This window comes from Notothenia rossii (assembly GCF_949606895.1).
Source record: "Notothenia rossii genome assembly, chromosome: 3".
Taxonomy (NCBI): domain Eukaryota; kingdom Metazoa; phylum Chordata; class Actinopteri; order Perciformes; family Nototheniidae; genus Notothenia; species Notothenia rossii.
Window position 1 is genome coordinate 22206678 of NC_136901.1, and position 71289 is coordinate 22277966.

Below are 71289 nucleotides of genomic sequence, written 5' to 3' on the forward strand. Positions count from 1 at the left end.
TTTTGAGGATGAGGTTGGCAAATTATCCTGCAAACTTTTATGTTTTCTTGGAGAGTGGATGAGGGCTCATGGTAAAGAGGCTCAGGAGGCTGCTCTTTCACGAGCACGCCGGGAAGTTGCAGATAAGCCCTGGTTAAGGAGCTCACTGCCTGAATTTTTATGGGACTTTGTGACTCCTCCCGATAAACTGCACGCCTGCTTTAAACCTCGAGACCCAGTTGACATGGTTCCGGTTCCAGTACCGGCCCCAGCAGCTATTTTTCTGGCTCACGTTCCGGCTCTCCGGCCCACTCCAGCTCTCCTTGTTATGTTGGGGGTGCCGCCGACTACTGTTCTGCCGCGGGTCCTGCCAACCCCATGTCCTGTTCCGTTGGGCGTCCCGCCGTCGCCTGTCTCGCCGGGGATTCTGCCAACTCCTTGTCCTTTTTCGTTGGGGGTTCCGCTGAGGTTTCCTGCCAACTCTGTGTCCTGTCCTGTTGGGGGTCCTGCCAACTACTGTTCTGCCGGGGGTCCTGCCAACCCCATGTCCTGTTCCGTTGGGGGTCCAGCCGGCACCTGTTTCGTCGGGGGTCCTGCCAACCCCATGTCCTGGTCCGTTGGGGATTCCGCTGGGGGTCCTTCCAACTCTGTGTCCTGTTCCGTTGGGGGTCCCGCCATCACCTGTCTCGCCGGGGGTCCTGCCAACTCCTTGTCCTGTTTCGTTAGGGGTTCCGCTGGGAGTCCTGCCAACTCCGTGCCCTGACCTGTTGTGGGTCCCGCCGACACCTGTCCCGCCGGGGGTCCCGCCAACACCTGTTCCATCGGAGGTCCAGACAGCTCCGAATCCTGTTCAGTCAGAGGTCCCGCTGCCTCCAGATCCTAACCCGCCGGGGGTCCCGCCTATACCATGTCCAGTTCTGTTGGGGGTCCTGCTGAAGTCTCTTCCGCCTACACCTTGTCCTGTTCCGACGGGGGTCCCGTCGACACCAGCCCTTGCCCCATCCGGGGTCCCACTGACACCAGCCCATGTTCTGTCCAGGGTCCCGTCGGGGGTTCCGTATGCACCTGTCCCGACGGCTCCGTTTCCTGTCCGGCCGACACCGGTTCCTGTACCACCGGGGTTTCTGCCATCTCCAGCTCCCAGTTCTCCGATCCCTGTGCTCCTGCTCTGGCGATCCAGCTGACCTCCGAGTTCCCCAGCCACGGCCTTCGAGCTCGAGCCTGGCCCCCTGAGTTCCCCAACCGCGGCCTTCGCCCTTGAGCCCGGACCCCTGACTTTCCCAACCGATGCCTTCGCCCTCAAGCCCGGCCCCCTGACTTTCACAAGCCGCTGCCTTCTCCCTCGAGTCCGGCCCCCTAATTTACCCCGACGAGGCCTTCACCCCTGTCTTCGGCCCCCTGAGTTTACCCGCCGCGTACTTCCCTGCTCTGTTGCTGTTCCCCAGGCCGTCCGCACGAGTCCCCCTTCTTGGCCTCTACCTTGCCCCCGGGCCGTCCGCCCGAGTCCCCCTTCTCGGCCTCTGCTTTGCCCCCGGGCCGTCCGCCCGAGTCCCCCTTCTCGGCTTCTGCTTTGCCCCCGGGCTGACCGGCTGTCCTGATGGGCTGCAGTAGGTTAGCTTCAGCAGACCTGAGGCGACGGGTGGGGGTGTGTCGTTGGATGAGGTCACAGAGGTAGGGGGGGGCAAGGTTGTTGAGGGCTTTGACATTTTAAAGTCAACGCAGTGTTTGATGTGGAGCCAGTGGAAGTCATGGAGGATAGGGGTGATGTGGTCGGAGCGTCGGGTGGAGGTGAGCAAGCGGGCAGATGAGTTTTGGACATATTGAAGTTTTTTTAGTGTGAATGCAGGTGATCCAAAAAGTATGCTGTTGCAGTAATCCAGTCTGGATGTTATAAAGGCATGGATCAGTTTCAGCAGCGGTCGATGAGAGGGAGGGTCTAATGCGGGCGATGTTCTTTAAAGAGCAACTTGCAGGTTAGAGACACCAGTGAATAAATGTGTAGGAAAATGATGAATACACTAGATTTTCAAAAAAAAAAAATATATAAATATACAGAAATATACACTACATCTGGCGTCGTTCTGGTAAGACATTTTCACTTCCGCATAAAAAAGCCTCCGCACGTGACCTCCCGCGTGTGACGTAACATGGGGGAAACAAGGGGGAGAGCGGCCGGTCTAATGTATGAATAAACATGGATCACAATGCTAGTTTTGACACAGAAGTGGTTGAAAATATATATACGAATGCATATGATTATAATTATGAGCCTGCTAGGCGTCCAAGAGACCAGGAGCAGCCAAGGATTAGAAAAAATAACGGCCATCGGAGAGAAATGGAGCTTTGGTGTGTGGAGAACCAGTGGAGAACAGAGCAGCTGTCTTGGTGAGTGACCGGCGTTAGCATGTTAGCTAACGTCAGTCACATCAAAACATTGTAAAGTTAGCAATCATATATCAGGCTATAACTAAAGTAGTATTGATAATATAGTAACGTTACTGGCAGGACTGTTGATACTGATCCATAACAGAAACTAATGCGAAAGTATCAGCCGTATCTCGCGTTATCTAATGCAACTCCGCACTACGGTGCTGACCGGAGGGGAGATAAGGCTGATACTTGACGATCTGGCGGAGAAAGGTTGTGGAGCCTCCGTTGATATGCCGTTGTAAATGGCTTGATGGAAAGCAGGTGTGTAGTCGGGGAGGGTGCACAGCTGATTGCAGCAGGTGAGTGGAGGTTGAGCCGGGAGCCAGGAGTGACAGCCACCACGCCCACACAAACAACACAGACAGGGGGAAACAAACACAAAGGAGACGGCTGGAGCAGTACATCCAGAGAACTAGAGATGGGCGAGTCCTGATTCATCCGGATCATTAACCCGGATCCTAGAAATGAGCTGGTCGTGACGAGTCTCCCCTCTCCATTAACCCGAGTCCTTTTGAGTCCTACACCTGGTGTGACGTACAAATTAAAACTATCAATTGCGTCCCTCTCTACTCTCTTTATAACATGTAAAATAACATTACAACCTACCCCAGTCCATCTGCCTACCCTTTAGCAAGTAGGATAGCTTCCAGAAGTTATCGTTTGGCTCAGGGGAGGGGACGCGGATCAGTGAAACTTCCTGCAGACTCGTGGGGACTCAGAGCCGCGGGAGCCGGGAGCCACGGGAGCCGGGAGCCGCGGGTCAACAGCAGAGCATCAGAGATTCGCAAATCCTGACTCATTGTGCAAAACATAGCAGACTCGTGCGGACTCAGAGCCGTAACCGTATAGCAGCAGATCCAGAGATCCAGCAGACTCGTCCTCATGCACGAGTCAACAGCAGACTCAGATTCGCCAAATCGCAAAATAACCCTTTTTTTGTGATCAACATTTTTTATTAAAGCAAAAGGCACTGTGTAGCGGAGATTAATATAACATCAGTTTAATATGCTCGAGAAATGCAACAACTTTTCGGTTTCACCGGTAGGATTTCTACTGTCTTGGTGGTGCTGACTCATATGACTCAAATGACTCGTATGATCCGGATCTCTTCAATGACTGACTCATAAGACTCAGAGTCCATAAAAGGATCCGGATTTGCCATCTCTACAGAGAACGAGTCCGAGAAAGTTAACTCCCCCATGTGACGTAATATGACGCGTTTGACGTATGACGTAAAAAAAAGCAGTTTTTAGTAGCAGAGCTAAGAAAACGGCTCATTTTCCTCTGAATTCCTGCCCTTATGTCTTGTAAAACATATCAAATCCTGCATTAACATTTTTAATTGTAATTTTCAGGCAATGTTAAGCATAAATGTAGTAAAAAAAAAAAAGCTGCAAGTTGCTCTTTAAATGGAAGAAAGCGTTTTTTGTGACCTGGTTGACGTGAGGGAGGAAAGTGAGGGTGGGGTGGAGGATGATGCCAAGGTTACGGATGTGAGTGGAGGGGTTGACAATGGAGCCATCGATGGTAAGAGAGTAGTAGGACAGTAGTAGGCCCCACAGTTGATGTATCGCCCGTAATATCACCTATTATCAGCATTGTTATGCATGTTTGGCAACAAAAATACTAAGGACAGAGTGCCAGTGGCTAATCTAATGAGGGTTCTTTTTGCTAAGGTACATTATGCTCTAATGCTGAGGTTTTCATTAGATGTTATCATGGTATTTATCACATGGGTAGAACAGTTCAAGAGGTGGAGAGCTCTCTGTGCATCCATGGAGATGGGATGCAGAGGCTTTACTGGACACCCTCTGCAGAACACTCATGCTGCTTTAATTAAAGAAGGTGGCAAAAAGGGGGGCAATGAAGTCCATATTGGAGGCTGCGGTAATGATCTGGCTTGGTCACCTGACTGAAGAGAGACCTAAAACACCTGCTGACCCACTGCAGAGGTGTCCAAAAAGCACAAAAGAGTACAAAATGGTGTATGTCAGAACCACCTACTCATCATAGAAATAAAAAGGTTAAAAGAATAGATACATTTCATAATACAGGTGGGTTTTTGTATCCAGTAGGCCAGTACAATGTTATTTAGGGTCTACAGGGTTAGACATGCGGATAAAAAGGAGTTCCAGACAGGTCTACATTCAGCAGGCAGTGAAACAGCTTTCTCAGGCTAATCTCTAATGGTGTTAAGCAGGCTGTGTGCTGCTGATCCAAACCTATTATCTAATTGCTACTGCAGCAACACTGACTGGGCATAACACATCAATCTCTTCCTCCCTCCTCCCTCTCTCCCTCCCTTCCATATATGCTGCGTAATGTGTTTCCTTTTCTCTGTCCATCACTCCCTGCTTACTTAGACTCTCTTTGCAAACAATATTGACTTTGTGCACATTATAATTTTGTTCCTATTATTTTATATATTTAAGAATGTTTCCACTTTTTGGAACCACTTGGTATTTACCAACCAGGAACGGGAAGCAAATATTACCCCACATTCCCTTTTAAAATGCCATGTTGGAGTGTATATGGACTCACACTAAAAACACTTCTATGTATGAGTTTTGTCGAAAATTTGCCAACCTCATCCGCTTAAAGGCGTCCCACCCCAATATCAAATCACGTACAATGTGCTGGAGCGCTAGCCATTAGAAGCACAAGTGTTACATAGTGATATCACTATGTTACTGAAGTAAAAAAAGGAGTCCAATGGAGGCGTATTACTTTCAATAGAGTCTTTAAAGGTCCCATGTCATGCTTTTCCGGTTATTACCCGTCCCCTTGTGTGTTATGAATAGTCTGGTCGTAAAGAACCGGGTGATTTGTTACCGTAATTTCTCGTTTGGAATATGAAGAAATGAACTGCGGTCTGGCTCTCCCAGCTTGCACGCGGTTTGATTGGCTAGCGCTTGTACTGTCAGATTTGCATAAACGGGATTTGATTGGCTGACGCTTCCACCTCAGCTTCAAAAGCTGAACATTGCTCAACTTTTGAATCCTGAAAATCCTGGAAATCTTCGCTTTGCTTCCCCACAATGCAGTTTGGCGAAAAGCGAGGCAAAGTGACGTCACCCCATTCAAAGTGAATGGGCAGAGAAGCGTTGGAAGCGGTGGAAGATCTTTTTAAAGCTGCTGTGTGGACGGGCCGTAACGGCTCCTACACACGGCGGCCTGCGTTGTCGCTTGCCGGCGGGGGGGGCTGAAACTCGACCAACAACCAATCACATGAATCTCCCGACCCAGACACACAAGCACGCCGTTTGATTGGCTAGAGCTTGCACTGGCATATAATTCGATTGGCTGACGCCTCCGTCGAGGCGGCAAAAGTAGAACATTGCTCTACTTTTGCAGCGAGCACCGCGAGAGAAGCTACGCTTTGCTCCCACAATGCAGTTCAGCGAATCGTGACATCACCCCATTCAAAGTGAATGGGCAGAAGCGTTGAAGCGGCAACGCACGCCGCCGTGTGTAGGGGCCTTAACACAGAAAATACCTGTCTATGCTGCTCCAGAACGCCTCGTTGGACATTTCTCTTTTTCCATTGTTTTCTTCCTGGGTACAGTGACATGCCCATACCCAAATGGACCCATTGGTCCAAATGGACCAATCCGTGGAGCCGTTACGTTACGTCCGCGGAGCCGTTACGTTACGTTTTTCTCAGCTGCAGCTCCGCCGATTTCTCCTCCCTAGACAGCGGGACACGGCGAGGCTGCGAGTGTGTGTGTGTGTGGGCTCGGGCTGGTTTCGGGCTGGGTTTCGCTGTGTCTCGCTGTCTCGCAGACGACCACTGGGCTCACAGGGAGGGGGGGGCAGGAGCTCCAACAAGCCGTTTAGGACAGAGAGTGAATACACATACTATACAGAGATGCTGTATGAGAAACCAATATGAGTTTGGAAAATTGCACAATATAAATCTATTCTAGTAGACCTCAACAATGGAATTATGATCAGTAGAAATGGCCATGACATGGGACCAGTGGCGGTTCTACGGGGTGGCACGGGGTGGCAGCTGCCACCTCAGAAAAATGGCTTGCCACCCCAGTTGGCAGCTTTGTTTTGAAAGAAAAGTTGTGGCTCATCGGACATTTATGAGAGAAAGTCTCGAATGTCAAGTGCATGTCGAGTGCAAGTGAATGCAGCACAAGACGCGAGCCTTGTAACCCCTCCCCCGGCCCTGGCGCGAGCCTTGAAATATGATTGGCGGCGATTATATTTGAACGGGGGGACAGCGCAAAACGAGAAGCATTTTGGATCCAAGTAGACGGAAGGAATGAGGTATTTGCGGTCTACAATGACAGAGAAGAGCCTGTCAAGTTTGGCTGTAAGGCAAGGCAAGGCAAGTTTATTTATATAGCACGCGACAATTCAAAGTGCTTTACAAAACAAATTAAAATACTTTTTAGGAATAAATACAGTACAAACACATTATATAATGGCATTTTACAACAAGCATTACAAAGAAAAGATAATAAAATAATAAAAGTAAACACCACAGGTATACAATACATGTTTAAAAGGCATACTGTAATTCGAATATGAGCAGCTCAATTAAAAGCAGCGGCAAAGAAATATGTTTTTAGTCTCGATTTAAAAATAGTAAGCGTTTCTGCGGACGTGCATGATTTGGGTAGTTTGTTCCAGAGTGTCGGGGCATAACTGCTAAATTCTGCCTCTCCATGTTTTGTTGTTACTCTCGGAACCGATAGCAGACCTGTCCCAGAAGACCTGAGGCACCTTGATGGCTCGTAATTATGTAGGCGATCGTTGATATACTTTGGTCCTAAACCATGTAATGATTTAAAAACTAGCAACAGTACTTTAAAATCAATTCTTTGGCCGACTGGAAGCCAGTGTAAAGACTTCAGAACCGGACTGATGTGATCCACTGTTTTTTTGTAAGTGAGGACACATGCAGCTGCGTTCTGAATCAGCTGCAGCTTTCTGATGGATTTCTTTGTCAGCCCTGTGTATACACTATTGCAGTAGTCGAGTCTACTAAAAAGTTCCTACCCTCACCTATGGTCATGAAGGGTGGGTCATGACCGAAAGAACGAGATCGCGGGTACAAGCGGCCGAGATGGGTTTTCTCCGCAGGGTGGCTGGTGTCTCCCTTAGGGATAAGGTGAGAAGTTCGGTCATCCGGGAGGGACTCGGAGTTGAACCGCTCCTCCTTCGCGTCGAAAGGAGCCAGTTGAGGTGGTTCGGGCACCTAGTTAGGATGCCACCTGGGCGCCTCCCTAGGGAGGTGTTCCAGGCACGTCCAGCTGGGAAGAGACCAAGGGGTAGACCTAGAACCAGATGGAGGGATTATATCTCTTCTCTGGCCTGGGAGCGCCTTGGGATCCCCCAGTCAGAGCTGGTTGATGTGGCCAGGGAAAAGAAAGTTTGGGGCTCTCTGCTGGAACTGCTACCTCCGCGACCCGACCACAGATAAGCGGGAGAAGATGGATGGATGGATGGAGTCTACTAAAGATAAAAGCATGGACAAGCTTTTCTAAGTCCTGTTGTGACATTAGTTTTTTAATCCTCGATATGTTCTTCAGGCTGTACTCAGCATTGAATCAAAATGCACCATAGCTTTAGATCTTAATCAATTTGTGAGTTTTGCTGAACAAGATGGTAATCGCCACATTCAGCTGTTAGGCGCCAACTTGATGCTCTGCTCACGGATGACTCGATGAGCATAAAAAAACTGTTAAGATGATGACCTTACGTGTGTATATATTTTTTTCTTTGTGGGGGTCTGGCCCCAAAAAACAGTTTTAAGTCCTGAGAAAGTCAAATAAGACGGTATGTAAAACTACACTGCCCAGCCAAAACAAAGTAACCACTTTGATTTAACTAGGCCAGTAGGTAAGGACTTTCCACTGGTGAATAACTTACTGCAGCGATGTATATGTTTTAGCTGAATACACGTTTTTTAACCCTTACTGATGCAGTTAGTCACTTCTTTAATGTTTGTTCTTTCTGATGTAAAGTCAAGGTTGCAACTGTTTGCAATGAAGTTGTGGGGCGCTGAACTGTTCCTTTGAATCTTTTGATTTAGGATAGTAATTACTTGTCTTTCAAATTTGAAGGAGGGTGAGCAAGCATCTTGAGGAACATTCATCATTAACTCCTCCAAAATATATAGTTTATTTAATAATGACACTGAATATGTGAATCATAACAGTGATTGACAGCTGATAGGAATAATATGATTGTTAATATTATCATATACATTTAGACAAACATCGACGAGACAATTAATTAATGTACTTATTGCAGCTGTCTGCATAGATTTGGTACCCCTGCTGGTCTAAGAGAGAGACAAACTCATTCAGTTATTGTTCAGTTAAAATTCATTCAAATATGTCTGCCACCTTATATATTTATATTTAAGGCTTTACTGATGTGCCACAATAATTTCACCTGATGTTATTGAGTTAAAATAAATATTGTGGCTTTCCAAGTTAACATTAATTGACATGACTGCGATTAAATCAGCATATACTTCTGCAAGGGGATGCCACCCCTCAAAATCTCCTGCCACCCTCTTGCCACCCCATGAATATTTTTCTAGATCCGCCCCTGCATGGGACCTTTAAATTGCATATAAAACGTCTTTCAGCATTCTTTGAATTTCTAGTTTAAATTTAAACATACTATTGCTGTATTCCGCATGACCCCATTTAGGATGCAGTGAGCAGTTTTTTTATGGAACATAAAATAACATCTGAGTATCATATTGAACTAACAAGAACATTTGCTGGGTGAAAAATATGACTTGCAATTACAACAGTTGCAGAAATGCTGTTAGGGTCCTACTGTTTGATACTATTAAAAGGGAACAACACCTTAATTAAAGCCAGGTTGGGTTATGTTTAATCCTTTTTTTTTTTTTTTTTTAAAGTTTTACAGTCAGTTAATACCCAAGGTGCAATCCCATGTATTACCAGCGGAAAAACTACTAAAATGTACATCATTTTAAACACATAAATAGGAGTAATTACCAATAAAAAAAGCAACATGAATGGCATTCAAATACATGAGTGCTCTTAATATATATTGTCAGCCTTTCACTCATACAGACATTCTTAAAACCCATTCAAACCAACAGAGAAAAATGGCTCCATTCAAAGTGTTTTATAATCTATGTATTGTAGTTCCTCAGCCATGTGGACTGGCTGCGAGCGCACTGAGTGCATCTTTACAATTCACCATGGACCAATTCTCAATATGTTTGCAGCGCTGCGCAATGCGGGAAGTAACATGACATGTACTGGAGCTGCTTTTCCACATTTTGTCTAACTGATGTCAGCTTTTGATTTTATTTGCAATAATATAAGTATTTCAATATATAGTGAGCAACCTATTTCACTTTAAGAACCCTTGCATGCATGTATTGGGCACATTTTTGTCATATAATAAAAAACCTTGACACTTGCTTGTACAATGTTTTAATAACATAACTTTGACACTATGTTGTGTGATAATTGACCACACACAAAGTTAGTTTCAAGTCTTGGCATGACTATTTGAATACACATTTTAATTAAATCAATTCCATATTTACAGTCTCAATTACACATCACATTAAAGCTTAATTTTAAACTATACAATTTATACTATATGCTAAGTGTTGTCAAGTATTTTTTCTTTTATTATTATTAACTGTTGCCTTCTTTAAGATACATTTTCTCATTGTAATACAGTGTTGGGAGGCTCCATTGAAACAAGACTACAGTGACCCTCAGTGGCTTCACACAGACAGTACACACTCACTTTGGAGATATTCTTAAATGTTAAAGATACCTGGTCCATTTTGCCGTTCATTTAACATTTGACCATAAAAACAGCAAAAAAACAAAAAAACATTATATGAATAAAACCATAAAAAGCTACTAAATGCACCTTGATTCGAGATTGTTTGGTAATTTATAAAAAAGTGTTTGAACTACAACTACTAAACACCTCTAAGTCAAATACAATATATTTAAATAGTATAGGTTAAGATAAAGTACCAGCAATGATGACACACTAAAGGCATCAATACACCATTAAAAAAAGTCACTATAAGTATAAATACAAAAATATAATAAATAATGATTTGCACATTTAGTATTGAGTTATTCCATATTGTAATAAAGTTGGATTAATTTTATACTGATTCTGTGGTGAATGTGAATCTGGGACAATGATATGCGAAACTTTAGCAAATTGTATATAACATGTCTGTTGAACTACATCTACAAACAGAGCAGGGCTCAAATACAGGCGTCACACACACACACACACACACACACACACACACACACACACACACACACACACACACACACACACACACACACACACACACACCAAGCAGGAAGGATACAATGACACTTACCAAAGAATGGTGAAGGAAAGGCAGGTTGACTGGTGGAAAACTCTGAGGCCATCTGGTGGATGAGTGGAGAATTGGGCAAGCAGGCCTGAATTATACTGTATGTGTGTATACATTTAAACAGAGGTGAAAAAAGTACATTTGAACTCTTTTTAATTAAAAAATACAAATAAAATAAATATTATTTATTTGTTACACACCTGTCCATTTTGGTGCAGTAAATGCATTTGCTATATGTATGTTGCTTTATCTTTGCTCATATTCCCTAGGCATCCCTATGTTCTAAACATTTGATTGATTCACATTATTATTTAATTTGCTAGTCAATATTTATCAAAACAGGTAAGTGTAACCTCCTAGAAGTTCTATCATGTAAATACTTTTATAATATTACAGTGCATGCTCGGCCACAATAATATAAAATCTATTGATCTGTCTGTGTTTTCCTTTTTTCATTGCTTCTCGTGCTGCATGTTTTATTTATTCCACACCCATGTAGTATATTTATTTCCAATTTATTTCCTATCATCTACTACTACATCAATCTTCCCTTTTTATGATTTATCTTCCTTTATAAACCATCTCATTTAAATGTTAGGATAACATCTGCCATCTGTAGAGACTACAGATGAAATATACATTTATAAAATAACTCAAACTGAGAAAATGTTTCTGACAACAGATACTTTTTATTTACATAAAGTGCATCCAATGAATTAAGGTGAAGTGCAAATAGTACAAATAATCAGAAACACCCTCATTCCTCTATATACTATACTTCTGCCTCAGATCTCAATCATCATTGGCTGACAGACTTGGCAAATTCAACAAACTCCAAACAATTAAATCAATTATAATAAAATGTTCTTTAATCCTGTGGATAATAAACTGCACTCATCAGTGACGTCCTGATGTCTCTTCAAAGTGCTTCTGTGCTGCAGAGTTACATTTAAAATCTCTACTTCAGGATTGAGCTCTCCATAATGTGTTCCAACACAACTGCACTACCTACGGCCTCATAAATGAACACAGAAGTGAATCGATTGCTCCCTGGCACAGCATGGAAAACACTTTATATAAGAAGTGTCATAGATATTATGACAGGGTTGTTCAATAGACTCATTAATAAAGCACTGGCTTGCTGTCAGTTCAACAAAATTAATGAATAAATCAGGAAATAATAAAAAATATCTAAAATAGTCAGAACTAGTACAGTTGCTGCATTGTACGTGCATATAAATATAAATTATGACTGATGCATTTTAGATGTTTATCTTAGGCAGCAAAAGGAGAAGTCATGACGAACAAGTTATGTTGGTGAGGGGAGACTCAGACTTCCCAGGAGGGCCTGGTCTGAGGCCTGCTGATCCTCATCTGTGGAAATAATAAAAAAGGCATGATTAATTAAATGAGGAGAACAGTAGGCTTTTCACAAACTGTTCCCATCGAGAAATGTCTTTTTATAACCCACTATAGCAGCCTTTACAAAGATTTTGACACCCTTCAAGATTTCCCTTATTTGGTAAAAACGGAATCTACGCACACATAGCACATACAAATTATTATTTTCTAAGGTCTAAACACTTAATTGTTATTTATTTATCTTGTATTTATTTGCGTTGCTCTTGATATTGAGGTAATCAAAAGTAATGGAAAGTAATCAGATAACATTACCTTTATATTTTGATGTCAGATTAGGTTACTGACTTTTTTTTAAAGGTAACTAGTCCCTCCTATCCTTGTTGGTAATCACTGATAATTGGATTTGTTTTCATGTAAAGAACACATTAGTGGAGTTTAATAAGATCTACTGAATCTGATGTAGGCTTTTATTAACACCTTCTTAAAACACTTGTGAACATACTGGTGGATGGTAAAACTAATCTGAGTTCCCGTGTGTGTGCACTGACCGGTGGGCTCAATGGGAAGTCTACTCCTGTGAGAATCCAGCATTAGAAAATGGAGCATTGTATTCTGGTGCTGCTTGGGTTGATGAGTAGTTGCTCGCTGAAGCGCCAAACCCTCTGCTGTCAGGATCCAAAGACGGTGGCGTGAGCGCAGAGGAAGGTGCAGTACGTCTAGATCCTGGATCCTTCTGGTCCGATTCATCATGTGTGAATGAAGGGTTTCGGAGCCCTCCTAAAGATAGGACAACAAGGGTTTACGGGAGATTCACACACAACCATCAGTATAGTTTGCGCATGTAGAATGCATAGAGCAGTAACTACCAAATTAATAAAATTGAATAAAAATTGTACAATATTTTCAGGGTAGCTAGCAAACTTTGACACAATGTAATGTCCGATATGTTATGTAATTTAAGGCTGATTAATGTACTCCAAAAAGTAATTGCCACAGATACTATTACTTCAGCAGATACTGCACTTTAGAATCATCTTTTAAAGATGTGATTTAAAAGTCGCTAAGACCAGACCATCACATGGATTCCATTCAAGTCAAAAGATGCTGCTGTGCTTGACTAGTCAGCTTTAGTTTGAGTGACTAGGGTCATGAAAAATATGCTTCTTATTGGTAGGCAAATATCCATAAAATGTAATTAGGTTTTTTTATTAGACCAAGGGCTTTCAAATGCATTTTTTGAAGGACAATGAGATGCAGCTAAAAGCCTTGAACGAAACATAATGTTTTTACTCTGGTTCCAAATGCATTTAAAATAAATGACAAACTTACCGGCATTAACTGTGTCAAACTCCTCAGTTATCCACTGGTTTACCTGTTGGATTTTAATATCTTCCTTCCTGCAAACACAGAGATTTTAAAATGTTAATGTTAATTATACTAACCATGATGTTTTTGGGTAGTTTTGATTCAATTACAATAACTAAAACACACTTGTATTGGCCGATACTGGCATGAACTATTTTCAAAACCATTTGATAAGAAGGTATTATTAATAAAATCATGTTTTGGAAACATTTTACAAAACTGATACTCGTTTATACTGCCTTTCACAAAGTCTGACACTTTATAATGACTTGATATTAAGAGTACATTATCTGCATTGGACTCTTCATACAGTGTTATTACTCTGACCGATATGTTAATATTCCTGATATTAAAAAAATCTTTGGTGAACAGAATTTGATTGAATGTCTTCGTTAAGCTTACATCTTTTGTTTGCGTTTGTTGAGCAGCAGGAATAGAGATAACCCTCCCACACTCCACAACAGGAAACACAAGGTCACAGATATGCCTATGTAGAAACCGGTCCTCGATATCGGGAGGCTACAGTCATCGCCCAAGTACCAAGTAGAATCCTCATTTGGGCAACTAAAACAGAGAAGTAGGAACAAAGTTAAATAGTGTACAACTGTGGTAAACAAGTCAAATAAAGCAGCAAAAAGGAACTTATCTAAAGAAAAAAATTACTCTACAATAACAGGTCTATCGACAAGTATTTATCAAGGCACCCTGGGAATCTTTAAAGAATAAATGGGGGAAAGATGACATATTAACCCTTTTTATGGATAAATAAGTTGGAGAAAAACTCAGACATCCCTACATGCGTGTAATTCTACGACAGGCTGTCCCATGGTAGAATCTAGTCATCACAAGGTAGCGTTGCCTTCAAGTATATATATTATATATAAATGGGTCAATAACTGACAAAATGTTGTATTGAAACTAAAGATTAAGATCTTAAACTTGTCAAACATGTTAACAGAGGAAATTAATAAAGTTAGAAGTCGGGTAATTTTCTCATTGACTTCTATACAACCATACAGTATCTTCCATTGAAAATGACCTGATGTGGTAGCCAATAGAGTGAGCTTAGCATAAGTAAAGTGTTAATACAACTCAACAACTTTAAGGTATAGTTATCTCACGATAGAGTAGTTCCTACCTCTCAATTAAACCAACTTTCAAGTTTTTTTAAATTCTAGTCCCTAAATTGACAGGGCACACTAACTGAAATTGAGTGATATTGAAAATGGATGCTTACTAATAATCCTTAATATCTAGAAGGCTAAATAAAGCGGAGGTGTTTATGATACAGAACATTTATTTAAAGAATGAAACAGAGAAACCAATCTACTTACTGACAAAGCGCTCCAACGTAGCTGTACGGTCTGCAGATTCCTTTATTGTAGCATCTTTTAGCCTTTGTATGTAAACTGTTACATACTGTCACACACTTGATGACTCCAGTATCATTCACAGGTTCGTAGAATTCAGCAATATCTGCATCGTTCACAAATCTTTCACATACACCTGATGAGAAAACATAGATATGAAGAATTCAGTGGATTCTACTGAACTCTAGTAAGCATATTTTGTTAATGCAGTTTGTTAGCTTGTGGCTAATTATTGCAAATCTTAGAAAAATATTTACTGGGAAGCTCTAGGTCCGGTTTACAGCCAAAAACCGCACACTTGTTTGCAGTCACAACTTTCTACACTATGCTTGTTAGCTTGTAGCTGGCAGTGGCTAATGCAGCATTAGTGATTGTAAGGGTCCGGTAAGGTTAACTGCACACCTTTGCATTCTGAACTGTCAATATGCTAATTCCATTCTCTGTTCCAATTTTATTCTGCTCTGGATGTTTCAGGTTCATTTAATGGTGTTGTGCCAAATACTTTTTCCATATTGAGATATGTCAGAGTTTGCATATCGGGAAGCAATTGGCTGTTTTGAATTTGTTATATCTAGCTTGCGTATGTTTGAATCTCAGATTTTACGTAAGTTCGAAGACATCTCACCCTCCAAGTAGAGGAATATGAAAACACCTCTAATAATAATAAATGGGATTTATATAGCGCTTTTCTAGACCCAAAGACGCTTTACATTATGAGTACGGTCGACAAACAAAACAAGAACAAAAACACAAACAAAAACAAAAACAGAAAAGCAGTCAGGAGGATGTTGGTTCAGAAGGGTAGGGGTGGGTTTAAGGATAAGCAGAGTTGAAGAGGTGGGTTTTGAGACGGGACTGGAACAGGGTGAGGGAATCAGACTCACGGAGGTCTTGGGGGAGGGAGTTCGAGAGCTTCGGGGCTGCCACAGAGAAGGCTCTGTCCCCGAAGCTCCGGAGTTTGGCCTTGGGGATTGAGAGCAAACCGGCTGAGGTGGATCTGAGGGACCGAGGTGGTTGGTAGAGGATGAGGAGGTCAGTGAGGTAGGGGGGGGCCAGATGGTGGAGGGCTTTATAGGTGAGGACCAGGAGTTTGTAGTGAATGCTGTGTGAGACGGGAAGCCAGTGGAGTTCTTTGAGGACCGGGGTGATGTGATGCCATGATTTGGTGTGGGTGAGGAGTCTGGCGGCTGCGTTCTGGACACGCTGGAGTCTGTTGAGGGATGTTGTGCTGATGCCGAAGAGGAGTGAGTTGCAATAGTCAAGGCGGGAGGAGATGAAGGCGTGAATGAGTCGCTCAGCTGAGGGGCGGGTGAGAGAGGGACGGAGTTTGGCGATATTGCGGAGGTGGAAAAATGAGGTTTTTACAACTTGGCGGATGTGGGGGTCGAGGGAGAGGGTGGGGTCGAATATCACGCCAAGGTTGCGTGCCTGGGTGGAGGGGGAAACAGGGGTGCCATCGATGGTGAGTGTCAGGTTGGGGGTTTTGCTGAGGGTGGATTTGGAGCCGATGAGGAGGAGTTCAGTTTTATTGCTGTTGAGTTTGAGGAAGTTGTGTTGCATCCAGGATTTTATTGCAGTCAGACAGGATTCGATGTGTGTAAGAGGGGGGTTGTGGGGGGATTTGGTGCTGAGGTAGATCTGTGTGTCGTCAGCATAGCAGTGAAAGTCCAGGTTGTGATGGCGGAGAATCTGACCAAGGGGGAGGATGTAGATGATGAAGAGGAGGGGGCCGAGTACTGAACCTTGGGGAACACCTTGGGTGACTGAAGCTGTGGTAGAGGAGTGATCATTGAGGGAGATGAAGTGGGATCTGTCGGAGAGGTAGGACTGGAGCCACCTGAGTGCAGTACCTTCGATACCGATATCCCGGAGTCGGGTAAGCAGGATGGTGTGGCTCACGGTATCGAAGGCTGCACTCAGGTCAAGGAGGATGAGGATGTTGAGGGAACCGGTGTCAGCAGAGGTGAGGAGGGAATTGAGGACGTTGATGAGTGCCGTTTCTGTGCTGTGGTGAGGACGAAAACCAGACTGAAGGAGTTCAAAAAGGTCATTTTTTTGGAGATGGCGGTGGAGTTGTTTGGAGATGATGCGTTCTATTGTTTTTGAGAGAAAGGGGAGGTTGGAGATGGGGCGGTAATTACTAAGGGAGGAGGGATCAAGACCGGGTTTCTTGAGGTTGGGAGTGACAGCAGCAGTTTTGAAGGCAGAGGGAACGGTTCCTTGGGACAGGGAGGAGTTGAAAAGGTTGACAAGGTAGGGGCAGAGGACGGGGAGGCAGGACTTCAGAAGAGGGGTGGGTAGAGGGTCAAGCGAGCAGGTTGTGGGTTTGGAGGAGCTGATCAGTTGGAGTATTTCAGGGGGGGTATCCAGAGTGAACTGGGAGAGAATGCCGTGGGGAGGAGGGCTCGGGAGGTCAAGGGAGATGGAGGGAGGAATTGTGGCGGTGGATGTTGGGGGAGATGTTTGTGTGTCAGATGCAGCGGATAGGGAGTGATTAATGGCAGTGATTTTGTCAGAGAAAAACTGGAGGAATGAACTGCATAGAGTGGAAGTGGAGGAAGAGAGGGTGTCAGCAAGGGGTTTGAGGAGCTTGTTGACGGTGGAGAAGAGGGTCCTGGGGTTACGGGAGGGGTCGATGAAGATGGTGGAGAGGTAAGCAGATTTTGCGGCATTGAGGGCGTCTCTGTAGGTAGTGAGACGGAGTTTGTAGGAACCATGGTGAACTGTGAGGGATGATTTCATGGTTAGGCGTTCAAGCTGGCGGCCGGTTTGCTTCAGTTTACGGAGTGCAGGGGTGAACCAGGGTGAGGAGGTTTTAAAAGTGACATTTTTCCTTTTGAGGGGGGCCAAGCTATTGAGGGAGGCGAGTAGGGTTGAATTAAGGTGGTTGAGTTGATCATCGGGTGAGCTGAGGTTCGAGTCCAGGGGGAGAGTAGAGGATAGCAGGTCGGAGAGGTGCTGGGGATCGACAGAGAGTAAATTACGGAAAGTGATGTTCCTGGATGGGGGGGGGGGGGGCGACGGACGGGACGGGACGGGACCTCTCTAGGAACAATGCATGGATAAAGCTCAGTATATAACGGTCAGACATGTTGAGGGCTTTGTAAGTGGATATTACAATTTTAAAGCCAATGTGGTGTTTGATGGGGAGCCAGTGGAGGTCATGGAGGATTGGGGTGATGTGGTTGGAGCGTCTGGTGTAGGTGAGCATGCGGGCAGCTGAGTTTGGGACATATTTAAAGGGGAGATATCATGCTATATTTGAACAATATATTGTAGGGCCATACCTATATAAAGTATATAAATATTGTTTTTTTTTCAAAATACCAAACAGATCTTGCATTTTAGCCATGCCTCATTTCGCTCTATTGGCTCTTTCCAGACCTTTTTTTGCAGGGAGCTGATTCTGTGAGCTGCAGCTGACCACGCCCCCCTGCAGGAAGAACCCTGAAGGACGCCATGATTGACAGGGGCTGTGGGGGATTTGGAGGTGTTGATGGAGATGAATTGATGTCCGACAGAGAGGTAGGATTTAAACCGGGAGAGGGCAGTGCTGGTTATGCCAATGGAAGACTGGACGCGGGTGATGAGGATGGAGTGGTTGATCGTGTCAAATGTAGCGATTAGGTCAAGGAGAATGAGAATTGAGAGGGAACCAGAGTCAGCAGAGAGGAGAATGTTGTTTGTGCTGTGGCAAGTGCGGAAACCAGATTGAAAAGGTTCATGAAGGTTATTGCAGACAGTCCAGGTGGGTTTTGAGTTGTCCAGTGAGGTAATTTGGCTGAAGGCTGTAAAAGGGTGCCTGGAAGGCAGGTTCCGGATAATCGTTTTAGGAGCTTTTTAATAGTTGAAAAAAGGATCTTTGGGATATTGCTGCCAGATTGTATGACGGAGGAGTAGTGGAAGGAGTGTGCATTGTTTTTGTACTGCTGTTGCATACATGCCAACCTTTCCAAATCCAAAAGAGGTAGGTTTGCGCGCCCAAATTAGGTAATCAGAAGAAATGGAACCCCAGTAATTACATATATAAACCATATATTTAATATATATTGCATCATTTTATGCATTTTTCAGAAAAAGTGGTAGTTTGGTAAACAGTGACATCAACGACATGTCTGGTCTGTAAAATGCCCGAAAAGTAAAAGAATGGGAGATAAATATCCCAAAGTCTCCACATTTTATTATATTTTTAATGTGTTTATAGTCCTCTTTCAGTTGAGACAGTGTAGATGAAGGATGTGTCAGGATGTAGAACTTTTGTGTGAACATTGGATGAAGACAGGTTCATATTCTTGTTTCATGTTGTTGACATATTAGAGTCAAAGGTTTGCACAGAGCGGAATATCTTTGTGTTGCGCCATAAATCAGAAAATACTCCATTAAAAAAGTAATTTCCTGCATTTTTCTACTGATAAAGTGTGATATAAATAATGTACAGGCTTAAAGATTGCTGTAGTTCACTAGACAGAGATATTAACGACATGTTTGGTGTTGAAAAAGTGAAAGAATGGGAGATAAATATCCCCAAATCTCAAAATTGTATTATATTTGTGATGTGTTTGTGGTCCTCTTACAGTTGAGACACTGTAGGATGCTTCAGGAAAAGACCAAACACTGGATGTCTTTCAGTCGCCAACACGATACACGAGACACGATATTAACGGGGAAACCCTGTAGGACTCAAATGCCTCGTCTCTGTTCCCTTAAACTGGGAGTGATTAACCATCAGCCCCGGGGGTAACGCTGCCTTTCCTCGTTACCCCCGGTCTGCACCGTGCACGTTGTTTCTCTTTCAGAAACACAGATGACTGTTTGTATGATGCGATCACAGACACGCTGCAAACGGTGTCCGCCAAAAGTCGAGTCCAGTGTCTATGGAGTGTGTTTTTTATTTTTTATAGTTTAGGAAGATTGAAAATCGGTAGGGAAAGTCAGCTAAGTCGGTAGGCGGTAGAAACACGTCAAAAGCGGTAGACTACCGCCCAAATCGGTAGGGTTGGCAGGTATGCTGTTGGTGCAGTCAATAAATGTCTTTGTGGAGAGTGAGACCAGTTCGTTTAGCATGTCTTTCGGGCTGGCGGCCATGCCCAATGGCAACCCCAACTTTTGTTTTGAAACTTAAACAGATCAACAGATCACACTGATGACGTTGATGAATTTAATGAAAAATGCGTACAAAGTGCGGTAATACTGACCTCCCAAATCTGTTTCGGTTTCATTAACTTCAGGAGTAGTTGTGATGTTGTAAGGACAGTCTGAAAATACAGAAGACAAAACATGATATTGTACCTTATTACATAAAAGGGTTTTGTTTTAATGCTAAGAAAATTCTTGTATTTCAGTGAATTAGGTTCTGTTCTCTTGCTTACTGTCCATAGTGCAGCGAATAAGCCCTCCAACAGCCTCCTCAACAGCTTTGACATCTTCCTCATATATAATGTCAGAACTGGCGTTGTTTGGAATTGCCAAAACCACATGATGTGTGACACTAACACTGGGGAAGAGAAAATGTCATATAGCATGTCAGTACAGGTAAAGTCATTATAATGCTAATGTATTACCTACCTTTATGAATGTCCTATAATTCTATTATTAGTTTTGTTGGTAAATACATCTGTTACATTAGCCTAAATCCAAATGTGAGGAAATATAGCTTAACCAGATACATCATAATCAGGAGAAATACAGAAGCAACAAAGCAACAAAGCAAAACTTAGGAACAACAGAACTGTGTGGGGGACAACAACTATGAACAAGCTAGTCAGTAAAAGGGCAATGTTCTCCCCCGCTATCGGGTGAGGGAATGGAGACAACCGGAGATGTACATTAATTATTTTTGTCAAAACAATAAATATTCACAATAGATGAATATAATAAAGTGCAAACATTTTACAATTCAAAAAAACAGATTGTGAAGTAAACAAAGTAAATAAATATTTTCAGAAAAAGTAGGTTGTAAGTAGTATTATTACTCTAGTGAGGATCTGAAAAGATTAGGTTTTCATCAGACTTTTCACTCCGACATACTGCTTTCATACTATAACTGATAGTTGTTGTATGTTTAAGTTGTTGATTAGATCCTGTCATAATTTCAAGTAGACCATATCCTCAAGTTCTCACAAGTAAGTGTTAACAGGTTTTGATACATTTTATGAGTTTTAACATATCTATTTTAAATACATTTCGGTTTTAAAAAGTATGTTTAATTTGTTTATTTGTCTAAGGCTTTCTTTTTATTATTATTTATTTGTTCTATTGTTTCCACTTGGATTATTATTATTATTATTATTATTATTATTATTATTAGTAGTAGTAGTAGTAGTAGTAGTAGTAGTAGTAGTAGTAGTAGTAGTAGTAGTAATAGTAGTAGTAGTAGTAGTAGTAGTAGTGATAGTTGTTGTTGAAGTAATAGAAATACTATATATATTCATATTTTATTATCAAGTAGTATAATTACTGGGGTTATTATTGTAGTTGTTATGTTCCTCTTAATTATTGCAGTTTTTCTGTATTTGCAGGCATATTTCTATGCAAACTATATGTTACATAATTGTTGTGTATGTGCACAGTTTGCTTGTGCTTGACTTTTCTTGCTTTGTTTTTGATATATATGCAAAGTATCTCCTTTATATGCTTGTGTTTTGTTTATATGTAATAACTGTAGTAATCATGTTAAAGTTGAGATAAAACTGACCACAAAAAGTCAGTGTGTAAATGGAAAGTTCTCGTATTGGATCTCATTTAGGCAATTCAAAATGTTTTTCAACCTGTGATTGCCAACATTCAAAGTTTAAATTACTTTATTTGTAAATTGTTTTGGTAAAATATTTCAAGTTGTCTTTGCTGAAATTACCTGTTTGTTTTTGGTGCGATACTGTGGATAACTTCAGATGGTAAACTCCTCTGAAACAAGATAGAGCAGTTGTTAATATCTTATCTCTGATTCAATAAAAAGCTGAAACAAGTCTGAATAGGTTTACCTTTTTTAAAGCGTAATCTGAGAATCTGACCGCAGGGGCTCCCGGTCTGAGAAAAAAGAATTGGAGAGAAACTGTCTGTTGATTTGATTGGATGTACAATGTATAGGAAAATATGATGATAATTGCTTTGTTAATAAAAACAAATTGAAGTTAATTTACCTCACACTCGTTACCACCACCTCTTTAAAGTTTGCTATCTTTTCAGTATAATATGGTTTCATCTGAAATAATGACAACACAAAAATGAACAATGTTTCAAGAGCAGAAGTCATACTGATAATAGAGGAACACCATTGGTCTTCTGGAATTATCTGATATGTTCATTTATACTATAAAATCTGTAAAATCCTTAAAAGATACAACATACTAGAACTTTCTAAAGATTGCATAGGGTAACAGTATCTAATACTGACTGAATGTGTTCGGTAAGTACACGGCTGTACCATACAGCTTAACTCATCACATGTTTCATTTACCTGGTTGGTAAAGTTTCCAACAAATACTTTGTACTCAGGTGACTTTTTATCTTCATATTCTTGTTTGTATTCCTCATTGATCACCACTTTTACGACGACTGACCTGGAGAGCGTATCTGCAAAGAATTCAAACATATTGTATTTTAAGTGCATGTTAAAAATTGTGCTTAGAAAGTTTAAATTGCAGCAAAAAATTATAGGGCATGAAGGAGGTTGATATTACCTGGCTCAACAGTGTCTGGTATAGTTGACGGTGTAGTTAGTAAAGTAGTTGGCGGTTCAGTGGGTAGATCTGTTGGTGTTGATGTTTCCATGGCTGATGTGGTTTGGGATGGATCAGAGGTTAGTGGAACCGTAGCAGAGGTTTGCTCAGGTTGTGTTGTAACTGTATCAGTTGCAACCGTTGATTCTGATACAAAGGTGGTACCAACAGGATCAGACGTTACTGTATCTGTAGGACCTGTAGGGTCAGGTGACATGGTAGTCTGGCCAGAATCTGAGGTTACTGTGTCAGTGGGATTGGTTTGCTCTTGTGCTGATGTAGTCTCTGCAGTTTCAGGTGTTACTGAATCTGTTTGACTTGTTTGATCAGATACCAAAGTGGTACCAAAAGGCTCAGAAGTTACTGTTTCAGTGGAACTTGTTTGCACTTGTGCTGAAGTTGTCTCTGCAGTCTCAGGTGTTATTGAATCAGTTGTAACAGCTGATTCCGATTCCAAGGTGGATCCAGCTGGCTCAGATGTAAATGTATCCGTAGAACCTGTAATTTCAGGTGACATGGTTGTCTGGCCAGAATCTGAGGTTACTGTGTCAGTGGGAATGGTTTGCTCAGGTGCTGACGTCGTCCCTGCTGGGTCAGATGTTGCTGAATCTGTTTGACTGGTTTGTTTAGATACCATGGTGCTACCAACAGGCTCAGAGGTTATCGTGTCAGTGGGAGAAGTTAGTTCAGGTTGTGATGTGGTTACAGCAGGATCAGATGTTTCTGGTTCAGTCTGGGCAGTTGGTTCTGCTGACATAGTTGTCTTTGCAGGTTCCGAGGTGTCAATGGGAATGGTTTGCTCAGGTGTTGAGGAGGTCTCTGCTGGGTCAGATGTTACGGAATCTGTTTGACTGGTTTGATCAGACACCAAAGTGGTACCATCAGGCTCGGAAGTGACTGTGTCAGTGGGACTTGTTTGCTCTTGTGCTGACGTGGTTTCCCCAGTCTCAGGTGTTATTGAATCAGTTGTAACAGCTGAATCCGATTCCAAGGTGGTTCCAGCAGGCTCAGATGTAAATGTATCTGTAGAACCTGTAACGTCAGATGACATGGTTGTCTGGCCGGAATCTGATGTAATTGTGTTATTGGAATTGGTTTGCTCAGTTGTTGAGGAGGTCTCTGCTGGGTCAGATGTTACTGAATCTGTTTGACTGGTTTGATCAGATACCAAAGTGGAACCAGCAGGATCAGAAGTGACTGAGTCAGTGGGATTAGTTTGCTCTAGTGCTGATGTTGTCCCTTCAGCCTCAAGTGTTATTGAATCAGTTGTATCAGTTGATTCTGATAACAAGGTGGCACCAGCAGGGTCAGAGGTAACTGTGTCTGTAGGTCTTGTGAGGTCGAGTGACGTGGTTGTCTGGCCAGAATCTGAGGTTACTTTGTCATTGGGATTGGTTTGCTCAGGTGTTGAGGAGGTCTCTGCTGGGTCAGATGTTACGGAATCTGTTTGACTGGTTTGATCAGACACCAAAGTGGTACCAACAGGCTCGGAAGGGACTATGTCAGTGGGACTTGTTTGCTCTTGTGCTGAAGTTGTCTCTACAGTCTCAGGTGTTATTGAATCAGTTGTAACAGTTGATTCTGATTCCAAGGTTATGCCAGCAGGCTCAGATGTAAATGTATCGGTATAACCTGTGATTTCAGGTGACATGGTTGTCTGGCCAGAATTTGAGGTTAATCTTTCAGTGGGAATGGTTTGCTCAGGTGCTGACGTCGTCTCTGCTGGGTCAGTTGTTGCTGAATCTGTTTGACTGGTTTGTTTAGATACCATGGTGCTACCAACAGGCTCAGAGGTTATCGTGTCAGTGGGAGAAGGTAGTTCAGGTTGTGATGTGGTTACAGCAGGATCAGATGTTTCTGGTTCAGTCTGAGCAGTTGGTTCTGATGACATAGTTGTCTCTGCAGGTTCCGAGGTGTCAGTGGGAATGGTTTGCTCAAGTGCTGAAGTGGTCTCAGCTAGGTCAGATGTTAATGTATCTGTTTGACTGGTTTGTTTAGATACCAAGGTGGTACCAACAGGCTCAGAAGTGACAATGTCAGTGGGATTGGTTTTCTCTAGTGCTGATGTTGTCCCTTCAGCCTCAAGTGTTATTGAATCAGTTGTATCAGTTGATTCTGATACCAAGGTGGTACCAGCAGGGTCAGAGGTAACTGTGTCTGTAGGTCTTGTGAGGTCAAGTGACGTGGTTGTCTGGCCAGAATCTGATGTTACCGTGTCAGTGGGATTGGTTTGCACAGGGGTTGACAAGGTCTCTGCTGGGTCAGATGTTACGGAATCTGTTTGACTTGTTTGATCAGATACCAAAGTGGTACCAAAAGGCTCAGAAGTTACTGTTTCAGTGGGACTCGTTTGCTCTTGTGCTGAAGTTGTCTCTACAGTCTCAGGTGTTATTGAATCAGTTGTAACAGCTGATTCCGATTCCAAGGTTGTTCCAGCAGACTCAGATGTAAATGTATCTGTATAACCTGTAATTTCAGGTGACATGGTTGTCTGGCCAGAATTTGAGGTTACTGTGTCAGTGGGAATGGTGTGCTCAAGTGCTGACGTGGTCTCAGCTTGGTCAGATGTTACGGAATCTGTTTGACTGGTTTGATCAGACACCAAAGTGGTACCATCAGGCTCGGAAGTGACTGTGTCAGTGGAACTTGTTTGCTCTTGTGCTGATGTGGTTTCCCCAGTCTCAGGTGTTATTGAATCAGTTGTAACAGCTGATTCCGATTCCAATGTGGTTCCAACAGGCTCAGATGTAAATGTATCAGTAGAACCTGTAAGGTCAGATGACATGGTTGTCTGGCCAGAATCTGATGTTACCGTGTCAGTGGGATTGGTTTGCTCAGATGTTGACAAGGTCTCTGCTGGGTCAGATGTTACTGAATCTGTTTGACTTGTTCGATCAGATACCAAAGTGGTACCAAAAGGCTCAGAAGTTACTGTTTCAGTAGGACTTGTTTGCTCTTGTGCTGATGTGGTTTCCCCAGTCTCAGGTGTTATTGAATCAGTTGTAACAGCTGATTCCGATTCCAAGGTTGTTCCAGAAGGCTCAGATGTAAATGTATCTGTAAAACCTGTAATGTCAGATGACATGGTTGTCTGACCAGAATTTGAGGTTACTGTGTCAGTGGGAATGGTTTGCTCAGGTGCTGACGTAGTCTCTGCTTGGTCAGATGTTGCTGAATCCGTTTGACTGGTTTGTTTGGATACCATTGTGCTACCAACAGCCTCAGAGGTTATTGTGTCAGTGGGAGAAGTTAGTTCAGGTTTTGATGTGGTTATAGCAGGATCAGATGTTTCTGGTTCAGTCTGAGCAGTTATTTCTAATGACATAGTTGTCTCTGCAGGTTCCGAGGTGTCAGTGGGATTGGTTTGCTCAGGTGTTGAGGAGGTCTCTGCTTGGTCAGATGTTACGGAATCCGTTTGACTGGTTTGATCAGATACCAAAGTGGAACCAACAGGCTCAGAAGTTACTGTTTCAGTGGGACTTGTTTGCTCTTGTAATGAAGTTGTCTCTACAGTCTCAGGTGTTATTGAATCAGTTGTAACAGTTGTTTCCGATTCCAAGGTTGTTCCAGCAGGCTCAGATGTAAATGTATCTGTAAAACCTGTAATGTCAGGTGACATGGTTGTCTGGCCAGAATTTGAGGTTACTGTGTCAGTGGGAATGGTTTGCTCAGGTGCTGACGTAGTCTCTGCTTGGTCAGATGTTGCTGAATCCGTTTGACTGGTTTGTTTGGATACCATTGTGCTACCAACAGCGTCAGAGGTTATTGTGTCAGTGGGAGAAGTTAGTTCAGGTTTTGATGTGGTAATAGCAGGATCAGATGTTTCTGGTTCAGTCTGAGCAGTTGTTTCTAATGACATAGTTGTCTCTGCAGGTTCCGAGGTGTCAGTGGGATTGGTTTGCTCAGGTGTTGAGGAGGTCTCTGCTCGGTCAGATGTTACGGAATCTGTTTGACTGGTTTGATCAGATACCAAAGTGGAACCAACAGGCTCAGAAGTGACTAAGTCAGTGGGATTAGTTTGCTCTTGTGCTGAAGTTGTTTCTGCAGTCTCAGGTGTTATTGAATCAGTCGTAACAGCTGATTCTGATTCCAAGGTGGTTCCATTAGGTTCAGATGTAAATGTATCTGTAGAACCGGTGAGGTCAGATGACATGGTTGTCCGTCCAGAATCTGAGGTTACTCTGTCTGTGGGATTGGTTTGCTCAGGTGTTGACAAGGTCTCTGCTGGGTCAGATGTTACGGAATCTGTTTGACTAGTTTGATCAGACACCAAAGTGGTACCAACAGGTTCGGAAGTGACTGTGTCAGTGGGACTTGTTTGCTCTTGTGCTGATGTGGTTTCCCCAGTCTCAGGTGTTATTGAATCAGTTGTAACAGCTGATTCCGATTCCAAGGTGGTTCCAGCAGGCTCAGATGTAAATGTATCTGTATAACCTGTAAGGTCAGATGACATGGTTGTCTGGTCAGAATCTGATGTTACCGTGTCAGTGGGATTGGTTTGCTCAGTTGTTGAGGAGGTGTCTGCTGGGTCAGATGTTGCTGAATCTGATTGACTTGTTTGATCAGATACCAAAGTGGAACCAACAGGCTCAGAAGTGACTAAGTCAGTGGGATTAGTTTGCTCTTGTGCTGAAGTTGTCTCTGCAGTCTCAGGTGTTATTGAATCAGTTGTAGCAGCTGATTCCGATTCCAAGGTGGTTCCAGCAGGGTCAGATGTAAATTGATCTGTAGAACCTGTAATGTCAGGTGACATGGTTGTCTTGCCAGAATCTGAGGTAACTGTGTCAGTGGGAATGGTTTGCTCAAGTGCTGACGTGGTCTCAGCTTGGTCAGATGTTACTGTATCTGTTTGACTGGTTTGCTCAGATAACAAGGTGGTGCCAACAGGCTCAGAAGTGACAATGTCAGTGGGATTAGTTTGCTCTTGTGCTGAAGTTGTCTCTGCAGTCTCAGATGTTATTGAATCAGTTGTAATAGCTGATTCCGATTCCAAGGTGGATCCAGCTGGCTCAGATGTAAATGTATCCGTAGAAAAGGTAATCTCAGGTGACATGGTTGTCTGGCCAGAATCTGAGGTTACTCTGTCTGTGGGATTGGTTTGCTCAGGTGTTGACAAGGTCTCTGCTGGGTCAGATGTTGCTGAATCCGTTTGACTGGTTTGTTTGGATACCATTGTGCTACCAACAGCCTCAGAGGTTATTGTGTCAGTGGGAGAAGTTAGTTCAGGTTTTGATGTGGTTATAGCAGGATCAGATGTTTCCGGTTCAGTCTGAGCAGTTGTTTCTAATGACATAGTTGTCTCTGCAGGTTCCGAGGTGTCAGTGGGATTGGTTTGCTCAGGTGTTGAGGAGGTCTCTGCTTGGTCAGATGTTACGGAATCTGATTGACTTGTTTGATCAGATACCAAAGTGGAACCAACAGGCTCAGAAGTGACTAAGTCAGTGGGATTAGTTTGCTCTTGTGCTGAAGTTGTCTCTGCAGTCTCAGGTGTTATTGAATCAGTTGTAATAGCTGATTCCGATTCCAAGGTGGATCCAGCTGGCTCAGATGTAAATGTATCCGTAGAAACTGTAATGTCAGGTGACATGGTTGTCTGGCCAGAATCTGAGGTTACTCTGTCTGTGGGATTGGTTTGCTCAGGTGTTGACAAGGTCTCTGCTGGGTCAGATGTTACAGAATCTGTTTGACTGCTTTGATCAGACACCGAAGTGGTACCATCAGGTTCGGAAGTGACTGTGTCAGTGGGACTTGTTTGCTCTTGTGCTGAAGTTGTCTCTACAGTCTCAGGTGTTATTGAATCAGTTGCAACAGTTGATTCCGATTCCAAGGTTGTTCCAGCAGGCTCAGATGTAAATGTATCTGTAGAACCTGTAAGGTCAGGTGACATGGTTGTCTGGCCAGAATCTGATGTTACCGTGTCAGTGGGATTGGTTTGCTCAGGTGTTGACAAGGTCTCTGCTGGGTCAGATGTTACTGAATCTGTTTGACTTGTTTGATCAGATACCAAAGTGGTACCAAAAGGCTCAGAAGTTACTGTTTCAGTGGGACTTGTTTGCTCTTGTGCTGAAGTTGTCTCTACAGTCTCAGGTGTTATTGAATCAGTTGTAACAGCTGATTCCGATTCCAAGGTTGTTCCAGCAGGCTCAGATGTAAATGTATCTGTATAACCTGTAATTTCAGGTGACATGGTTGTCTGGCCAGAATTTGAGGTTACTGTGTCGGTGGGAATGGTTTGCTCAGGTGCTGACGTCGTCCCTGCTGGGTCAGTTGTTGCTGAATCTGTTTGACTGGTTTGTTTAGATACCATGGTGCTACCAACAGGCTCAGAGGTTATCGTGTCAGTGGGAGAAGTTAGTTCAGGTTGTGATGTGGTTACAGCAGGAACAGATGTTTCTGGTTCAGTCTGAGCAGTTGGTTCTGATGAAATAGTTGTCTCTGCAGGTTCCAAGGTGTCAGTGGGAATGGTTTGCTCAAGTGCTGACGTGGTCTCAGCTTGGTCAGATGTTACTGTATCTGTTTGACTGGTTTGTTCAGATACCAAGGTGGTACCAACAGGCTCAGAAGTGACAATGTCAGTGGGATTGGTTTGCTCTAGTGCTGATGTTGTCCCTTCAGCCTCAAGTGTTATTGAATCAGTTGTATCAGTTGATTCTGATACCAAGGTGGTACCAGCAGGGTCAGAGGTAACTGTGTCTGTAGGTCTTGTGAGGTCAAGTGACGTGGTTGTCTGGCCAGAATCTGAGGTTACTCTGTCTGTGGGATTGGTTTGCTCAGGTGTTGAGGAGGTCTCTGCTGGGTCAGATGTTACGGAATCTGTTTGACTGGTTTGATCAGATACCAAAGTGGAACCAACAGGCTCAGAAGTTACTGTTTCAGTGGGACTTGTTTGCTCTTGTGCTGAAGTTGTCTCTACAGTCTCAGGTGTTATTGAATCAGTTGTAACAGTTGTTTCCGATTCCAAGGTTGTTCCAGCAGGCTCAGATGTAAATGTGTCTGTAAAACCTGTAATGTGAGGTGACATGGTTGTCTGGCCAGAATTTGAGGTTACTGTGTCAGTGGGAATGGTTTGCTCAGGTGCTGACGTAGTCTCTGCTTGGTCAGATGTTGCTGAATCCGTTTGACTGGTTTGTTTGGATACCATTGTGCTACCAACAGCCTCAGAGGTTATTGTGTCAGTGGGAGAAGTTAGTTCAGGTTTTGATGTGGTTATAGCAGGATCAGATGTTTCTGGTTCAGTCTGAGCAGTTGTTTTTAATGACATAGTTGTCTCTGCAGGTTCCGAGGTGTCAGTGGGATTGGTTTGCTCAGGTGTTGAGGAGGTCTCTGCTCGGTCAGATGTTACGGAATCTGTTTGACTGGTTTGATCAGACACCAAAGTGGTACCATCAGGCTCGGAAGAGACTGTGTCAGTGGGACTTGTTTGCTCTTGTGCTGCAGTTGTCTCTACAGTCTCAGGTGTTATTGAATCAGTTGTAACAGTTGATTCCGATTCCAAGGTTGTTCCAGCAGGGTCAGAGGTAACTGTGTCTGTAGGTCTTGTGAGGTCAAGTGACGTGGTTTTCTGGCCAGAATCTGAGGTTACTGTGTCAGTGGGATTGGTTTGCTCAGGTGTTGAGGAGGTCTCTGCTGGGTCAGATGTTACGGAATCTGTTTGACTGGTTTGATCAGACACCAAAGTGGTACCAACAGGCTTGGAAGTGAATGTGTCAGTGGGACTTGTTTGCTCTTGTGCTGAAGTTGTCTCTACAGTCTCAGGTGTTATTGAATCAGTTGTAACAGCTGATTCCGATTCCAAGGTTGTTCCAGCAGGCTCAGATGTAAATGTATCTGTATAACCTGTAATTTCAGGTGACATGGTTGTCTGGCCAGAATTTAAGGTTACTGTGTCGGTGGGAATGGTTTGCTCAGGTGCTGACGTCGTCCCTGCTGGGTCAGTTGTTGCTGAATCTGTTTGACTGGTTTGTTTAGATACCATGGTGCTACCAACAGGCTCAGAGGTTATCGTGTCGGTGGGAGAAGTTAGTTCAGGTTGTGATGTGGTTACAGCAGGATCAGATGTTTCTGGTTCAGTCTGAGCAGTTGGTTCCGATGACATCGTTGTCTCTGCAGGTTCCGAGGTGTCAGTGGGAATGGTTTGCTCAAGTGCTGACGTGGTCTCAGCTTGGTCAGATGTTACTGTATCTGTTTGACTGGTTTGTTCAGATACCAAGGTGGTACCAACAGGCTCAGAAGTGACAATGTCAGTGGGATTGGTTTGCTCTAGTGCTGATGTTGTCCCTTCAGCCTCAAGTGTTATTGAATCAGTTGTATCAGTTGATTCTGATACCAAGGTGGTACCAGCAGGGTCAGAGGTAACTGTGTCTGTAGGTCTTGTGAGGTCAAGTGACGTGGTTGTCTGGCCAGAATCTGAGGTTACTCTGTCTGTGGGATTGGTTTGCTCAGGTGTTGAGGAGGTCTCTGCTGGGTCAGATGTTACGGAATCTGTTTGACTGGTTTGATCAGATACCAAAGTGGAACCAACAGGCTCAGAAGTTACTGTTTCAGTGGGACTTGTTTGCTCTTGTGCTGAAGTTGTCTCTACAGTCTCAGGTGTTATTGAATCAGTTGTAACAGTTGTTTCCGATTCCAAGGTTGTTCCAGCAGGCTCAGATGTAAATGTGTCTGTAAAACCTGTAATGTGAGGTGACATGGTTGTCTGGCCAGAATTTGAGGTTACTGTGTCAGTGGGAATGGTTTGCTCAGGTGCTGACGTAGTCTCTGCTTGGTCAGATGTTGCTGAATCCGTTTGACTGGTTTGTTTGGATACCATTGTGCTACCAACAGCCTCAGAGGTTATTGTGTCAGTGGGAGAAGTTAGTTCAGGTTTTGATGTGGTTATAGCAGGATCAGATGTTTCTGGTTCAGTCTGAGCAGTTGTTTTTAATGACATAGTTGTCTCTGCAGGTTCCGAGGTGTAAGTGGGATTGGTTTGCTCAGGTGTTGAGGAGGTCTCTGCTCGGTCAGATGTTACGGAATCTGTTTGACTGGTTTGATCAGATACCAAAGTGGAACCAACAGGCTCAGAAGTGACTAAGTCAGTGGGATTAGTTTGCTCTTGTGCTGAAGTTGTCTCTGCAGTCTCAGGTGTTATTGAATCAGTCGTAACAGCTGATTCTGATTCCAAGGTGGTTCCATTAGGTTCAGATGTAAATGTATCTGTAGAACCTGTGAGGTCAGATGACATGGTTGTCCGTCCAGAATCTGAGGTTACTCTGTCTGTGGGATTGGTTTGCTCAGGTGTTGAGGAGGTCTCTGCTGGGTCAGATGTTACGGAATCTGTTTGACTGGTTTGATCAGACACCAAAGTGGTACCAACAGGCTTGGAAGTGACTGTGTCAGTGGGACTTGTTTGCTCTTGTGCTGATGTGGTTTCCCCAGTCTCAGGTGTTATTGAATCAGTTGTAACAGCTGATTCCGATTCCAATGTGGTTCCAGCAGGCTCAGATGTAAATGTATCTGTAGAACCTGTAAGGTCAGGTGACATGGTTGTCTGGCCAGAATCTGATGTTACCGTGTCAGTGGGATTGGTTTGCTCAGGTGTTGACAAGGTCTCTGCTGGGTCAGATGTTACGGAATCTGTTTGACTGGTTTGATCAGACACCAAAGTGGTACCATCAGTCTCGGAAGTGACTGTGTCAGTGGGACTTGTTTGCTCTTGTGCTACAGTTGTCTCTACAGTCTCAGGTGTTATTGAATCAGTTGTAACAGTTGATTCCGACTCCAAGGTTGTTCCAGAAGGGTCAGAGGTAACTGTGTCTGTAGGTCTTGTGAGGTCAAGTGACGTGGTTTTCTGGCCAGAATCTGAGGTTACTGTGTCAGTGGGATTGGTTTGCTCAGGTGTTGAGGAGGTCTCTGCTGGGTCAGATGTTACGGAATCTGTTTGACTGGTTTGATCAGACACCAAAGTGGTACCAACAGGCTTGGAAGTGACTGTGTCAGTGGGACTTGTTTGCTCTTGTGCTGATGTGGTTTCCCCAGTCTCAGGTGTTATTGAATCAGTTGTAACAGCTGATTCCGATTCCAATGTGGTTCCAGCAGGCTTAGATGTAAATGTATCTGTAGAACCTGTAATTTCAGGTGACATGGTTGTCTGGCCAGAATCTGATGTTACCGTGTCAGTGGGATTGGTTTGCTCAGGGGTTGACAAGGTCTCTGCTGGGTCAGATGTTACTGAATCTGTTTGACTTGTTTGATCAGATACCAAAGTGGTACCAAAAGGCTCAGAAGTTACTGTTTCAGTGGGACTTGTTTGCTCTTGTGCTGAAGTTGTCTCTACAGTCTCAGGTGTTATTGAATCAGTTGTAAGAGCTGATTCCGATTCCAATGTTGTTCCAGCAGACTCAGATATAAATGTATCTGTATAACCTGTAATTGCAGGTGACATGGTTGTCTGGCCAGAATTTGAGGTTACTGTGTCAGTGGGAATGGTGTGCTCAAGTGCTGACGTGGTCTCAGCTTGGTCACATGTTACGGAATCTGTTTGACTGGTTTGATCAGACACCAAAGTGGTACCATCAGGCTCGGAAGAGACTGTGTCAGTGGGACTTGTTTGCTCTTGTGCTGCAGTTGTCTCTACAGTCTCAGGTGTTATTGAATCAGTTGTAACAGTTGATTCCGATTCCAAGGTTGTTCCAGCAGGGTCAGAGGTAACTGTGTCCGTAGGTCTTGTGAGGTCAAGTGACGTGGTTTTCTGGCCAGAATCTGAGGTTACTGTGTCAGTGGGATTGGTTTGCTCAGGTGTTGAGGAGGTCTGTGCTGGGTCAGATGTTACGGAATCTGTTTGACTGGTTTGATCAGACACCAAAGTGGTACCAACAGGCTTGGAAGTGACTGTGTCAGTGGGACTTGTTTGCTCTTGTGCTGATGTGGTTTCCCCAGTCTCAGGTGTTATTGAATCAGTTGTAACAGCTGATTCCGATTCCAATGTGGTTCCAGCAGGCTCAGATGTAAATGTATCTGTAGAACCTGTAAGGTCAGGTGACATGGTTGTCTGGCCAGAATCTGATGTTACCGTGTCAGTGGGATTGGTTTGCTCAGGTGTTGAGGAGGTCTCTGCTGGGTCAGATGTTACGGAATCTGTTTGACTGGTTTGATCAGACACCAAAGTGGTACCAACAGGCTTGGAAGTGAATGTGTCAGTGGGACTTGTTTGCTCTTGTGCTGAAGTTGTCTCTACAGTCTCAGGTGTTATTGAATCAGTTGTAACAGCTGATTCCGATTCCAAGGTTGTTCCAGCAGGCTCAGATGTAAATGTATCTGTATAACCTGTAATTTCAGGTGACATGGTTGTCTGGCCAGAATTTGAGGTTACTGTGTCGGTGGGAATGGTTTGCTCAGGTACTGACGTCGTCCCTGCTGGGTCAGTTGTTGCTGAATCTGTTTGACTGGTTTGTTTAGATACCCTGGTGCTACCAACAGGCTCAGAGGTTATCGTGTCAGTGGGAGAAGTTAGTTCAGGTTGTGATGTGGTTACAGCAGGATCAGATGTTTCTGGTTCAGTCTGAGCAGTTGGTTCTGATGACATAGTTGTCTCTGCAGGTTCCGAGGTGTCAGTGGGAATGGTTTGCTCAAGTGCTGACGTGGTCTCAGCTTGGTCAGATGTTACTGTATCTGTTTGACTGGTTTGTTCAGATACCAAGGTGGTACCAACAGGCTCAGAAGTGACAATGTCAGTGGGATTGGTTTGCTCTAGTGCTGATGTTGTCCCTTCAGCCTCAAGTGTTATTGAATCAGTTGTATCAGTTGATTCTGATACCAAGGTGGTACCAGCAGGGTCAGAGGTAACTGTGTCTGTAGGTCTTGTGAGGTCAAGTGACGTGGTTGTCTGGCCAGAATCTGAGGTTACTCTGTCTGTGGGATTGGTTTGCTCAGGTGTTGAGGAGGTCTCTGCTGGGTCAGATGTTACGGAATCTGTTTGACTGGTTTGATCAGATACCAAAGTGGAACCAACAGGCTCAGAAGTTACTGTTTCAGTGGGACTTGTTTGCTCTTGTGCTGAAGTTGTCTCTACAGTCTCAGGTGTTATTGAATCAGTTGTAACAGTTGTTTCCGATTCCAAGGTTGTTCCAGCAGGCTCAGATGTAAATGTGTCTGTAAAACCTGTAATGTGAGGTGACATGGTTGTCTGGCCAGAATTTGAGGTTACTGTGTCAGTGGGAATGGTTTGCTCAGGTGCTGACGTAGTCTCTGCTTGGTCAGATGTTGCTGAATCCGTTTGACTGGTTTGTTTGGATACCATTGTGCTACCAACAGCCTCAGAGGTTATTGTGTCAGTGGGAGAAGTTAGTTCAGGTTGTGATGTGGTTACAGCAGGATCAGATGTTTCTGGTTCAGTCTGAGCAGTTGGTTCTGATGACATAGTTGTCTCTGCAGGTTCCGAGGTGTCAGTGGGAATGGTTTGCTCAAGTGCTGACGTGGTCTCAGCTTGGTCAGATGTTACGGAATCTGTTTGACTGGTTTGATCAGACACCAAAGTGGTACCAACAGGCTTGGAAGTGACTGTGTCAGTGGGACTTGTTTGCTCTTGTGCTGATGTGGTTTCCCCAGTCTCAGGTGTTATTGAATCAGTTGTAACAGCCGATTCCGATTCCAATGTGGTTCCAGCAGGCTCAGATGTAAATGTATCTGTAGAACCTGTAAGGTCAGGTGACATGGTTGTCTGGCCAGAATCTGATGTTACCGTGTCAGTGGGATTGGTTTGCTCAGGTGTTGACAAGGTCTCTGCTGGGTCAGATGTTACTGAATCTGTTTGACTTGTTTGATCAGATACCAAAGTGGTACCAAAAGGCTCAGAAGTTACTGTTTCAGTGGGACTTGTTTGCTCTTGTGCTGAAGTTGTCTCTACAGTCTCAGGTGTTATTGAATCAGTTGTAACAGCTGATTCCGATTCCAATGTTGTTCCAGCAGACTCAGATGTAAATGTATCTGTATAACCTGTAATTGCAGGTGACATGGTTGTCTGGCCAGAATTTGAGGTTACTGTGTCAGTGGGAATGGTGTGCTCAAGTGCTGACGTGGTCTCAGCTTGGTCACATGTTACGGAATCTGTTTGACTGGTTTGATCAGACACCAAAGTGGTACCATCAGGCTCGGAAGAGACTGTGTCAGTGGGACTTGTTTGCTCTTGTGCTGCAGTTGTCTCTACAGTCTCAGGTGTTATTGAATCAGTTGTAACAGTTGATTCCGATTCCAAGGTTGTTCCAGCAGGGTCAGAGGTAACTGTGTCCGTAGGTCTTGTGAGGTCAAGTGACGTGGTTTTCTGGCCAGAATCTGAGGTTACTGTGTCAGTGGGATTGGTTTGCTCAGGTGTTGAGGAGGTCTCTGCTGGGTCAGATGTTACGGAATCTGTTTGACTGGTTTGATCAGACACCAAAGTGGTACCAACAGGCTTGGAAGTGAATGTGTCAGTGGGACTTGTTTGCTCTTGTGCTGAAGTTGTCTCTACAGTCTCAGGTGTTATTGAATCAGTTGTAACAGCTGATTCCGATTCCAAGGTTGTTCCAGCAGGCTCAGATGTAAATGTATCTGTATAACCTGTAATTTCAGGTGACATGGTTGTCTGGCCAGAATTTGAGGTTACTGTGTCGGTGGGAATGGTTTGCTCAGGTGCTGACGTCGTCCCTGCTGGGTCAGTTGTTGCTGAATCTGTTTGACTGGTTTGTTTAGATACCATGGTGCTACCAACAGGCTCAGAGGTTATCGTGTCAGTGGGAGAAGTTAGTTCAGGTTGTGATGTGGTTACAGCAGGATCAGATGTTTCTGGTTCAGTCTGAGCAGTTGGTTCTGATGACATAGTTGTCTCTGCAGGTTCCGAGGTGTCAGTGGGAATGGTTTGCTCAAGTGCTGACGTGGTCTCAGCTTGGTCAGATGTTACGGAATCTGTTTGACTGGTTTGATCAGACACCAAAGTGGTACCAACAGGCTTGGAAGTGACTGTGTCAGTGGGACTTGTTTGCTCTTGTGCTGATGTGGTTTCCCCAGTCTCAGGTGTTATTGAATCAGTTGTAACAGCCGATTCCGATTCCAAGGTGGTTCCAGCAGGCTCAGATGTAAATGTATCTGTAGAACCTGTAAGGTCAGGTGACATGGTTGTCTGGCCAGAATCTGATGTTACCGTGTCAGTGGGATTGGTTTGCTCAGGTGTTGACAAGGTCTCTGCTGGGTCAGATGTTACTGAATCTGTTTGACTTGTTTGATCAGATACCAAAGTGGTACCAAAAGGCTCAGAAGTTACTGTTTCAGTGGGACTTGTTTGCTCTTGTGCTGAAGTTGTCTCTACAGTCTCAGGTGTTATTGAATCAGTTGTAACAGCTGATTCCGATTCCAATGTTGTTCCAGCAGACTCAGATGTAAATGTATCTGTATAACCTGTAATTGCAGGTGACATGGTTGTCTGGCCAGAATTTGAGGTTACTGTGTCAGTGGGAATGGTGTGCTCAAGTGCTGACGTGGTCTCAGCTTGGTCACATGTTACGGAATCTGTTTGACTGGTTTGATCAGACACCAAAGTGGTACCATCAGGCTCGGAAGAGACTGTGTCAGTGGGACTTGTTTGCTCTTGTGCTGCAGTTGTCTCTACAGTCTCAGGTGTTATTGAATCAGTTGTAACAGTTGATTCCGATTCCAAGGTTGTTCCAGCAGGGTCAGAGGTAACTGTGTCCGTAGGTCTTGTGAGGTCAAGTGACGTGGTTTTCTGGCCAGAATCTGAGGTTACTGTGTCAGTGGGATTGGTTTGCTCAGGTGTTGAGGAGGTCTCTGCTGGGTCAGATGTTACGGAATCTGTTTGACTGGTTTGATCAGACACCAAAGTGGTACCAACAGGCTTGGAAGTGAATGTGTCAGTGGGACTTGTTTGCTCTTGTGCTGAAGTTGTCTCTACAGTCTCAGGTGTTATTGAATCAGTTGTAACAGCTGATTCCGATTCCAAGGTTGTTCCAGCAGGCTCAGATGTAAATGTATCTGTATAACCTGTAATTTCAGGTGACATGGTTGTCTGGCCAGAATTTGAGGTTACTGTGTCGGTGGGAATGGTTTGCTCAGGTGCTGACGTCGTCCCTGCTGGGTCAGTTGTTGCTGAATCTGTTTGACTGGTTTGTTTAGATACCATGGTGCTACCAACAGGCTCAGAGGTTATCGTGTCAGTGGGAGAAGTTAGTTCAGGTTGTGATGTGGTTACAGCAGGATCAGATGTTTCTGGTTCAGTCTGAGCAGTTGGTTCTGATGACATAGTTGTCTCTGCAGGTTCCGAGGTGTCAGTGGGAATGGTTTGCTCAAGTGCTGACGTGGTCTCAGCTTGGTCAGATGTTACTGTATCTGTTTGACTGGTTTGTTCAGATACCAAGGTGGTACCAACAGGCTCAGAAGTGACAATGTCAGTGGGATTGGTTTGCTCTAGTGCTGATGTTGTCCCTTCAGCCTCAAGTGTTATTGAATCAGTTGTATCAGTTGATTCTGATACCAAGGTGGTACCAGCAGGGTCAGAGGTAACTGTGTCTGTAGGTCTTGTGAGGTCAAGTGACGTGGTTGTCTGGCCAGAATCTGAGGTTACTCTGTCTGTGGGATTGGTTTGCTCAGGTGTTGAGGAGGTCTCTGCTGGGTCAGATGTTACGGAATCTGTTTGACTGGTTTGATCAGATACCAAAGTGGAACCAACAGGCTCAGAAGTTACTGTTTCAGTGGGACTTGTTTGCTCTTGTGCTGAAGTTGTCTCTACAGTCTCAGGTGTTATTGAATCAGTTGTAACAGTTGTTTCCGATTCCAAGGTTGTTCCAGCAGGCTCAGATGTAAATGTGTCTGTAAAACCTGTAATGTGAGGTGACATGGTTGTCTGGCCAGAATTTGAGGTTACTGTGTCAGTGGGAATGGTTTGCTCAGGTGCTGACGTAGTCTCTGCTTGGTCAGATGTTGCTGAATCCGTTTGACTGGTTTGTTTGGATACCATTGTGCTACCAACAGCCTCAGAGGTTATTGTGTCAGTGGGAGAAGTTAGTTCAGGTTTTGATGTGGTTATAGCAGGATCAGATGTTTCTGGTTCAGTCTGAGCAGTTGTTTTTAATGACATAGTTGTCTCTGCAGGTTCCGAGGTGTCAGTGGGATTGGTTTGCTCAGGTGTTGAGGAGGTCTCTGCTCGGTCAGATGTTACGGAATCTGTTTGACTGGTTTGATCAGACACCAAAGTGGTACCATCAGGCTCGGAAGAGACTGTGTCAGTGGGACTTGTTTGCTCTTGTGCTGCAGTTGTCTCTACAGTCTCAGGTGTTATTGAATCAGTTGTAACAGTTGATTCCGATTCCAAGGTTGTTCCAGCAGGGTCAGAGGTAACTGTGTCCGTAGGTCTTGTGAGGTCAAGTGACGTGGTTTTCTGGCCAGAATCTGAGGTTACTGTGTCAGTGGGATTGGTTTGCTCAGGTGTTGAGGAGGTCTCTGCTGGGTCAGATGTTACGGAATCTGTTTGACTGGTTTGATCAGACACCAAAGTGGTACCAACAGGCTTGGAAGTGAATGTGTCAGTGGGACTTGTTTGCTCTTGTGCTGAAGTTGTCTCTACAGTCTCAGGTGTTATTGAATCAGTTGTAACAGCTGATTCCGATTCCAAGGTTGTTCCAGCAGGCTCAGATGTAAATGTATCTGTATAACCTGTAATTTCAGGTGACATGGTTGTCTGGCCAGAATTTGAGGTTACTGTGTCGGTGGGAATGGTTTGCTCAGGTGCTGACGTCGTCCCTGCTGGGTCAGTTGTTGCTGAATCTGTTTGACTGGTTTGTTTAGATACCATGGTGCTACCAACAGGCTCAGAGGTTATCGTGTCAGTGGGAGAAGTTAGTTCAGGTTGTGATGTGGTTACAGCAGGATCAGATGTTTCTGGTTCAGTCTGAGCAGTTGGTTCTGATGACATAGTTGTCTCTGCAGGTTCCGAGGTGTCAGTGGGAATGGTTTGCTCAAGTGCTGACGTGGTCTCAGCTTGGTCAGATGTTACTGTATCTGTTTGACTGGTTTGTTCAGATACCAAGGTGGTACCAACAGGCTCAGAAGTGACAATGTCAGTGGGATTGGTTTGCTCTAGTGCTGATGTTGTCCCTTCAGCCTCAAGTGTTATTGAATCAGTTGTATCAGTTGATTCTGATACCAAGGTGGTACCAGCAGGGTCAGAGGTAACTGTGTCTGTAGGTCTTGTGAGGTCAAGTGACGTGGTTGTCTGGCCAGAATCTGAGGTTACTCTGTCTGTGGGATTGGTTTGCTCAGGTGTTGAGGAGGTCTCTGCTGGGTCAGATGTTACGGAATCTGTTTGACTGGTTTGATCAGATACCAAAGTGGAACCAACAGGCTCAGAAGTTACTGTTTCAGTGGGACTTGTTTGCTCTTGTGCTGAAGTTGTCTCTACAGTCTCAGGTGTTATTGAATCAGTTGTAACAGTTGTTTCCGATTCCAAGGTTGTTCCAGCAGGCTCAGATGTAAATGTGTCTGTAAAACCTGTAATGTTAGGTGACATGGTTGTCTGGCCAGAATTTGAGGTTACTGTGTCAGTGGGAATGGTTTGCTCAGGTGCTGACGTAGTCTCTGCTTGGTCAGATGTTGCTGAATCCGTTTGACTGGTTTGTTTGGATACCATTGTGCTACCAACAGCCTCAGAGGTTATTGTGTCAGTGGGAGAAGTTAGTTCAGGTTTTGATGTGGTTATAGCAGGATCAGATGTTTCTGGTTCAGTCTGAGCAGTTGTTTTTAATGACATAGTTGTCTCTGCAGGTTCCGAGGTGTCAGTGGGATTGGTTTGCTCAGTTGTTGAGGAGGTCTCTGCTCGGTCAGATGTTACGGAATCTGTTTGACTGGTTTGATCAGACACCAAAGTGGTACCATCAGGCTCGGAAGAGACTGTGTCAGTGGGACTTGTTTGCTCTTGTGCTGCAGTTGTCTCTACAGTCTCAGGTGTTATTGAATCAGTTGTAACAGTTGATTCCGATTCCAAGGTTGTTCCAGCAGGGTCAGAGGTAACTGTGTCCGTAGGTCTTGTGAGGTCAAGTGACGTGGTTTTCTGGCCAGAACCTGAGGTTACTGTGTCAGTGGGATTGGTTTGCTCAGGTGTTGAGGAGGTCTCTGCTGGGTCAGATGTTACGGAATCTGTTTGACTGGTTTGATCAGACACCAAAGTGGTACCAACAGGCTTGGAAGTGAATGTGTCAGTGGGACTTGTTTGCTCTTGTGCTGAAGTTGTCTCTACAGTCTCAGGTGTTATTGAATCAGTTGTAACAGCTGATTCCAATTCCAAGGTTGTTCCAGCAGGCTCAGATGTAAATGTATCTGTATAACCTGTAATTTCAGGTGACATGGTGTTCTGGCCAGAATTTGAGGTTACTGTGTCGGTGGGAATGGTTTGCTCAGGTGCTGACGTCGTCCCTGCTGGGTCAGTTGTTGCTGAATCTGTTTGACTGGTTTGTTTAGATACCATGGTGCTACCAACAGGCTCAGAGGTTATCGTGTCGGTGGGAGAAGTTAGTTCAGGTTGTGATGTGGTTACAGCAGGATCAGATGTTTCTGGTTCAGTCTGAGCAGTTGGTTCTGATGACATAGTTGTCTCTGCAGGTTCCGAGGTGTCAGTGGGAATGGTTTGCTCAAGTGCTGACGTGGTCTCAGCTTGGTCAGATGTTACTGTATCTGTTTGACTGGTTTGTTCAGATACCAAGGTGGTACCAACAGGCTCAGAAGTGACAATGTCAGTGGGATTGGTTTGCTCTAGTGCTGATGTTGTCCCTTCAGCCTCAAGTGTTATTGAATCAGTTGTATCAGTTGATTCTGATACCAAGGTGGTACCAGCAGGGTCAGAGGTAACTGTGTCTGTAGGTCTTGTGAGGTCAAGTGACGTGGTTGTCTGGCCAGAATCTGAGGTTACTCTGTCTGTGGGATTGGTTTGCTCAGGTGTTGAGGAGGTCTCTGCTGGGTCAGATGTTACGGAATCTGTTTGACTGGTTTGATCAGACACCAAAGTGGAACCAACAGGCTCAGAAGTTACTGTTTCAGTGGGACTTGTTTGCTCTTGTGCTGAAGTTGTCTCTACAGTCTCAGGTGTTATTGAATCAGTTGTAACAGTTGTTTCCGATTCCAAGGTTGTTCCAGCAGGCTCAGATGTAAATGTGTCTGTAAAACCTGTAATGTGAGGTGACATGGTTGTCTGGCCAGAATTTGAGGTTACTGTGTCAGTGGGAATGGTTTGCTCAGGTGCTGACGTAGTCTCTGCTTGGTCAGATGTTGCTGAATCCGTTTGACTGGTTTGTTTGGATACCATTGTGCTACCAACAGCCTCAGAGGTTGTTGTGTCAGTGGGAGAAGTTAGTTCAGGTTTTGATGTGGTTATAGCAGGATCAGATGTTTCTGGTTCAGTCTGAGCAGTTGTTTTTAATGACATAGTTGTCTCTGCAGGTTCCGAGGTGTCAGTGGGATTGGTTTGCTCAGGTGTTGAGGAGGTCTCTGCTCGGTCAGATGTTACGGAATCTGTTTGACTGGTTTGATCAGATACCAAAGTGGAACCAACAGGCTCAGAAGTGACTAAGTCAGTGGGATTAGTTTGCTCTTGTGCTGAAGTTGTCTCTGCAGTCTCAGGTGTTATTGAATCAGTCGTAACAGCTGATTCTGATTCCAAGGTGGTTCCATTAGGTTCAGATGTAAATGTATCTGTAGAACCTGTGAGGTCAGATGACATGGTTGTCCGTCCAGAATCTGAGGTTACTCTGTCTGTGGGATTGGTTTGCTCAGGTGTTGACAAGGTCTCTGCTGGGTCAGATGTTACGGAATCTGTTTGACTGGTTTGATCAGACACCAAAGTGGTACCAACAGGTTCGGAAGTGACTGTGTCAGTGGGACTTGTTTGCTCTTGTGCTGATGTGGTTTCCCCAGTCTCAGGTGTTATTGAATCAGTTGTAACAGTTGATTCCGATTCCAAGGTTGTTCCAGCAGGGTCAGAGGTAACTTTGTCCGTAGGTCTTGTGAGGTCAAGTGACGTGGTTTTCTGGCCAGAATCTGAGGTTACTGTGTCAGTGGGATTGGTTTGCTCAGGTGTTGAGGAGGTCTCTGCTGGGTCAGATGTTACGGAATCTGTTTGACTGGTTTGATCAGACACCAAAGTGGTACCAACAGGCTTGGAAGTGACTGTGTCAGTGGGACTTGTTTGCTCTTGTGATGATGTGGTTTCCCCAGTCTCAGGTGTTATTGAATCAGTTGTAACAGCTGATTCCGATTCCAATGTGGTTCCAGCAGGCTCAGATGTAAATGTATCTGTAGAACCTGTAAGGTCAGGTGACATGGTTGTCTGGCCAGAATCTGATGTTACCGTGTCAGTGGGATTGCTTTGCTCAGGTGTTGACAAGGTCTCTGCTGGGTCAGATGTTACTGAATCTGTTTGACTTGTTTGATCAGATACCAAAGTGGTACCAAAAGGCTCAGAAGTTACTGTTTCAGTGGGATTTGTTTGCTCTTGTGCTGAAGTTGTCTCTACAGTCTCAGGTGTTATTGAATCAGTTGTAACAGCTGATTCCGATTCCAAGGTTGTTCCAGCAGACTCAGATGTAAATGTATCTGTATAACCTGTAATTGCAGGTGACATGGTTGTCTGGCCAGAATTTGAGGTTACTGTGTCAGTGGGAATGGTGTGCTCAAGTGCTGACGTGGTTTCAGCTTGGTCAGATGTTACTGTATCTGTTTGACTGGTTTGTTCAGATACCAATGTGGTACCAACAGGCTCAGAAGTGACAATGTCAGTGGGATTGGTTTGCTCTAGTGCTGATGTTGTCCCTTCAGCCTCAAGTGTTATTGAATCAGTTGTATCAGTTGATTCTGATACCAAGGTGGTACCAGCAGGGTCAGAGGTAACTGTGTCTGTAGGTCTTGTGAGGTCAAGTGACGTGGTTGTCTGGCCAGAATCTGAGGTTACTCTGTCTGTGGGATTGGTTTGCTCAGGTGTTGAGGAGGTCTCTGCTGGGTCAGATGTTACGGAATCTGTTTGACTGGTTTGATCAGATACCAAAGTGGAACCAACAGGCTCAGAAGTTACTGTTTCAGTGGGACTTGTTTGCTCTTGTGCTGAAGTTGTCTCTACAGTCTCAGTTGTTATTGAATCAGTTGTAACAGTTTTTTCCGATTCCAAGGTTGTTCCAGCAGGCTCAGATGTAAATGTGTCTGTAAAACCTGTAATGTGAGGTGACATGGTTGTCTGGCCAGAATTTGAGGTTACTGTGTCAGTGGGAATGGTTTGCTCAGGTGCTGACGTAGTCTCTGCTTGGTCAGATGTTGCTGAATCCGTTTGACTGGTTTGTTTGGATACCATTGTGCTACCAACAGCCTCAGAGGTTATTGTGTCAGTGGGAGAAGTTAGTTCAGGTTTTGATGTGGTTATAGCAGGATCAGATGTTTCTGGTTCAGTCTGAGCAGTTGTTTTTAATGACATAGTTGTCTCTGCAGGTTCCGAGGTGTCAGTGGGATTGGTTTGCTCAGGTGTTGAGGAGGTCTCTGCTCGGTCAGATGTTACGGAATCTGTTTGACTGGTTTGATCAGACACCAAAGTGGTACCATCAGGCTCGGAAGAGACTGTGTCAGTGGGACTTGTTTGCTCTTGTGCTTCAGTTGTCTCTACAGTCTCAGGTGTTATTGAATCAGTTGTAACAGTTGATTCCGATTCCAAGGTTGTTCCAGCAGGGTCAGAGGTAACTGTGTCCGTAGGTCTTGTGAGGTCAAGTGACGTGGTTTTCTGGCCAGAATCTGAGGTTACTGTGTCAGTGGGATTGGTTTGCTCAGATGTTGAGGAGGTCTCTGCTGGGTCAGATGTTACGGAATCTGTTTGACTGGTTTGATCAGACACCAAAGTGGTACCAACAGGCTTGGAAGTGAATGTGTCAGTGGGACTTGTTTGCTCTTGTGCTGAAGTTGTCTCTACAGTCTCAGGTGTTATTGAATCAGTTGTAACAGCTGATTCCGATTCCAAGGTTGTTCCAGCAGGCTCAGATGTAAATGTATCTGTATAACCTGTAATTTCAGGTGACATGGTTGTCTGGCCAGAATTTGAGGTTACTGTGTCGGTGGGAATGGTTTGCTCAGGTGCTGACGTCGTCCCTGCTGGGTCAGTTGTTGCTGAATCTGTTTGACTGGTTTGTTTAGATACCATGGTGCTACCAACAGGCTCAGAGGTTATCGTGTCAGTGGGAGAAGTTAGTTCAGGTTGTGATGTGGTTACAGCAGGATCAGATGTTTCTGGTTCAGTCTGAGCAGTTGGTTCTGATGACATAGTTGTCTCTGCAGGTTCCGAGGTGTCAGTGGGAATGGTTTGCTCAAGTGCTGACGTGGTCTCAGCTTGGTCAGATGTTACTGTATCTGTTTGACTGGTTTGTTCAGATACCAAGGTGGTACCAACAGGCTCAGAAGTGACAATGTCAGTGGGATTGGTTTGCTCTAGTGCTGATGTTGTCCCTTCAGCCTCAAGTGTTATTGAATCAGTTGTATCAGTTGATTCTGATACCAAGGTGGTACCAGCAGGGTCAGAGGTAACTGTGTCTGTAGGTCTTGTGAGGTCAAGTGACGTGGTTGTCTGGCCAGAATCTGAGGTTACTCTGTCTGTGGGATTGGTTTGCTCAGGTGTTGAGGAGGTCTCTGCTGGGTCAGATGTTACGGAATCTGTTTGACTGGTTTGATCAGATACCAAAGTGGAACCAACAGGCTCAGAAGTTACTGTTTCAGTGGGACTTGTTTGCTCTTGTGCTGAAGTTGTCTCTACAGTCTCAGGTGTTATTGAATCAGTTGTAACAGTTGTTTCCGATTCCAAGGTTGTTCCAGCAGGCTCAGATGTAAATGTGTCTGTAAAACCTGTAATGTGAGGTGACATGGTTGTCTGGCCAGAATTTGAGGTTACTGTGTCAGTGGGAATGGTTTGCTCAGGTGCTGACGTAGTCTCTGCTTGGTCAGATGTTGCTGAATCCGTTTGACTGGTTTGTTTGGATACCATTGTGCTACCAACAGCCTCAGAGGTTATTGTGTCAGTGGGAGAAGTTAGTTCAGGTTTTGATGTGGTTATAGCAGGATCAGATGTTTCTGGTTCAGTCTGAGCAGTTGTTTTTAATGACATAGTTGTCTCTGCAGGTTCCGAGGTGTCAGTGGGATTGGTTTGCTCAGGTGTTGAGGAGGTCTCTGCTCGGTCAGATGTTACGGAATCTGTTTGACTGGTTTGATCATATACCAAAGTGGAACCAACAGGCTCAGAAGTGACTAAGTCAGTGGGATTAGTTTGCTCTTGTGCTGAAGTTGTCTCTGCAGTCTCAGGTGTTATTGAATCAGTCGTAACAGCTGATTCTGATTCCAAGGTGGTTCCATTAGGTTCAGATGTAAATGTATCTGTAGAACCTGTGAGGTCAGATGACATGGTTGTCCGTCCAGAATCTGAGGTTACTCTGTCTGTGGGATTGGTTTGCTCAGGTGTTGACAAGGTCTCTGCTCGGTCAGATGTTACGGAATCTGTTTGACTGGTTTGATCAGACACCAAAGTGGTACCAACAGGTTCGGAAGTGACTGTGTCAGTGGGACTTGTTTGCTCTTGTGCTGATGTGGTTTCCCCAGTCTCAGGTGTTATTGAATCAGTTGTAACAGTTGATTCCGATTCCAAGGTTGTTCCAGCAGGGTCAGAGGTAACTTTGTCCGTAGGTCTTGTGAGGTCAAGTGACGTGGTTTTCTGGCCAGAATCTGAGGTTACTGTGTCAGTGGGATTGGTTTGCTCAGGTGTTGAGGAGGTCTCTGCTGGGTCAGATGTTACGGAATCTGTTTGACTGGTTTGATCAGACACCAAAGTGGTACCAACAGGCTTGGAAGTGACTGTGTCAGTGGGACTTGTTTGCTCTTGTGATGATGTGGTTTCCCCAGTCTCAGGTGTTATTGAATCAGTTGTAACAGCTGATTCCGATTCCAATGTGGTTCCAGCAGGCTCAGATGTAAATGTATCTGTAGAACCTGTAAGGTCAGGTGACATGGTTGTCTGGCCAGAATCTGATGTTACCGTGTCAGTGGGATTGCTTTGCTCAGGTGTTGACAAGGTCTCTGCTGGGTCAGATGTTACTGAATCTGTTTGACTTGTTTGATCAGATACCAAAGTGGTACCAAAAGGATCAGAAGTTACTGTTTCAGTGGGATTTGTTTGCTCTTGTGCTGAAGTTGTCTCTACAGTCTCAGGTGTTATTGAATCAGTTGTAACAGCTGATTCCGATTCCAAGGTTGTTCCAGCAGACTCAGATGTAAATGTATCTGTATAACCTGTAATTGCAGGTGACATGGTTGTCTTGCCAGAATTTGAGGTTACTGTGTCAGTGGGAATGGTGTGCTCAAGTGCTGACGTGGTTTCAGCTTGGTCAGATGTTACTGTATCTGTTTGACTGGTTTGTTCAGATACCAATGTGGTACCAACAGGCTCAGAAGTGACAATGTCAGTGGGATTGGTTTGCTCTAGTGCTGATGTTGTCCCTTCAGCCTCAAGTGTTATTGAATCAGTTGTATCAGTTGATTCTGATACCAAGGTGGTACCAGCAGGGTCAGAGGTAACTGTGTCTGTAGGTCTTGTGAGGTCAAGTGACGTGGTTGTCTGGCCAGAATCTGAGGTTACTCTGTCTGTGGGATTGGTTTGCTCAGGTGTTGAGGAGGTCTCTGCTGGGTCAGATGTTACGGAATCTGTTTGACTGGTTTGATCAGATACCAAAGTGGAACCAACAGGCTCAGAAGTTACTGTTTCAGTGGGACTTGTTTGCTCTTGTGCTGAAGTTGTCTCTACAGTCTCAGTTGTTATTGAATCAGTTGTAACAGTTTTTTCCGATTCCAAGGTTGTTCCAGCAGGCTCAGATGTAAATGTGTCTGTAAAACCTGTAATGTGAGGTGACATGGTTGTCTGGCCAGAATTTGAGGTTACTGTGTCAGTGGGAATGGTTTGCTCAGGTGCTGACGTAGTCTCTGCTTGGTCAGATGTTGCTGAATCCGTTTGACTGGTTTGTTTGGATACCATTGTGCTACCAACAGCCTCAGAGGTTATTGTGTCAGTGGGACTTGTTTGCTCTTGTGCTGAAGTTGTCTCTACAGTCTCAGGTGTTATTGAATCAGTTGTAACAGCTGATTCCGATTCCAATGTTGTTCCAGCAGACTCAGATGTAAATGTATCTGTATAACCTGTAATTGCAGGTGACATGGTTGTCTGGCCAGAATTTGAGGTTACTGTGTCAGTGGGAATGGTGTGCTCAAGTGCTGACGTGGTCTCAGCTTGGTCACATGTTACGGAATCTGTTTGACTGGTTTGATCAGACACCAAAGTGGTACCATCAGGCTCGGAAGAGACTGTGTCAGTGGGACTTGTTTGCTCTTGTGCTGCAGTTGTCTCTACAGTCTCAGGTGTTATTGAATCAGTTGTAACAGTTGATTCCGATTCCAAGGTTGTTCCAGCAGGGTCAGAGGTAACTGTGTCCGTAGGTCTTGTGAGGTCAAGTGACGTGGTTTTCTGGCCAGAATCTGAGGTTACTGTGTCAGTGGGATTGGTTTGCTCAGGTGTTGAGGAGGTCTCTGCTGGGTCAGATGTTACGGAATCTGTTTGACTGGTTTGATCAGACACCAAAGTGGTACCATCAGGCTCGGAAGAGACTGTGTCAGTGGGACTTGTTTGCTCTTGTGCTGCAGTTGTCTCTACAGTCTCAGGTGTTATTGAATCAGTTGTAACAGTTGATTCCGATTCCAAGGTTGTTCCAGCAGGGTCAGAGGTAACTGTGTCCGTAGGTCTTGTGAGGTCAAGTGACGTGGTTTTCTGGCCAGAATCTGAGGTTACTGTGTCAGTGGGATTGGTTTGCTCAGATGTTGAGGAGGTCTCTGCTGGGTCAGATGTTACGGAATCTGTTTGACTGGTTTGATCAGACACCAAAGTGGTACCAACAGGCTTGGAAGTGAATGTGTCAGTGGGACTTGTTTGCTCTTGTGCTGAAGTTGTCTCTACAGTCTCAGGTGTTATTGAATCAGTTGTAACAGCTGATTCCGATTCCAAGGTTGTTCCAGCAGGCTCAGATGTAAATGTATCTGTATAACCTGTAATTTCAGGTGACATGGTTGTCTGGCCAGAATTTGAGGTTACTGTGTCGGTGGGAATGGTTTGCTCAGGTGCTGACGTCGTCCCTGCTGGGTCAGTTGTTGCTGAATCTGTTTGACTGGTTTGTTTAGATACCATGGTGCTACCAACAGGCTCAGAGGTTATCGTGTCAGTGGGAGAAGTTAGTTCAGGTTGTGATGTGGTTACAGCAGGATCAGATGTTTCTGGTTCAGTCTGAGCAGTTGGTTCTGATGACATAGTTGTCTCTGCAGGTTCCGAGGTGTCAGTGGGAATGGTTTGCTCAAGTGCTGACGTGGTCTCAGCTTGGTCAGATGTTACTGTATCTGTTTGACTGGTTTGTTCAGATACCAAGGTGGTACCAACAGGCTCAGAAGTGACAATGTCAGTGGGATTGGTTTGCTCTAGTGCTGATGTTGTCCCTTCAGCCTCAAGTGTTATTGAATCAGTTGTATCAGTGGATTCTGATACCAAGGTGGTACCAGCAGGGTCAGAGGTAACTGTGTCTGTAGGTCTTGTGAGGTCAAGTGACGTGGTTGTCTGGCCAGAATCTGAGGTTACTCTGTCTGTGGGATTGGTTTGCTCAGGTGTTGAGGAGGTCTCTGCTGGGTCAGATGTTACGGAATCTGTTTGACTGGTTTGATCAGATACCAAAGTGGAACCAACAGGCTCAGAAGTTACTGTTTCAGTGGGACTTGTTTGCTCTTGTGCTGAAGTTGTCTCTACAGTCTCAGGTGTTATTGAATCAGTTGTAACAGTTGTTTCCGATTCCAAGGTTGTTCCAGCAGGCTCAGATGTAAATGTGTCTGTAAAACCTGTAATGTGAGGTGACATGGTTGTCTGGCCAGAATTTGAGGTTACTGTGTCAGTGGGAATGGTTTGCTCAGGTGCTGACGTAGTCTCTGCTTGGTCAGATGTTGCTGAATCCGTTTGACTGGTTTGTTTGGATACCATTGTGCTACCAACAGCCTCAGAGGTTATTGTGTCAGTGGGAGAAGTTAGTTCAGGTTTTGATGTGGTTATAGCAGGATCAGATGTTTCTGGTTCAGTCTGAGCAGTTGTTTTTAATGACATAGTTGTCTTTGCAGGTTCCGAGGTGTCAGTGGGATTGGTTTGCTCAGTTGTTGAGGAGGTCTCTGCTCGGTCAGATGTTACGGAATCTGTTTGACTGGTTTGATCAGACACCAAAGTGGTACCATCAGGCTCGGAAGAGACTGTGTCAGTGGGACTTGTTTGCTCTTGTGCTGCAGTTGTCTCTACAGTCTCAGGTGTTATTGAATCAGTTGTAACAGTTGATTCCGATTCCAAGGTTGTTCCAGCAGGGTCAGAGGTAACTGTGTCCGTAGGTCTTGTGAGGTCAAGTGACGTGGTTTTCTGGCCAGAACCTGAGGTTACTGTGTCAGTGGGATTGGTTTGCTCAGGTGTTGAGGAGGTCTCTGCTGGGTCAGATGTTACGGAATCTGTTTGACTGGTTTGATCAGACACCAAAGTGGTACCAACAGGCTTGGAAGTGACTGTGTCAGTGGGACTTGTTTGCTCTTGTGATGATGTGGTTTCCCCAGTCTCAGGTGTTATTGAATCAGTTGTAACAGCTGATTCCGATTCCAATGTGGTTCCAGCAGGCTCAGATGTAAATGTATCTGTAGAACCTGTAAGGTCAGGTGACATGGTTGTCTGGCCAGAATCTGATGTTACCGTGTCAGTGGGATTGCTTTGCTCAGGTGTTGACAAGGTCTCTGCTGGGTCAGATGTTACTGAATCTGTTTGACTTGTTTGATCAGATACCAAAGTGGTACCAAAAGGCTCAGAAGTTACTGTTTCAGTGGGATTTGTTTGCTCTTGTGCTGAAGTTGTCTCTACAGTCTCAGGTGTTATTGAATCAGTTGTAACAGCTGATTCCGATTCCAAGGTTGTTCCAGCAGACTCAGATGTAAATGTATCTGTATAACCTGTAATTGCAGGTGACATGGTTGTCTGGCCAGAATTTGAGGTTACTGTGTCAGTGGGAATGGTGTGCTCAAGTGCTGACGTGGTTTCAGCTTGGTCAGATGTTACTGTATCTGTTTGACTGGTTTGTTCAGATACCAATGTGGTACCAACAGGCTCAGAAGTGACAATGTCAGTGGGATTGGTTTGCTCTAGTGCTGATGTTGTCCCTTCAGCCTCAAGTGTTATTGAATCAGTTGTATCAGTTGATTCTGATACCAAGGTGGTACCAGCAGGGTCAGAGGTAACTGTGTCTGTAGGTCTTGTGAGGTCAAGTGACGTGGTTGTCTGGCCAGAATCTGAGGTTACTCTGTCTGTGGGATTGGTTTGCTCAGGTGTTGAGGAGGTCTCTGCTGGGTCAGATGTTACGGAATCTGTTTGACTGGTTTGATCAGATACCAAAGTGGAACCAACAGGCTCAGAAGTTACTGTTTCAGTGGGACTTGTTTGCTCTTGTGCTGAAGTTGTCTCTACAGTCTCAGTTGTTATTGAATCAGTTGTAACAGTTTTTTCCGATTCCAAGGTTGTTCCAGCAGGCTCAGATGTAAATGTGTCTGTAAAACCTGTAATGTGAGGTGACATGGTTGTCTGGCCAGAATTTGAGGTTACTGTGTCAGTGGGAATGGTTTGCTCAGGTGCTGACGTAGTCTCTGCTTGGTCAGATGTTGCTGAATCCGTTTGACTGGTTTGTTTGGATACCATTGTGCTACCAACAGCCTCAGAGGTTATTGTGTCAGTGGGACTTGTTTGCTCTTGTGCTGAAGTTGTCTCTACAGTCTCAGGTGTTATTGAATCAGTTGTAACAGCTGATTCCGATTCCAATGTTGTTCCAGCAGACTCAGATGTAAATGTATCTGTATAACCTGTAATTGCAGGTGACATGGTTGTCTGGCCAGAATTTGAGGTTACTGTGTCAGTGGGAATGGTGTGCTCAAGTGCTGACGTGGTCTCAGCTTGGTCACATGTTACGGAATCTGTTTGACTGGTTTGATCAGACACCAAAGTGGTACCATCAGGCTCGGAAGAGACTGTGTCAGTGGGACTTGTTTGCTCTTGTGCTGCAGTTGTCTCTACAGTCTCAGGTGTTATTGAATCAGTTGTAACAGTTGATTCCGATTCCAAGGTTGTTCCAGCAGGGTCAGAGGTAACTGTGTCCGTAGGTCTTGTGAGGTCAAGTGACGTGGTTTTCTGGCCAGAATCTGAGGTTACTGTGTCAGTGGGATTGGTTTGCTCAGGTGTTGAGGAGGTCTCTGCTGGGTCAGATGTTACGGAATCTGTTTGACTGGTTTGATCAGACACCAAAGTGGTACCATCAGGCTCGGAAGAGACTGTGTCAGTGGGACTTGTTTGCTCTTGTGCTGCAGTTGTCTCTACAGTCTCAGGTGTTATTGAATCAGTTGTAACAGTTGATTCCGATTCCAAGGTTGTTCCAGCAGGGTCAGAGGTAACTGTGTCCGTAGGTCTTGTGAGGTCAAGTGACGTGGTTTTCTGGCCAGAATCTGAGGTTACTGTGTCAGTGGGATTGGTTTGCTCAGATGTTGAGGAGGTCTCTGCTGGGTCAGATGTTACGGAATCTGTTTGACTGGTTTGATCAGACACCAAAGTGGTACCAACAGGCTTGGAAGTGAATGTGTCAGTGGGACTTGTTTGCTCTTGTGCTGAAGTTGTCTCTACAGTCTCAGGTGTTATTGAATCAGTTGTAACAGCTGATTCCGATTCCAAGGTTGTTCCAGCAGGCTCAGATGTAAATGTATCTGTATAACCTGTAATTTCAGGTGACATGGTTGTCTGGCCAGAATTTGAGGTTACTGTGTCGGTGGGAATGGTTTGCTCAGGTGCTGACGTCGTCCCTGCTGGGTCAGTTGTTGCTGAATCTGTTTGACTGGTTTGTTTAGATACCATGGTGCTACCAACAGGCTCAGAGGTTATCGTGTCAGTGGGAGAAGTTAGTTCAGGTTGTGATGTGGTTACAGCAGGATCAGATGTTTCTGGTTCAGTCTGAGCAGTTGGTTCTGATGACATAGTTGTCTCTGCAGGTTCCGAGGTGTCAGTGGGAATGGTTTGCTCAAGTGCTGACGTGGTCTCAGCTTGGTCAGATGTTACTGTATCTGTTTGACTGGTTTGTTCAGATACCAAGGTGGTACCAACAGGCTCAGAAGTGACAATGTCAGTGGGATTGGTTTGCTCTAGTGCTGATGTTGTCCCTTCAGCCTCAAGTGTTATTGAATCAGTTGTATCAGTGGATTCTGATACCAAGGTGGTACCAGCAGGGTCAGAGGTAACTGTGTCTGTAGGTCTTGTGAGGTCAAGTGACGTGGTTGTCTGGCCAGAATCTGAGGTTACTCTGTCTGTGGGATTGGTTTGCTCAGGTGTTGAGGAGGTCTCTGCTGGGTCAGATGTTACGGAATCTGTTTGACTGGTTTGATCAGATACCAAAGTGGAACCAACAGGCTCAGAAGTTACTGTTTCAGTGGGACTTGTTTGCTCTTGTGCTGAAGTTGTCTCTACAGTCTCAGGTGTTATTGAATCAGTTGTAACAGTTGTTTCCGATTCCAAGGTTGTTCCAGCAGGCTCAGATGTAAATGTGTCTGTAAAACCTGTAATGTGAGGTGACATGGTTGTCTGGCCAGAATTTGAGGTTACTGTGTCAGTGGGAATGGTTTGCTCAGGTGCTGACGTAGTCTCTGCTTGGTCAGATGTTGCTGAATCCGTTTGACTGGTTTGTTTGGATACCATTGTGCTACCAACAGCCTCAGAGGTTATTGTGTCAGTGGGAGAAGTTAGTTCAGGTTTTGATGTGGTTATAGCAGGATCAGATGTTTCTGGTTCAGTCTGAGCAGTTGTTTTTAATGACATAGTTGTCTCTGCAGGTTCCGAGGTGTCAGTGGGATTGGTTTGCTCAGTTGTTGAGGAGGTCTCTGCTCGGTCAGATGTTACGGAATCTGTTTGACTGGTTTGATCAGACACCAAAGTGGTACCATCAGGCTCGGAAGAGACTGTGTCAGTGGGACTTGTTTGCTCTTGTGCTGCAGTTGTCTCTACAGTCTCAGGTGTTATTGAATCAGTTGTAACAGCTGATTCCGATTCCAATGTTGTTCCAGCAGACTCAGATGTAAATGTATCTGTATAACCTGTAATTGCAGGTGACATGGTTGTCTGGCCAGAATTTGAGGTTACTGTGTCAGTGGGAATGGTGTGCTCAAGTGCTGACGTGGTCTCAGCTTGGTCACATGTTACGGAATCTGTTTGACTGGTTTGATCAGACACCAAAGTGGTACCATCAGGCTCGGAAGAGACTGTGTCAGTGGGACTTGTTTGCTCTTGTGCTGCAGTTGTCTCTACAGTCTCAGGTGTTATTGAATCAGTTGTAACAGTTGATTCCGATTCCAAGGTTGTTCCAGCAGGGTCAGAGGTAACTGTGTCCGTAGGTCTTGTGAGGTCAAGTGACGTGGTTTTCTGGCCAGAATCTGAGGTTACTGTGTCAGTGGGATTGGTTTGCTCAGGTGTTGAGGAGGTCTCTGCTGGGTCAGATGTTACGGAATCTGTTTGACTGGTTTGATCAGACACCAAAGTGGTACCATCAGGCTCGGAAGAGACTGTGTCAGTGGGACTTGTTTGCTCTTGTGCTGCAGTTGTCTCTACAGTCTCAGGTGTTATTGAATCAGTTGTAACAGTTGATTCCGATTCCAAGGTTGTTCCAGCAGGGTCAGAGGTAACTGTGTCCGTAGGTCTTGTGAGGTCAAGTGACGTGGTTTTCTGGCCAGAATCTGAGGTTACTGTGTCAGTGGGATTGGTTTGCTCAGATGTTGAGGAGGTCTCTGCTGGGTCAGATGTTACGGAATCTGTTTGACTGGTTTGATCAGACACCAAAGTGGTACCAACAGGCTTGGAAGTGAATGTGTCAGTGGGACTTGTTTGCTCTTGTGCTGAAGTTGTCTCTACAGTCTCAGGTGTTATTGAATCAGTTGTAACAGCTGATTCCGATTCCAAGGTTGTTCCAGCAGGCTCAGATGTAAATGTATCTGTATAACCTGTAATTTCAGGTGACATGGTTGTCTGGCCAGAATTTGAGGTTACTGTGTCGGTGGGAATGGTTTGCTCAGGTGCTGACGTCGTCCCTGCTGGGTCAGTTGTTGCTGAATCTGTTTGACTGGTTTGTTTAGATACCATGGTGCTACCAACAGGCTCAGAGGTTATCGTGTCAGTGGGAGAAGTTAGTTCAGGTTGTGATGTGGTTACAGCAGGATCAGATGTTTCTGGTTCAGTCTGAGCAGTTGGTTCTGATGACATAGTTGTCTCTGCAGGTTCCGAGGTGTCAGTGGGAATGGTTTGCTCAAGTGCTGACGTGGTCTCAGCTTGGTCAGATGTTACTGTATCTGTTTGACTGGTTTGTTCAGATACCAAGGTGGTACCAACAGGCTCAGAAGTGACAATGTCAGTGGGATTGGTTTGCTCTAGTGCTGATGTTGTCCCTTCAGCCTCAAGTGTTATTGAATCAGTTGTATCAGTGGATTCTGATACCAAGGTGGTACCAGCAGGGTCAGAGGTAACTGTGTCTGTAGGTCTTGTGAGGTCAAGTGACGTGGTTGTCTGGCCAGAATCTGAGGTTACTCTGTCTGTGGGATTGGTTTGCTCAGGTGTTGAGGAGGTCTCTGCTGGGTCAGATGTTACGGAATCTGTTTGACTGGTTTGATCAGATACCAAAGTGGAACCAACAGGCTCAGAAGTTACTGTTTCAGTGGGACTTGTTTGCTCTTGTGCTGAAGTTGTCTCTACAGTCTCAGGTGTTATTGAATCAGTTGTAACAGTTGTTTCCGATTCCAAGGTTGTTCCAGCAGGCTCAGATGTAAATGTGTCTGTAAAACCTGTAATGTGAGGTGACATGGTTGTCTGGCCAGAATTTGAGGTTACTGTGTCAGTGGGAATGGTTTGCTCAGGTGCTGACGTAGTCTCTGCTTGGTCAGATGTTGCTGAATCCGTTTGACTGGTTTGTTTGGATACCATTGTGCTACCAACAGCCTCAGAGGTTATTGTGTCAGTGGGAGAAGTTAGTTCAGGTTTTGATGTGGTTATAGCAGGATCAGATGTTTCTGGTTCAGTCTGAGCAGTTGTTTTTAATGACATAGTTGTCTCTGCAGGTTCCGAGGTGTCAGTGGGATTGGTTTGCTCAGTTGTTGAGGAGGTCTCTGCTCGGTCAGATGTTACGGAATCTGTTTGACTGGTTTGATCAGACACCAAAGTGGTACCATCAGGCTCGGAAGAGACTGTGTCAGTGGGACTTGTTTGCTCTTGTGCTGCAGTTGTCTCTACAGTCTCAGGTGTTATTGAATCAGTTGTAACAGTTGATTCCGATTCCAAGGTTGTTCCAGCAGGGTCAGAGGTAACTGTGTCCGTAGGTCTTGTGAGGTCAAGTGACGTGGTTTTCTGGCCAGAACCTGAGGTTACTGTGTCAGTGGGATTGGTTTGCTCAGGTGTTGAGGAGGTCTCTGCTGGGTCAGATGTTACGGAATCTGTTTGACTGGTTTGATCAGACACCAAAGTGGTACCAACAGGCTTGGAAGTGAATGTGTCAGTGGGACTTGTTTGCTCTTGTGCTGAAGTTGTCTCTACAGTCTCAGGTGTTATTGAATCAGTTGTAACAGCTGATTCCGATTCCAAGGTTGTTCCAGCAGGCTCAGATGTAAATGTATCTGTATAACCTGTAATTTCAGGTGACATGGTGTTCTGGCCAGAATTTGAGGTTACTGTGTCGGTGGGAATGGTTTGCTCAGGTGCTGACGTCGTCCCTGCTGGGTCAGTTGTTGCTGAATCTGTTTGACTGGTTTGTTTAGATACCATGGTGCTACCAACAGGCTCAGAGGTTATCGTGTCGGTGGGAGAAGTTAGTTCAGGTTGTGATGTGGTTACAGCAGGATCAGATGTTTCTGGTTCAGTCTGAGCAGTTGGTTCTGATGACATAGTTGTCTCTGCAGGTTCCGAGGTGTCAGTGGGAATGGTTTGCTCAAGTGCTGACGTGGTCTCAGCTTGGTCAGATGTTACTGTATCTGTTTGACTGGTTTGTTCAGATACCAAGGTGGTACCAACAGGCTCAGAAGTGACAATGTCAGTGGGATTGGTTTGCTCTAGTGCTGATGTTGTCCCTTCAGCCTCAAGTGTTATTGAATCAGTTGTATGAGTTGATTCTGATACCAAGGTGGTACCAGCAGGGTCAGAGGTAACTGTGTCTGTAGGTCTTGTGAGGTCAAGTGACGTGGTTGTCTGGCCAGAATCTGAGGTTACTCTGTCTGTGGGATTGGTTTGCTCAGGTGTTGAGGAGGTCTCTGCTGGGTCAGATGTTACGGAATCTGTTTGACTGGTTTGATCAGATACCAAAGTGGAACCAACAGGCTCAGAAGTTACTGTTTCAGTGGGACTTGTTTGCTCTTGTGCTGAAGTTGTCTCTACAGTCTCAGGTGTTATTGAATCAGTTGTAACAGTTGTTTCCGATTCCAAGGTTGTTCCAGCAGGCTCAGATGTAAATGTGTCTGTAAAACCTGTAATGTGAGGTGACATGGTTGTCTGGCCAGAATTTGAGGTTACTGTGTCAGTGGGAATGGTTTGCTCAGGTGCTGACGTAGTCTCTGCTTGGTCAGATGTTGCTGAATCCGTTTGACTGGTTTGTTTGGATACCATTGTGCTACCAACAGCCTCAGAGGTTATTGTGTCAGTGGGAGACGTTAGTTCAGGTTTTGATGTGGTTATAGCAGGATCAGATGTTTCTGGTTCAGTCTGAGCAGTTGTTTTTAATGACATAGTTGTCTCTGCAGGTTCCGAGGTGTCAGTGGGATTGGTTTGCTCAGGTGTTGAGGAGGTCTCTGCTCGGTCAGATGTTACGGAATCTGTTTGACTGGTTTGATCAGACACCAAAGTGGTACCATCAGGCTCGGAAGAGACTGTGTCAGTGGGACTTGTTTGCTCTTGTGCTGCAGTTGTCTCTACAGTCTCAGGTGTTATTGAATCAGTTGTAACAGTTGATTCCGATTCCAAGGTTGTTCCAGCAGGGTCAGAGGTAACTGTGTCCGTAGGTCTTGTGAGGTCAAGTGACGTGGTTTTCTGGCCAGAATCTGAGGTTACTGTGTCAGTGGGATTGGTTTGCTCAGGTGTTGAGGAGGTCTCTGCTGGGTCAGATGTTACGGAATCTGTTTGACTGGTTTGATCAGACACCAAAGTGGTACCAACAGGCTTGGAAGTGAATGTGTCAGTGGGACTTGTTTGCTCTTGTGCTGAAGTTGTCTCTACAGTCTCAGGTGTTATTGAATCAGTTGTAACAGCTGATTCCGATTCCAAGGTTGTTCCAGCAGGCTCAGATGTAAATGTATCTGTATAACCTGTAATTTCAGGTGACATGGTTGTCTGGCCAGAATTTGAGGTTACTGTGTCGGTGGGAATGGTTTGCTCAGGTGCTGACGTCGTCCCTGCTGGGTCAGTTGTTGCTGAATCTGTTTGACTGGTTTGTTTAGATACCATGGTGCTACCAACAGGCTCAGAGGTTATCGTGTCAGTGGGAGAAGTTAGTTCAGGTTGTGATGTGGTTACAGCAGGATCAGATGTTTCTGGTTCAGTCTGAGCAGTTGGTTCTGATGACATAGTTGTCTCTGCAGGTTCCGAGGTGTCAGTGGGAATGGTTTGCTCAAGTGCTGACGTGGTCTCAGCTTGGTCAGATGTTACTGTATCTGTTTGACTGGTTTGTTCAGATACCAAGGTGGTACCAACAGGCTCAGAAGTGACAATGTCAGTGGGATTGGTTTGCTCTAGTGCTGATGTTGTCCCTTCAGCCTCAAGTGTTATTGAATCAGTTGTATCAGTGGATTCTGATACCAAGGTGGTACCAGCAGGGTCAGAGGTAACTGTGTCTGTAGGTCTTGTGAGGTCAAGTGACGTGGTTGTCTGGCCAGAATCTGAGGTTACTCTGTCTGTGGGATTGGTTTGCTCAGGTGTTGAGGAGGTCTCTGCTGGGTCAGATGTTACGGAATCTGTTTGACTGGTTTGATCAGATACCAAAGTGGAACCAACAGGCTCAGAAGTTACTGTTTCAGTGGGACTTGTTTGCTCTTGTGCTGAAGTTGTCTCTACAGTCTCAGGTGTTATTGAATCAGTTGTAACAGTTGTTTCCGATTCCAAGGTTGTTCCAGCAGGCTCAGATGTAAATGTGTCTGTAAAACCTGTAATGTGAGGTGACATGGTTGTCTGGCCAGAATTTGAGGTTACTGTGTCAGTGGGAATGGTTTGCTCAGGTGCTGACGTAGTCTCTGCTTGGTCAGATGTTGCTGAATCCGTTTGACTGGTTTGTTTGGATACCATTGTGCTACCAACAGCCTCAGAGGTTATTGTGTCAGTGGGAGAAGTTAGTTCAGGTTTTGATGTGGTTATAGCAGGATCAGATGTTTCTGGTTCAGTCTGAGCAGTTGTTTTTAATGACATAGTTGTCTCTGCAGGTTCCGAGGTGTCAGTGGGATTGGTTTGCTCAGGTGTTGAGGAGGTCTCTGCTCGGTCAGATGTTACGGAATCTGTTTGACTGGTTTGATCAGACACCAAAGTGGTACCATCAGGCTCGGAAGAGACTGTGTCAGTGGGACTTGTTTGCTCTTGTGCTGCAGTTGTCTCTACAGTCTCAGGTGTTATTGAATCAGTTGTAACAGTTGATTCCGATTCCAAGGTTGTTCCAGCAGGGTCAGAGGTAACTGTGTCCGTAGGTCTTGTGAGGTCAAGTGACGTGGTTTTCTGGCCAGAATCTGAGGTTACTGTGTCAGTGGGATTGGTTTGCTCAGGTGTTGAGGAGGTCTCTGCTGGGTCAGATGTTACGGAATCTGTTTGACTGGTTTGATCAGACACCAAAGTGGTACCAACAGGCTTGGAAGTGAATGTGTCAGTGGGACTTGTTTGCTCTTGTGCTGAAGTTGTCTCTACAGTCTCAGGTGTTATTGAATCAGTTGTAACAGCTGATTCCGATTCCAAGGTTGTTCCAGCAGGCTGAGATGTAAATGTATCTGTATAACCTGTAATTTCAGGTGACATGGTTGTCTGGCCAGAATTTGAGGTTACTGTGTCGGTGGGAATGGTTTGCTCAGGTGCTGACGTCGTCCCTGCTGGGTCAGTTGTTGCTGAATCTGTTTGACTGGTTTGTTTAGATACCATGGTGCTACCAACAGGCTCAGAGGTTATCGTGTCAGTGGGAGAAGTTAGTTCAGGTTGTGATGTGGTTACAGCAGGATCAGATGTTTCTGGTTCAGTCTGAGCAGTTGGTTCTGATGACATAGTTGTCTCTGCAGGTTCCGAGGTGTCAGTGGGAATGGTTTGCTCAAGTGCTGACGTGGTCTCAGCTTGGTCAGATGTTACTGTATCTGTTTGACTGGTTTGTTCAGATACCAAGGTGGTACCAACAGGCTCAGAAGTGACAATGTCAGTGGGATTGGTTTGCTCTAGTGCTGATGTTGTCCCTTCAGCCTCAAGTGTTATTGAATCAGTTGTAGCAGCTGATTCCGATTCCAAGGTGGTTCCAGCAGGCTCCGATGTAAATGTATCTGTAGAACCTGTAAGGTCAGATGACATGGTTGTCTGGCCAGAATCTGAGGTTACTCTGTCTGTGGGATTGGTTCGCTCAGGTGTTGACATGGTCTCTGCTTGGTCAGATGTTACTGAATCTGTTTGACTGGTTTGATCAGGTACCAAAGTGGTACCAAAAGGCTCAGAAGTTACTGTTTCAGTGGGACTTGTTTGCTCTTGTGCTGAAGTTGTCTCTTCAGTCTCAGGTGTTATTGAATCAGATTTAACAGTTGATTCCGATTCCAAGGTTGTTCCAGCAGGCTCAGATGTAAATGTATCTGTAGAACCTGTAATGTCAGGCAACATGTTTTTCTGGCCAGAATCTGAGGTTACTGTGTCAGTGGGAATGGTTTTCTCAGGTGCTGACGTTGTCCCTGCAGTCTCCGGTGTTATTGAACCAGTTGGATCGGTTGATTCTGATACAAAGTTGGTACCAGCAGGCTCAGAGTTGATTATGTCAGTGGAACTTGTTTGGTCCACTGCCATATTGTTCCCCCCAGTTTCAGTTGTTACTATGTCATTCGGAGCAGATGGTTCAAGCTGTGATTTGGTCTCCACAGGCTCAGATGTTACTGATTTTGTTTGAGTAGTTGGTATAGAACTCCTTTTCAGTACAGACATACCTATAAGCAAAAAAAAACATAAATTATAGCCAGTGTTGGGACTAACGCATTACACAGTAACGCGTTACTGTAACGCCGTTATTTTTGGCAGTAACTGGTACTCTAACGCCTTATTTTTTAAATTCAGTAACTCAGTTACCGTTACTACATGGTGCGTTACTCCGTTATTTTTTGTATATAGTCTCGGCTCCCAGACGTTGGTTAGCGGCGCCAACAGCAAGGGGAACAGAGATGAGAACTGTACTTAAGTAGAGTACTTGAATAAATGTACTTAGATACTTCCTGTGTCACATGCGGAGACAAGCTGTGGGCGTGTTTGTGTTTACTAACAAGACTATCATGGCGGCAGCGGAGTTTCTCCGCCTGGAGATTGTTATGTATGTGTCACATCAGGTGTGACTGTGCTTTTAAGATGGCACCGGGAGTTTTGGGATGTGTGAACCGGATACAGTTGTGTTGTTGTGGTGTTGTCATGGGAGCGTATGCAACAACGTATTCAATAAACGGTCAAACTAAATGTCGTAGTCCATAGTCTTATATATACAACAGAGATATTCTCACTATTTCACTTTTGTCGAGCACAAAGAAAATAACATTTTAGTTAAATGTAAGTTGTGTCTTGGCGGGTCAAAGATCCTATCTACTGCCCAATACAGCAATTCAAATCTGTCGAAACATCTGCAGAAACAACATGCTGGGACGAAGCTAGTAGCTAAGACCACAGACCCAGACTCATCCGACGCCACTCCACCTCCACCTAAGCAACAGCGGCTGGATTTTTACCGAGGAACTGCTAGCCAGGGAAAAGTTGATAAAACCATTGCACGGTATGTTGTAGAACACATGCAGGCTATTTTTACTATTTCTATTGCTATTTCTTGATCAACAGATTGTATTATTCTCGAATGCAATAACAGTACTGAAATGAAGGCTATAAGGGCATTAATGGGAGCCCTTTTTTAAGTAACTAATGCGTTACTGTTCACACTAACAGCTCCTACACACGGTGGCGTGCATTGTCGTTTGCCGGCGGGGGGGGCTGAAACTCGACCAACAACCAATCACATGAATCTCCCGACCCAGACACACAAGCACGCGGTTTGATTGGCTAGAGCTTGCACTGGCATATGATTCGATAGGCTGACGCCTCCGTTGAGGCGGCAAAAGTAGAATATTGCTCTACTTTTGCAGCAAGCACCGCGAGAGAAGCTACGCTTTGCTCCCACAATGCAGTTTGGCGAATCGTGACGTCACCCCATTCAAAGTGAATGGGCAGAAGCGTTGAAGCGGCAACGCACGCCGCTGTGTGTAGGGGCCGTAACGTGTTACTTTTTGGTGTAAGTAATCAGTAAAGTAACTGAGTTACTTTTGAAATGAAGTAACTACTAATGGTAACTAGTTACTGGTTTTCAGTAACTAGCACAACACTTTTTATAGCTCAGAAGTCATATATGATATTAATGAGTTGTTATATTAATTAACATCTTGATCCTACACGCAATACTATTATCTTTTTACTGAAATATTACACAAAGTGTTTCATGTATTATTTAGTCATAATCTTCTCCCAGCAATTCTACGCCATCATTTTCTTTTCCCATTAAGAAAGAAAGCATTGCGGGAGAAATTAAAACTAAGAATTAGAAGGCTCGTAGTGACAGAACCATCCCAAAACACTGAGAGACTGACTTAACTCCTTCCTTAATTTGAAATTGATTATACCCGTATCACTTCCCAGTGATTCCGCTTTGGTATCTACATACACCGCTTCATTTCAAAATTAGTATTACACCGATTATCATAATCTAGATGGATCTAGACCAGGGGTTCTCAAACTCTTTGTTTATGCGGACCACTATTTATTATCAAGGATTTTCACGGACCACCTCATATGCAAACCGTAAAAATAAGTACATATGTGACCTGCTCCATCGAATCAGCAGAGGTGGGGACTCAAGTCACATAACTTGACTCGAGTCACATATTTTGGACTTGAGACTTGCTTGACTAACATTGATAAAATACTTGACTTGACTTTGACTTGGTATTCATGAATTGAGACTTGACTTAAGCTTGAGACAGATGACTTGAAAGGACTTGACTTTTTAAAATAAAAAATGTTCGTTTGTTTTTGTTTTGAGATATTACGTTTAGTTTTTTCAAAATGTGATTGGGTGATTATAGCGCTATGCACGCAAACCTGGCAACCCACTAGTAGGCAGGAGTGTCAGTTAACATGGCAGCGGCTAGCGTTACTCCACAAATAGTCAAGTTTGGATTCAAGGATTATGTTGTTGATGGCGCTAATAAGAAGAGAACAGCGGTATGCAGGGTCTGCAGCATAAAGATCAGTGAAAGGACCACCACGACATCCTACTTCATTCGTCACTACAAAAAAAACTCACAGAGAAAGGTAGGCTACGTGCATGCGTTGTGTTAGCTGGAAAGCTAACATTAAGTTTAAGCTACGTTACTTAGACTTGGTTTCAAATCGATTAAGCATTGCAAAGAGAAGACAAAACGGTAAATGAACACTAGAACCGCCAAGGGATTCCGTGTGTGTAAAAAGACGATCCACAAGCAGAAATGTGAGATCCACGAGCAGAGACTGGAGATCTGCAAGCGCATTTTTGGTCGACAAATACAAAATGGATTCACAAATGTCTGATCGAAAGTTGTAAATGTTAAAGAGATATTCCAGTGCATGACATTAAGGATTTTGGGAGATGGCCCTGTGGGCCATCTAAGCTAATTTACAGATGGCCCTGAGCCCAATAGAGATTGCCCTGAAAAATGCGTGCGGACGAAATGACGCACGAAGGGTTTGGGGGGCCTCCCCCTAGAACATTTAGATTTTTGCAGGTCTTAGATGCTGTCTGGTGCATTCTACCAGGGCCGTGGGAAGTAGGGGTGCTGAGGGTGCTGCAGCACCCCCTGGTGGAGGACAGGGGATCTGCACTTCCACAAGATATAATAAAAAAAAAAAACGAATTTTCAGCCTTGATGTAACAACGTTCATAATTAAATAAAGATAACACCCTTTTCACCCCGGTTACATTTTCCATTTGCCCTGTACGATGGGCGCTATAAGTGATGAAAGTGGGGGATGTTGGCTTAGCAGGCGCTCACAGCCAAAGTGAGAGAGATAGAGAGAGGGGATACCGCGGTACCGGCGGGGATTGTTGTTAGCTTCTGCTGCGCTAACGGATATAAGAAGCTGTTTCTACAATAATGTGGAGGGAGAGCTCTCCTGTCAGACTGAGAGGCTCAGTGAGGTAAAGGACTCTGAGGGCTTAGATAGTTCAATTTAGTCGAAGTTATCTCAGTGGGTCTCAAACGTTTTGATCACAATTTATGTAAACAAATATTTCCAAGGCACACCTTTATAATTATTAGGATAAATAAAAACAGGTTTCAAATCATTCCAATGTATACTATAGGACAGTAAACCAAAAATATTGTTTAAAACTGGAGAGATTTTAAAATATACATAAATAAATAAATGTTAACTGGTAAAATAAGATATGAATGAACAACACAAATAAAATAAGTTACATGTATTTGTTATTGGCTATGGTAGGTTATTGGAAATGTTCAAATACCTACTTATTTGATTAATAAAATGCAAACCGATCTTTTTCATATGGGTGTTTAGAGTTGTACCCCCTAGATCAGTCTCTAATTAGGCGCTCAAAGTGCACCAAATTGAAGCATTTTACTTTAAAATGTTAAACAAATCTTCCCGGGGGGGTATCCCCGGACCCCCCGAGAGGATGTGAAGTCCGCCCCCCCAATTAAGACATGTTATAATATATAATAAATTTGAAGCCTTGTTATATAAGCTGTGCACCATGTCAATATATTTCTCTTTTTGCAGTGTATTGGTCTTTTGTAGAGGTTTTTCATTGCCAGCTAAAATCTTGCCTAGCAGCACATTGGTCAGAACCAGCCCTGGTGTCATCCCCACAGCACCCCCCATTTGAAACATGTTCCCACGGCTATGCATTCTACCCTTACGAAAATTAACCATAGTATTACTATAGTATACTATAAGAGTTGTATAGTATCCTATAGTAAGTTTGTAGAGGTCTATAGTATTTTTCACCAGCTATCGTATTACTATAGTCTTTTCTGTAGTGCCATTTTACTAGCTATAGTAGCCCTATAATATTTCAATAGTAATACTATATCTAGATCTTTGTAATATTCCTATATTATTTTAAATAGTATAACTATAGTATAATATATAATGTTTCTGTAGTTGTTTTTTGAACACACTGTAGACCACTCCTATATTAATAGCATGATATTGTCATAGTGAATGCATATTATTATATAGTGTTTGTAAAAGTATTACCATAGTGTTTTTTTTGGTGTTTCTGTATTAAGACTATATTATTTTAAATAGTACTACTGTAGTATAATATTTAGCGTTTCTGTAGTTGTTTTTTGAACACACTATAGAACACTCCTATAATAGTATGATATTGTCATAATGAATGCATATTATTACCATAGTGTTTGTAAAAGTATTACACTCCTAGAATTAATGTGTCATTTTTTTTTAACAAACTGCTGTGTCAAAGGTAATTCAACACATTCAGTGTCATTTCTGAACTATTTTACATACACATGTGTGTACATAGAAAAAATAAAAATGCACATAGTCAACACATTAGTGTTGACTAACACTGGGCTAACATTGGGCACTAACATTGGGCACTGTCCTGCCCAATCCCGGTTGAGTTATTTCAAATGTATCATTTTTCAACTGTCCAACTGTCAATCAAATGTCCCAACTGCCATTTCACCTCTGGCTGCTGTGGACCATGGATGTCAGCGGAGGAGAGTCTAACTCTAGGTAAGTTATACAGAAACAAAACGTTTTTAACAAAGTGAGCAGATATATTGTCATAATGTGAGCAAGCTAGGGGTCTAAATACATATTTTTAAACTTAAATAAATATGTTTTGCCAATGTTGAACAGCTAACTATTGTTTGAGTTTAGCTGCCTGGATGACAATTATTTTCCTTTAGGCCGTTCTTCTTCTTTTTTATTATATTTATTTTATCTTAACTTAAAGAGCAACTTCCAGGTTAAAGACACCTGTGAATAAATGTGTAGGAAAATGATGGAGACACTAGATTTTCAAAAAAATATACAAAAATATACACAACAGTGACATCTGGCGTCGTTTTGGTAAGAAATGTTCACTTCTGCATAAAAAAGCCTCGGCACGTGACCTCCCGCGTGTGACGTAACACGGGGGACACAAGGGGGAGAGCGGCCGGTGTAACGTATTAATAAACATGGATCCCAATGCTAGTTTCGACACAGAAGACACAGAAGAAGTTGAACATGAATATTCGAATGCATATGACGGATATTACGTTCCCTTCTGAGCTAGGGGAATCAAATGGAAGCAACACAACCAGATTGGTATTGGTTTAATTATAAGTGGTTTTAATGCACAACAGGTGAACAAAATGGCAGGCAAACAGCCTGAAACAAACAAAAGAGCCAAAAGGGCACAGGTTGACAAATAACCAACTAAAGGAGGACTCTAAAAAAGGAGTCTAAAGACATACAGGGAAAATAAATACTAATATACTAAATAAAGAACGAAACAAAACCTCACTCTAAAAGTGGTACAACTAACACAAAGAATCTATACAAAAACACAGCTAAACTAAAGGCAACAGTCACAAATCCTAACTATACTCTAAACACTAACTAAGCTACTCTACACTCTAACTAACCTACTCTAGACACTACTAATCACACAAGTTTTAACCCCAGAACAAAGAGCAAGTAGCGAGAGGCATCTGTCCACATACAGAGCCTCCAGAATGATGATTGTCCCCAAGCTTTGTAGTCATCTCCAGCAGGTGTGCGCTGCGATTGGAGTACGTCGGGCCCGGCGTGCTCCAATCGCAATCTTCAGGGGCGGACCAGGAGATGGCAGCCAATGCCGGGAGGGCAACCGCACAGCTCATTTACATAGAACACACACAGCTGAAAACACTCAGACGACCAGGAAGGCAGCAGCCGTAACAACGGACCACAACCTTATAATGATGAGCCTGCTAGGCGTCCAAGAGACCAGGAGCAGCCAAGGATTAGAAGAAATAACGGCCATCGGAGAGAAATGGAGCTGTGGTGTGAGGAGAACCAGTGGAGAACTGGGCAGCTATCTTGGTGAGTGACCGGCGTTAGCTACAGAATGTAAGCTAACGTCACATCACAACATTGTAAAGTTAGCTATCATATATCAGGCTATAACAAAAGTAACATTGATAATATAGTAACGTTACTGGCAGGACTGTTGATACTGATCCATAAAAGAAACTAATGCGCAAGTATCAGCCGTATCTCGCGTTACCTAATGCAACTCAACACTACGGTGCTGTGTACCGGAGGAGATACGGCTGATACTTGACGATCTGTCGGAGAAAGGTTGTGGAGCCTCCGTTGATATGCCGTTGTAAATGGCTTGATGGAAAGCAGGTGTGTAGTCGGGGAGGGTGCACAGCTGATTGCAGCAGGTGAGTGGAGGTTGAGCCGGGAGCCAGGAGTGACAGCCACCACGCCCACACAAACAACACAGACAGGGGGAAACAAACAAACACAAAGGAGACGGCTGGAGCAGTACAGCCACCACAGCGTTACCTAATGCAATGTCTTACGGTGCCGTGTACCGGAGGGGAGAGAGAGAGAGCAGCGAAGAGGGGGGAGACAGAAGTAATACGGTTTCCTGATAAAGCTGTGGAGAGTATGTGCTGCAGGGAGGTGGATGCACAACGCACCCAGGAACGAACGCTAGCTCCGGTCCTTTTTACTGTGGACTCGATATCCTGACAGGCTGGTATTTTTGCAACCTGCACAAACACAATACTGCACCATGATTAAAAATGGTGAAATACAATGTAAAACTACCGAAAAATACCAGCTCCTTAAAACACAACCGCTCTACTCAACGCAACTCTACTATACCCGCGGTCAGAGAGCGGAGATGTGTCCCCTGTGTGATGTAATATGACGCGTTTGAAGTATGACCTTAAAAAAAAAACGTTTTAAGAGCAGAGCTCAAAATTGCTCCTTTCCGTCTGAATTCCTGCCCTTATGTCTCGTAAAACATATCAAATCCTGCATTCACTTTTTTAATTGTAATTTTCAAGCAAGTTTAAGCATAAATGTAGAAAAAATAAAAACCTGCAAGATGCTCTTTAATGTCTTTTCTGTGATCATTCTTCAATCGGCATTATATTGATAGCATTAGCAGCTATATGTTTAATGCTATCTAGCTACTTTGGCTAGGTGTCATTGTTCGGCCAGATGTGGCGAGAAAGTGCGAGTGAGGCTGCGTTGCTATACAGTCTCTTACAGTGCAAATACGTAACTTACTCGCATTAAAGTTATTTATTAGTAGTACGTGTACACTACAGTTTACCTGTTTCTGACTAAAACATCAGCCGCTACTCTATACTTGCAAATATTATATTGTGTAGAAGGGAGATTTCCTATCTGTCTCTTGTCGCTAAGGCAACTGTGTATGTGAGACGCAGCGTCACGCACGGCAGTTAGGCCTTCCCGATTTGATTGGTCGGAAGGGAAGGGCCGGCGGGCTTTCCTTCCGACCAATCAAATCGTTGGAAGGGAAGGCCGGCGGGCTTTCCTTGACATGTCCTTGACACAGCGGACTGCGGGTGTAGTATAGAGTGAGTGTAGCGTGCAATACTGTGATTCACCACACATTAATTTAGAGGGGCGCTGTTTCAGTCTTTGTAAAATACTCACTGACAACAGCGAAGAGATGTTTTTAAATACAAATAAAAAATATAAAGAAATACCCAGCCTCCAGGAGAAAAACGCCACTGGAGGCTGAGCAGAATCTCCCCTGTGCTTCTCTAGAAGTTGTCTTTATGGGTGAAGTTAATTAACTTAAAATTACCATACTGCTTATAATTTATATAAGGTGTGTATTAATGGGTTTAACTAGAAGATGATGGATGATGGCATTTAATTTAATCTGGCATAATATGATTAGTCAACATCAGGATGAATTTGTCTTTTTCTTATAATTACAGGAAGCGGGAATGAGCTGCAGGAATCTGTTAAAGTCCTAGCAAAAAGTAAATTAAAAGAAAAATCTACAGTGTCCAAAGCACCAACCATCTCCTGGAAGTAACAGGTGAATTTGGATTTGTCCTTGATAGGATTTTAAAATACAACACAGACTTCAAAGAGTTTATAGATGTTGATAGAAGTGAGAATCAGTAACATTGACAGATTCCAAGTGCACTTTTCTGAAGCACCAGATCTTCAGCCTGTCCTAAGAGAAGTCTGTCAAACTCAGGTATACATGTACCATGCTTGTTAAATTGTGTTTCAAAAAATCACACAGGCCAGAACTTTACTTTGTGCTGTGCTTGCTCTTATTGTTTTGTTCAGCCAAGAACCAGTTCTTCTGAATGGCCTAACTGATCTACTTAAGAAGAAAATTCCAGAAGTATTTGATGAACTGCAAAATGGCATTCTTACCGAGAAGACCAGCCTCAAACTTGTCAGAGTTTGCTTCTCTGACTTGGTAGAGAGGCATGGGTTGTAAGTATATGAATGTGAAATGTGTTTATACTGTATATAGGGGTTGGGACACTTTTTCCCTTAATTTCATTTCTGTTTCAGGCCTGAAATTGTTCTTGTAATTTTTTTACATTTAACTTATTCTTATTCATATTCTGTGAACAATGTATTTTTATTTTGTTAATAAAGTCCCTATCTTTCAAATTGAAACTGCTCTGCCTGCTAACTTTTATTTGTTGATACCATACTTACTATAGGGATGAATACATCATTATTAAAGCTAATTAACTATAGATTCACTATAAGATCACCATAGCCAACTCTATAGTATTACTATAGTAATTTTCTGTAGTGTTTTCCAGAAAAACATAAAACTCAATAGTATAGCTATAGTAATTTCCTATAGTGGCCATAGAAATACTACAGGAAACACTATAGTATAACTGTAACTTCACTATAAGATCACCATAGCCAACTCTATAGTATTACGAAAGTAATTCTCTATAGTAAGTCCCAAAACACCATAGAAATACTATAGCAGTTTTTTGTGGTATTTCTATAGTAATTCTTAATAGTAATACTATAGTGTTTTTTCGTAAGGGATAGACTGAATTATAAGATGAACCACCACAATATAACAATTTCAATTGTATTCTTAATTTCACTTGTTTGTGTTTGCTCGCTTGCATGCCCTGCATAGCTATAATAAATACTTAAGTTGTTGGTCAAGACACTTTCCATCTGATGAAGGCAAATGCCTTCCCAGATGTAAAAAAGTAGAAAACATTACATGCAGTTATAACTGCCAAAACAAAAATTATTTACGCTACTATGGCCCCTGTTAAAAATGTTTGTAATGTTATCTACTGTAAGTTGGTCGAAGGAATGCCTCCTCATCCAGAAGCTGACCGAGCAGACCCGAGCAGCCGAGTGCATCCGCGAAGCACGAACAATGGCGACGTCAGAGTTCCCGTTAGCAAGCAAATCTAAATCTCTTCGGTCAAAATGTCCGGTCAAAATAATTTCCCTTTAGCGCAATACCGCTTCAGTTGCGCCACTGTTAGCAAGCAAATCTAAATCTCTTCGGTCAAAATGTCCGGTCAAAATAATTTCCCTTTAGCGCAATACCGCTTCAGTTGCGCCACTGTTAGCAAGCAAATCTAAATCTCTTCGGTCAAAATGTCCGGTCCAAATAATTTCCCTTTAGCGCAATACCGCTTCAGTTGCGCCACTTATGTGACAGACAAGAAGCGTATGTGACAGACAAGAGTAGTCAATTCTAATGTGTAACACTTAATGTGGAGAAAGAGATGTGCTGTATGGGTTGATTGTGCGTTGATCTGTTGCTAATGCCTCGGGGTTCCGGTGGGCATGTAAACAAATGCAAAATGCTGCGCTATACTTTGTGGCCTCACCCAGTTGCATAGCGACACTTATTGTTTAGGTCACGGTGTCTTTTAATAAGCAGGTAGTCATATCATTAGCTAAAAATTGCTGGATCTGATTGATATGGACATACAGAGATCAGCTGCTGCCGACGAGTCGACACGGAGCTCTGCATGATCACATGCAGCGGTGAGCGGAACAAAACACACACTTCAGGTTAGAATATCACACGTAGCTATTTTAATTACCTCTCAAACTACCTAAACTAGTTATAGATATGTTTAGTTTTACTGTCGGGTCACTCATTACTGGATCCGCGAGCTGCATGATACTGGTATAATAGATTGCCCGATCGGGCAACCAGCAGGTGAGGCTTCATGGCCGGAGCTAAGTACTAGATGG

General features: G+C 44.0%; 1 protein-coding gene and 1 long non-coding RNA gene across 3 annotated transcripts; one reads left to right on the forward strand and one right to left on the reverse strand.

The window, feature by feature from the left end:
- Positions 1-11449: 11449 nt before the first annotated feature.
- LOC307031242 (uncharacterized protein) lies at positions 11450-28276 on the reverse strand. The gene is made up of 12 exons (XM_079668175.1): positions 22557-28276; positions 22334-22449; positions 22017-22078; positions 21858-21903; positions 21731-21780; positions 20247-20371; positions 20073-20132; positions 14842-15013; positions 13910-14071; positions 13472-13539; positions 12691-12919; positions 11450-12154 (listed from the first exon to the last, which is right to left on the reverse strand). Exons 1-11 carry the CDS (start codon positions 28180-28182, stop codon positions 12711-12713), a joined length of 6696 nt encoding a protein of 2231 aa, XP_079524301.1. The 5' UTR covers positions 28183-28276; the 3' UTR covers positions 11450-12154; positions 12691-12710.
- Positions 28277-65695: 37419 nt separating this feature from the next.
- On the forward strand, positions 65696-69433 carry LOC307032269. 2 transcript variants are annotated; one of them, XR_013806198.1, is made up of 3 exons: positions 65710-67116; positions 69006-69274; positions 69370-69433. It is a non-coding gene; the product is annotated as an uncharacterized lncRNA (long non-coding RNA). The 2 variants fall into 2 exon arrangements; XR_013806197.1 differs by having other exon boundaries at positions 65696-67116; positions 69006-69433.
- The last annotated feature ends 1856 nt before the right edge of the window (positions 69434-71289 follow it).

Bases quoted from the DNA above. Each gene is read 5' to 3' on its own strand.
- LOC307031242 (XM_079668175.1), bottom strand. From the start codon at position 28,182: ATGTCACCTGACATTACAGTTTCTACGGATACATTTACATCTGAGCCA. The intron at 21,904-22,016 runs GTAAATTAACTT...CTTTTTTCTCAG, and splicing joins GTGGTGGTAACGAGTGTGAG to ACCGGGAGCCCCTGCGGTCA. The intron at 13,540-13,909 runs GTAAGCTTAACG...CTGTGTTTGCAG, and splicing joins AACAAACGCAAACAAAAGAT to GAAGGAAGATATTAAAATCC.